The 72,089-nt window shown below is 39.5% G+C and overlaps 1 protein-coding gene across 1 annotated transcript; it reads left to right on the top strand.

Annotated features, from left to right (window-relative positions):
• Positions 1-45,955: 45,955 nt before the first annotated feature.
• On the top strand, positions 45,956-56,824 carry LOC132119281 (protein FAM107B-like). Its single transcript, XM_059529113.1, has 4 exons — positions 45,956-46,153; positions 50,616-50,847; positions 54,995-55,151; positions 55,451-56,824. Exons 1-4 carry the CDS (start codon positions 46,075-46,077, stop codon positions 55,565-55,567), a joined length of 585 nt encoding a protein of 194 aa, XP_059385096.1. The 5' UTR covers positions 45,956-46,074; the 3' UTR covers positions 55,568-56,824.
• The last annotated feature ends 15,265 nt before the right edge of the window (positions 56,825-72,089 follow it).

Here is a 72,089-nt window from a genome sequence, read left to right as displayed (position 1 = left end):
TACTTTTCTGTTCCGCAAGTCTTTCAGGGTCTGGAATGGCATAAACAAAAGTACATGATGATAGAATTGTATTTTGGGGTTGAACTATTTACTTGGTGATGTCTGTACTGACAGACCAAAACAAAATAATGTAATATTTGTTTCAATAATTCTTTTGTTTAACATAAGACACCACTGAGACTGGAGGGAAAACAATATATATATATATATATATATATATTTTTTTTTTTCTTTACAGCAAGACTAGGATATATAGATACTTCTAAGAACACACTGACTTGAGTTCTGACTCACTCGGTGTACTGTGATGAACCAGGAGGCAATGGCCTGTTCTGCAGTACATTGTTTTAAACTAGTTATAAAGGGGACACATAAATCTAGTGGTCTTCCAAACATTCGTTTAATCAAAGTATTGTAGAGTATGTATATGTGTCACATGTATGTATGTTTTGCTTTCGTTATGTCTTTGTCATTTGACCTACAGTATATAATTTTCCCTCTATGTTTAATTAGTTACTCAGTTCACCTATGCTCTATTATTCTTTTCATTAATCCCTCACTTGCTTTTGTATTTATAGCCCTTGTGTTTCTTCAGTTCTTTGTCCGGCCTCATCTACAATTTGATGTGTGCTACACTCACAACAACCAGCCCTGACAGTTTGACTGAAGTATTCTATTCAAAAGTCATGCATGGGTGCTTCACACATGAACTGATTATGAATATTATAATAAAAATGAATGAGATAAAAAATAAAAACAAAAACTTTGTCGATGCATGTTGCTATACATTATGGGGGTAACCATTTATCAAAGCATTAAAACTTTCTTACGCACTGTAACAAACACTGCAAACACATTCATTCTTTGCTTTAGCAATATATCCTTTTAAACAGTAACTTTATTTTTAACTGTTTGCTTGAAAAGCATGGTTAGTTTATTTTATTTTTTTATTTTATTAACATGCCACTTGGTTTGATATTTTATTATCTAATGCAATAACATACCATTTTTAATTGTCCACAAACATAATGTATTGCGGTATCCTGCAATAGCTAGAGTGCATGTGCTCAATTGTCTGAATGACATAAAAAAATATAATAATACTATAGGAAACAATACAAAAGTAAGGTCTTTCTGTGTAGCCCTGAAGAAGAATTGATGTGGTGGATTACAAATAGCCCTGCTAGCAGTACAAGGTTTAAAGATGTTCTCATAGGGCCAGGTGAGTCTGACACTGCTTGTACCACAGGAACTGATTATTTCAGCAAGTCAACATAGAAAAGTCTTTCACTACAAATATTCACAGGCAAATTCTAGAAGACACTTAGACCACAAGATTGAATTGCTAATCCATTTGGATCTTTGAGGGATAGTACCCAAAAAGTGTGTCCCAATGTTGACATACTGACTGTGTCCACCTGTTTGCACATTTGCCTCTTGTACATCCCTGTGTATCTTAATATTTAAGACTACAGTATAATGCACATATGCACACTGTACATCCCTGTGTATCTTAATATTTAAGACTACAGTTTACTTTCATGCACATTATGTCAGTGGCTGACGTCACTTCCTGTTTGTTGTTGGCGGCTGTACTGCGTTTGAGCTCCGTCACTATATTCTTTTCATTGACTATTTTTAACTCAAAAAACAATTGTATACATCATCGTTTCCGTTTATATAACGTGTGAATATATCCTCTATTGTATTCTACAACGAAAACAATCAGAGCGCCTCGCTATCACTAGTTTTATTTTGATCTCCCGGGTCCGCTATTAGCTTTTAGCCCGTTAGCATCAGCGGCGTGGTTGCAGCTAACTGCGCTAACATTGCTAATACTCTATTCACACACATTACCACTGCTGTACTCACTGTTACTTGCTTTAATGGCGGATGAATGTCTCCACTCTGTGCAGCTCGAGCTCGAGGCCGTGGGAAAGCAGATTCGCGACCTGGAGGTGAGGCAGGCCCAGCTGAGAGAGCGGAGAACCGCGCTGGAATCATCCCGGGCTGACGCTCACAAGTCCGGGGTAAGTATACAGGGATCTGTTAACAGTCCCACCACGTCTACTCCGTGTGTTTCTCTGCACAGGCCCGGTGCACCCAGGACGCGATCTTCCCAGATGTCCTTCACTGCGACGCCGGGACACCACGGACCCTGGGTGCATCCACAGCGGAGGACGCGAGCCGGGTCCCGGGCGACGACTTCTCCCCCTCCTGCCTTCGACATCTCCATCCGGAACCGCTTCGCTCCCCTCCGCGAGACAGGACGCGACGCTGTGATCATCGGAGACTCCATCGTCCGACATGTAAGTGCTACGTTAGCCGAAGGTAAAGTGCACACTCATTGTTTGCCTGGTGCTCGTGTTCTCGATGTTTCTGCGCAGATACCCGCGATCCTGAAGGTCGACGAGAGCCCCAGAGCGGTCGTGCTTCACGCCGGGGTTAACGACACCACGCTGCGGCAGACGGAGACGCTGAAGAGGGACTTCAGCAGCCTGATCGAGACGGTTCGCAGCACGACGCCCGCGGCGACGATCGTCGTGTCAGGACCACTGCCCACGTATCGACGAGGACACGAAAGGTTCAGTAGACTTTTTGCTTTAAATGAATGGTTGTTGTCATGGTGTAAAGAACAGAAACTGCTATTTGTTAATAACTGGAATCTTTTCTGGGAGCGTCCTAGGCTGTTTCGCGCTGATGGATTACACCCCAGCAGAATCGGAGCGGAGCTGCTCTCTGACAACATCTCCAGGACACTTCGCTCCATGTGACTAGTAAGACAATTCTCTAATAACTATTATGATGAGTTTTGTTCCACCCGCTTAAATGATAAAAGTACTTGTGCTGTAAAAACTATTAAGACTGTGTCTGTTCCCCGAATAGTGAGGTCAAAATATAATGTAGGATCTAGAAAAAATCTTATCGTAATTAAACCAGAAAAATGTAAAGTAAATGAACAAAAACAATTTTTAAAGTTTGGGCTCATAAATATTAGATCACTCACACCCAAAGCAGTTATTGTAAATGAAATGATCACAGAAAATAGTTTTGATGTACTCTGCTTGACTGAAACCTGGCTAAAACCAAATGATTATTTTGGTCTAAATGAGTCTACTCCACCAAACTACTGTTATAAGCATGAGCCCCGTCAGACTGGTCGTGGAGGAGGTGTTGCAACAATATATAGTGATATTCTCAATGTTACCCAGAAAACAGGATACAGGTTTAACTCTTTTGAAATACTTCTGCTAAATGTTACACTGTCAGACATGCAAAAGAAATCTAATGTATCTCTTGCTCTGGCTACTGTGTATAGACCACCAGGGCCGTATACAGAATTCCTAAAAGAATTTGCAGATTTCCTCTCAGACCTTCTAGTTACAGTTGATAAGGCGCTAATCATGGGAGATTTTAATATTCACGTTGATAATGCAAATGATACATTAGGACTTGCGTTTACTGACCTAATAAACTCCTTTGGAGTCAAGCAAAATGTCACCGGGCCCACTCATCGTTTTAATCATACACTAGATCTAATTATATCGCATGGAATCGATCTTACTGCTATAGATATTGTACCCCAATGTGATGATATTACAGACCATTTCCTTGTATCGTGCATGCTGCGTATAACTGATATTAACTATATGTCTCAGCGTTACCGTCTGGGCAGAACTATTGTTCCAGCCACCAAAGACAGATTCGCAAATAACCTGCCTGATCTATCTCAACTGCTATTTGTACCCAAAAATACACATGAATTAGACGAAATTACTGACAACATGGGCACTATTTTCTCTAATACATTAGAAGCTGTTGCCCCCATCAAATTGAAAAAGGTTAGAGAAAAACGTACTGTGCCATGGTATAACAGTAATACTCACTCTCTCAAGAAAGTAACTCGTAGTCTTGAACGCAAATGGAGAAAAACTAACTTGGAAGTTTTTAAAATTGCATGGAAAAACAGTATGTCCAGGTATAGACAGGCTCTAAAAACTGCTAGGGCAGAGCATATCCACAAACTCATTGAAAATAACCAAAACAATCCAAGGTTTTTATTTAGCACAGTGGCTAAATTAACAAATTACCAGACGCCACCTGATTCAAATATTCCACCAACGTTAAATAGTAATGACTTTATGAATTTCTTCACTGATAAAATAGATAACATTAGAAATACAATAGCGAATGTAGATTCTACAGCGTCTAACACTTCAGTTTCATCCATCGCACCCAAAGATAAACTGCAGTGCTTTACAAATATAGGACAGGAAGAGCTAAATAAACTTATCACTGTATCTAAACCAACAACATGTTTATTAGATCCTGTACCCACTAAATTACTAAAAGAGCTGTTACCTGTAGCCGAAGAACCGCTTCTCAATATCATTAACTCGTCGTTATCTTTAGGTCACGTCCCAAAACCATTCAAGCTGGCGGTTATCAAGCCTCTTATTAAGAAACCAAAACTAGATCCTAGTGTACTGGCAAATTATAGGCCTATTTCAAATCTTCCATTTATGTCTAAAATTTTAGAAAAAGTTGTGTCTGCTCAATTGAGCACCTTCCTGCATAAAAATGATCTGTATGAAGAATTTCAGTCAGGTTTTAGGCCCCACCATAGCTCAGAAACTGCACTTGTTAAAATTACAAATGACCTGCTTCTTGCGTCAGATCAAGGCTGCATCTCATTTCTAGTCTTACTTGATCTTAGTGCTGCGTTCGACACCATAGATCATGACATACTCATAGATCGATTACAAAACTATACAGGTATTCAAGGGCAGGCTCTAAGATGGTTTAGATCCTATCTGTCCGATCGCTACCATTTTGTTTACTTAAATGGGGTGTCATCTCATTTATCATCAGTAAAATATGGAGTGCCACAAGGATCCGTCCTAGGTCCCCTTCTATTTTCAATATACATGTTGCCCCTTGGTAATATTATTAGAAAATACGGAATAAGCTTCCACTGTTATGCTGATGATACTCAGCTATATATTTCAACGAGACCAGATGAAACTTCCCAATTATCTAAGCTAACAGAGTGTGTTAAAAATGTAAAAGATTGGATGACAAATAATTTTCTCCAATTAAATTCGGATAAGACAGAGATATTAATTATTGGACCAAAAAACACCACACAGAATCTTGTAGATTACAATCTGCAACTAGACGGATGTACTGTTACTTCCTCTACAGTCAGAAATCTGGGTGTTATATTAGACAGCAATTTGTCTTTTGAAAATCATATTTCCAATGTTACAAAAACTGCATTCTTCCATCTTAGAAACATTGCCAAGCTACGAAACATGTTATCTGTTTCTGATGCAGAAAAGCTAGTTCATGCATTCATGACCTCTAGACTGGACTATTGTAATGCACTTCTAGGTGGTTGTCCTGCTTCGTCAATAAACAAGCTACAGGTAGTCCAAAATGCAGCAGCTAGAGTCCTTACCAGGTCAAGAAAATATGATCATATTACCCCAATTTTACAGTCTCTGCACTGGCTACCTATTAAGTTCCGTATCTGTTACAAATTATCATTACTTACCTATAAGGCCCTAAATGGTTTAGCTCCTGCGTACCTAACTAGCCTTCTACCACGCTACAACCCATCACGCACCCTAAGGTCACAAAACGCTGGACTTTTGGTAGTTCCTAGGATAGCAAAGTCCATTAAAGGAGGTAGAGCTTTTTCACATTTGGCTCCCAAACTCTGGAATAGCCTTCCTGATAATGTTCGGGGTTCAGACACACTCTCTCTGTTTAAATCTAGATTAAAAACGCATCTCTTTCGCCAAGCATTCGAATAATGTATCTCTTAAATTGTGAGTGTAGTTGCATCTGCATTTTTATTCTTTAGCTTGGGTTAAACTAATTTTACTTTGTTGGATCAGCAGCTATGCTAATGATGTCTCTATTTTGTTTCTATGTTTTGCCACGGGATTTACATCCCGTGGTAACTAGGATTTACACAAGCTCCAGTCTGGATCCAGAACACCTGAGAAGAGATGATGCTGACCCTCAGAGGACCCCAGATGATCCTAACCTTGAATCAACAAACAGAACTAACAATTATTGCTACATGTGTGACTGCATCATATAATTACTATTAATTAATAATATTGATAGTTCATCATCTAGCTGACTACGTCTTGTATTATTATTTTTATTTTTCTAAAATCCTGTCAAACGTGCACAAACTACTAGCTACTACTAAATATTGTAGAAACATAATTTTCTGTAAAGTTGCTTTGTAACGATTTGTATTGTAAAAAGCGCTATACAAATAAACTTGAATTGAATTGAATTGAATTATTTTGCGTTCTATATTTAATTCTACAGTATACATCTTTTTTATATTTTATTCTTATATTTTTATTGTTTACTTTTATTTCATTCTTTCATATCTATTTATGTATATTTTCATCTGTGTTGTATTCTTTAATAATTGCACTGTCCATGGAGCGGACCTGACTTACATTTCACTGCTGGTTATATATGCTCTATATAAGTGTGTATCTGACGAATACAAATCTTGAATCTTGAATCAAATACATCTCGGATCAGCTAGGTGAAGTGAGTTTACTTGTAAAGAGCAGTCACCTTCTTTACATTTGTTCTGAAAAAAAAAACAGCCTTCAGATGAAACTGTAATGTCATGACCTTTCTGATATTGGACAAGATCAAAAACTAACTTCATTGCAAAACAAAATATGAACTCTTTATTAAGGTGAAATATGCCACCTAGACATGTTTAAATTGAGAGATATAATGCGTCCAAAAGATTCACATTTATTACAGATTGATAAATGATGTTGTATTTATTTATTATTATTATTATTTTTTTTTTTTTTTTTTTTTTATGTTCATTTTCTTACTGCATTTCACATTCTTTTTAGCTTGAAATTAAAATTAGCTTGATTTCCTTCCCAAAAGCAGCTTGCATAAATAACTGTAATATACTGCTTAGGGAGCTAAATAACGTTTGTGACGTTTTCACTGGCAAAGGCTCAATGCATGTACATTTGTTTAGCTTTTTCCACTATACTTTTTAATGTTTTATTTTTGAGGACTTTGTTTGGTTGAAATAAAACTTAAGTTTGTTCTTAACTCCCTAAAGAACAAAACAAAAGACTTTCTCAGTACAACAAAGCAAAGGCAAGGAAATGATTTTTGTCCTCATCGGTGGAGCAAAGATGTGTTAGAGCCAATTACGGACTGCTTTTTTTGTAAATGCATCAGAGAAGAAGAAGGTTTTTAGGTCTTGCAACATGTGCAATCCGACTTAAATGATTCAGAATGCAGCAGCCTGTCTTGTTTTAAATGAGCCCAAGAGAGCTCTTGTCACACCACTTTTCATCTATCTGTACTGGCTTCCAGTCGTGGCTTGCATCAAGTTCAAAACATTGGTGCTTGCCTACAGAACTGCCACAGACTCTGCACCCTCCTTCAGAAGCCTGTGTAAATGAGCAGTGGCTCGTTGTCCCATCTCAGAGAGTAACAAAATCACTCACAAAGATGTTTTCACCGTGGAATGACCTAGCCAACTCCATCCGAACAGCCAAATCCCTCACAATATTCAAGAAACAACTGAAAACTCATCTCTTCCGTGCGCATCTAACTGCCTCCAATAATAATAACAATAATTAAAACAATAAATAGTAAAAAAATGTATGCATTCACATTTTCTGTTCTCTTATTATTTTACTGTCCTAGCTTTTTACTATATTGAACAATGACTAAAATCTTGTATAATGGGCACTTCTCATGTTTACTGCCATCTCATGATACATCACTTGTTGTATTCCTAAATTGTAAGTCGCTTTAGATAAAAGAGTTAAATTAAGTGAAATTATGTCATGCAGGTTGGTTAACAGCTTTAAACTTTAAACAGCTTTTTCCCTGACCTGTTTAGATATTTTTATTTTAACAAACTGAAAACGACTAATTACAATTAGTCTGTTAGAAAAGTGAATGTTTCCCTCATAAACATCAACAGAACAAATGGGTACTACACTGAAATTGCAAAGGGCTCTTCAGAATGAATTATTTTTAAGGGTACAATTGATATACACTTAGGTTTAATTGTTTGATGATGGTGCCTGCTTAATTGGCTCAGGAAGATGATACAGAATTGTGTTTCATGAAAGAGTCCCCTATTCCTTTCTTCTCTTTAAAGCTCTGGAGAGTAACCCTTGGAAGGGATAAGGGCATAGGGATGAGCCTTTCAGAACGGAGCACAGCAGGAGTGAGATGCTTTCTCTACACACCTGCACACAAATTACTTATATCTTAATTAGCCAGCTTTTGTGATCTATACTTTGTGTATAGGTTAATCTCCAGAAGAAATTATGAAATAATGTGTTTTCATTGCTTACAGAATGTCTCACACAACCAACCACTTGTACAGAGAGAGCAGGCTAATCAATTTGATTAAGCTCCTGGAGAGTCTATGCTTCACCAGCAGATGGCAGTAATGCTCTGTTTGTTTTTGCACTAAAACAAAGACTAGAGTAGCCACTGCTGAAAATTCAGCTTTGCCATCAGGAATAAAGTACATTTTGAAATATATTATGCAACAAAAGTTAAGTTTATAGAATATTATTGAAATGGCAACATAACAAAACACACACACACAACCAACACAAATCAGTGTTAAAAACTGTATTCCAAACCATCTCAGATTATACTAATACATTTCAACAGAAAACAAATATCATATTAGCTCAAATAAATTTTACATAATGACAACTAATTTTACCACTTTAGATTATCAGCTCAGATTTCCTCTGTGATGTCATCAAACTGGGACAATTACACTGTTAAAATCATAGTGTGAAATTACAGTATATTCCCGGTTAATAATTTTATTATTTTCACAGTACTTTCACACTGGGACAAACAGCATCATACTGTGTTTCTGCAGTGCATATGTACCATGAAGGCACGCGTCATGTAATGCAGCATGAATAGCTTTTATTTTTTGTATTATTATTATTATTATTATTATTACTGGTTTTATGTGTGCTATTGAACTTGTTTTTGGTTCATGTTTGTACTGTTGGTTTATGTTGCAAGTGTTTTCATTTGTTAAGTTTTACCATTGCTGTGTTTTAGTTGTCAAGTACTGATGTCACATCTTTCAAAGATGTTTCTCACCAGCTGCTTGCCTATTATGCAAGATCCATCCACAAACAGTTATGAAATATAAAATAAGTTATTGATAAACCTTTGTGCTTGAATAATTCTAAAATAAAATCTAAGCTTTTTTGCTAAGAAGAGTTCAGCTATCTTAAATTGAAGCCCATTGTTGGTGTTTTGAGTGTTTGGGTATTATCTAACCAGTGAAGTATTATAGGATACAGGAGCCTCTTTTGATTACCTATGTTTGAGCCATTCGATTGTACAATCAAGTGTCAGATTTATCAGGGAGGAGTCACAGTCAGAATTAAATAAACTTTGATCCACCTCATGGATAAGGAACAGTGTTGTATTGTACTGGCATATAGGCATGCAGCTAGATTAACAGCTGCTCTGTAAATTAGCACTAGATTAATTTATCAGCATCCAGCACCATAACTGTTTCTAGGTGTATTGTGTCTCTGGGTTTTCTTCATCTTTGGGCACTTTTATGTAAGCAGGAGTTGATTTTATTTTTTTATGTTTTTTATTATTACTGACCAACAGTTTATGGCTTAACTTGCACCATAAACAGTAATACTAATTTACTTGCAAGGCATATTATCTAAAAGCAGAAGACAATAGCCTAGCAATGAGCTTACAAATTCCTCTCCAGGACAAGGAAAGTCCCACATGCAGAATTGCACCAGACCAATTCAGCATACTGTAATTGATCAAAATATAGATTTATTTTACATTTCACAGCCATTTCATTATGTTTATGGCGGATCATATGCTACCTAGAAAAATCATATTTGAAGCAATGCAAGGATGCCAACACCCCTTGAGCAGATCGTTGTTTGAAAAGTCCATTGGAATGTGAGTTCTTCAGTAACGTCTGAGGTGCAGCACAGAAAGCTGTGCTCAGTTAGAGAGCTAAATATGTCAGCTTGTCAAAGCTGTAATTTCATCCTCTCTGCCAGCTTCTGGGCCACTTGGCATGAACTGAATACCTCGACTGGACCCTGCAGTTATAGACCCTCACATCACAAGACCCCTCTTTCACTTTTTTCAATAAGGCTGCTGAATTGAGTCCTAACTGTAAGAAAAGTCATGCAAACATTTGTGATTCTTAATATAAACCTAATGCAGTGAAGTGTTCTGTTTTGTTGTGTCTTGTTAACTCAACTGGTTTAATTAAAACGTTGTTCCGTGCTCATCCTGTTAGAAGCTTTATTCCACTGGAGCATGTATCTCTGCTGTGGCATTTCATGCATGGGTGAGATGAGACACTCCTGCACAAAGCTTACTCAATCACAAGTGAATATGGAACGATTGGTTTCAATCCAAGCCAATGAAATCTCTGCTAACCTTGGCAGTATTTGTAATCACATACTACCACACTACTAGCACTAACATTTCTGCATGTGCAGATGTATGTGTATTTATGCATAGAATACTTGGTTTAATTTGAAAAAATGTTAAGTATACAACAAATATGGTGCATACTGCACAATCATATCTGCTCCTAAATTATAATGATTAACAACAAGGCTGGTGTAGGATCAGGATTAATACAGCTACACCAGCAAACTACTGAGCAGAGCACTTGAATTCGATTGGCCTACTGCTAAATAAGATGTCAAGTTGTGCTAATGCCTCCAGTGCCAGAGACCTACTGAGAAAGATTAGACCAATCAGACAAAATCCTTTCTACATGATCCAGCAGTTGAGCTTAAAATTATTAACTCTAACTATTTAACTCTAAAATAACAGGGCCCATTTTCTAAAAGAATCCTCTTAGAGAGCTCCTGATTTAGCTTAAAAGTGTATACGTAGGAGTATGAGCTTAAGAGCAATTAAGGACCAATCTGAGCGAGGGAAAGGCAAAAACTTTCATCTTTGGTGAGGAGGCAGGGCTGACCCTGTTGCTACGTATGACACAATCTTTGGAAGACTGTGGTTGGCTTGTTATCCAAGAAGAAGAAAAAACAGTCATTTTTACACAGCTGCAGAATACAGTTGTCAGTCCTGTATTTGAGTCCTTAACACGGTTACTTCACTTAATACAGTTACTTAGAGGTTGACAACTGCATTTTATAACTGAACTCCCACCCGTCTATTTTCTGGACTCACAACCTCATTCTCAGAAAACACTCACTGTATGAACTGGACAGCTTGTAGTACAGTGCAACAGAGCTGCTCATGTGTGGTTTCACTCTGGGTAAGTTAACGGCGGAGAAATAAGCTGTGCATCATCTGAAGGTTTTAGACCCAGTCACTGTTCCCCACTTGAGCAGTTTCTATCAGTTTTCTGTTCTGTGCGTGACTCAAATTCAGTGTCATGCAGAACAAGAGACGATTGCACACTGGCTTGACTCTCATTGCACGTTCATACAGACAGTATCCGAGACTCTACAGTAAGCAGTTGATTGAATGAGACATTTCGAGACTGTAAGTAAATGTGCTGCCAATCCCTAAAATTAACACTGTGAACGTGGCCATAGTTAATGTAGCGATTACTTTCATTTCTGGCACTTTGGCATTTTTAAACTGTGCTAGCTTGTCTGTAATAATATCGGTCACAAAAATGATCACTGCATGTATGTGTCTTATTACTGTAACTCACTTTATAATGCATTATGTGCAAATATGCATTTCTTCTCCCTCTTCACATCTCTTTGATTATTTCCACTGCTAAAGAAACTCTTAAAACTCTTAAAAGTCCTAGTCAGTAGCCTACTAGTAACAATTTTGGCCCTTAAGCTTTCTGAATCATTGGTTTGTTTGTTTTTAATGTTTTTATTTTTTTGTTTTTTTACTAGTATCTTTCCTTTAATTTTAAAGGGTTAGTTCACCCAATAATCAAAATAATGTCATTAATAACTCACACTCATGTTGTTCCAAACCCGTGAGACCTCCGTTTATCTTCGGAACGCAGTTTAAGATATTTTAGATTTAGTCTGAGAGCTCTCAGTCCCTCCATTGAAACTGTGTGTATGGTATACTGTCCATGTCCAGAAAGGTAAGAAAAACATCATCAAAGTAGTCCATGTGACATCAGAGGGTCAGTTAGAATTTTTTGAAGCATCGAAAATACATTTGGTCCAAAAATAGCAAAAACTACGACTTTATTCATCATTGTCTTCTCTTTCGTGTCTGTTGTGAGAGAGTTCAAAACTCTGCAGTGTAGTGATATCCGGTTCGCGAACAAATCGTTCGATGTAACCGGATCTTCTTGAACCAGTTCACCAAATCGAACTGAATCGTTTAAAATGGTTTGCGTCTCCAATAAGCATTAATCCACAAATTACTTAAGCTGTAAACTTTTTTAATGTGGCTGACACTCCCTCTTAAAACAAGTTAAAACAAGCCAATTTCCTGGAGTAATTAATTTATTCAAACAGTACACTGACTGAACTGCTGTGAAGAGAGAATTGAAGATGAACACCGAGCCAAGCCAGATAACGAACAAAAGATTGACTCGTTCTCAAGTCAAGATCCGGTTGCATTGGTTTTCGGATCACCAGTAGTTCTTTCGGACAGTTCGATTCAATAAACCAGTTGAAGAAAACGGTTCACCGGTTCTTTTGCGCTCGACCTCCATCCATCCATCCATCCATCTTCTTCCGCTTATCCGGGGGCCGGGTCGCGGGGGCAGCAGTCTAAGCAGAGAACCCCAGACTTCCCTCTCCCTAGACACTTCCTCCAGCTCTTCTGGGGGGACACCGAGGCGTTCCCAGGCCAGCCGGGAGACATAGTCTCTCCAGTGTGTTCTAGGTCTTCCCCGTGGTCTCCTCCCAGTGGGACGCGCCCGGAACACCTTCCCGGGAAGGCGTCCAGAAGGCATCCGGAACAGATGCCCGAGCCACCTCAGCTGACCCCTCTCGATGTGGAGGAGCAGCGGCTCTACTCTGAGCTCCTCCCGGGTGACTGAGCTTCTCACCCTATCTCTAAGGGATCGCCCAACCACCCTGCGGAGAAAGCTCATTTCGGCCGCCTGTATCCGGGATCTTGTCCTTTCGGTCATGAACCAAAGCTCATGACCATAGGTGGGAGTATGAACGTAGATTGACCGGTAAATCGAGAACTTCGCCTTGCGGCTCAGCTCTTTCTTCACCACGACAGACCGGTACATCGACCGCATTACTGCAGAAGCTGCACCGATCCGTCTGTCAATCTCCCGTTCCATCCTTCCCTCACTTGTGAACTAGACCCCAAGATACTTAAACTCCTCCACTTGAGGCAGGAACTCTCCACCAACCTGAAGAGGGCAAGCCACCCTTTTCCGACTGAGGACCATGGCCTCGGATTTGGAGGTGCTGATTCTCATCCCAGCTGCTTCACACTCGGCTGCAAACCGTCCCAGTGCGTGCTGAAGGTCCTGGCTTGATGAGGCCAACACGACAACATCATCCGCAAAGAGCGGAGACAAAATCGTGTTGTCACCAAACCTGACCCCCTCCGGCCCCTGGCTGCGCCTAGAAATTCTGTCCATAAAAATCATGAACAGAACAGGCGACAAAGGGCAGCCCTGCCGGAGTCCAACACGCACCGGGAACAAGTCTGACTTACTGCTGGCAATACGAACCAAGCTCCTGCTCCGGTCGTACAGGGACCGGATAGCCCTTAGCAAAGGGCCCCGGACCCCATACTCCCGGAGCACCCTCCACAGGCCGCCGCGAGGGTCACAGTCGAATGCCTTCTCCAAATCAACAAAGCACATGTGGACTGGTTGGGCAAACTCCCATGAACCCTCCAGCACCCTGTAGAGGGTATAGAGCTGGTCCAGTGTTCCACGGCCTGGACGAAAACCACACTGTTCCTCCTGAATCCGAGGTTCTACTATCGGCCGGATTCTCCTCTCCAGTACCCAGTGCGCTCGACCTAATGACTTCATTTGCGATGATTGCCCTTGATTCAAGCCTTCGGTTTACCTGGGCTCATAATATTAGCACAGAATCAGTTCAGAATCAATCATCGAAAGAATCAGTTCGGTTTAGATTCTCTGTGTGAAATTCTGCTTCACACTGAATCACACATGTGCAGTATCATCAGCTCCTCGGTTCTCGAATCGGACACGTCTGACAGAAACGGTTCTTGACTCTAGAACGAGTCAATCTTTTGTTCGTTATCTGGCTTGGCTCGGTGTTCATCTTCAGTTCTCTCTTCACAGCAATTCAGTCAGTGAACTGTTTGAGTAAATTAATTACTCTGGGATATTGGTTTGTTTTAACTCAGAGGGAGTGTCAGCCACGTTAAAAAAGTTAACAGCTTAAGTCATTTGTGGATTAATTCTTATTGGAGACGCGAATCGTTTTAAACGATTCAGTTCGATTTGGTGAACTGGTTCAAGAAGATCCAGTTACATCGAATGATTTGTTCGTGAACCGGATCTCACTACACTGAGTTTTGAACTCTCTCACAACAGACACGGAAGAGAAGACAATGATGAATAAAGTTGTAGTTTTTGCTATTTTTGGACCAAATGTATTTTCGATGCTTCAAAAAATTCTAACTGACCCTCTGATGTCACATGGACTACTTTGAAGATGTTTTTCTTACCTTTCTGGACATGGACAATATACCATACACACAGCTTCAATGGAGGGACTGAGAGCTCTCGGACTAAATCTAAAATATCTTAAACTGTGTTTCAAAGATAAACGTCTCACGGGTTTGAACGACATGAGGGTGAGTTATTAATGACATAATTTTGATTATTGGGTGAACTAACCCTTTAAGGGGAAATTTCTGAGAATTTTCTTTGAATTTTGTTACCAGAAGCAACTCTTAACACTAAGATTTTTCATGAATATTGGCCCAGGTGTTTATGCTCTACATGGACAGTTTCTGATTCATAGAAAAGTTATCGGTGTCAGCACTAATCTCTAATGCATTTAAAGTATTATTTACTGTTGTTGTAATCAATAGACTGAAGTAGTCTTATATTTTAAAGTGCCCCTATTATGCCATTTCCAATATTGCCTTTCATGCGGTGTGTAATGTAAACCTTCTGCATAGTTGTAAAGCTGAAAGTTTACAACAATAAATAAAGCTATTGTCACCCAAAATAAAGAATCGATTCTGTACAGCCTAAACAAGTCATTAGTAATTTGAATCCCACTTCCATGATGGATACACGCCTATGTTCTACATTGATTAGTCGCAAACAACTAGACCCCGCCCACAAACAAGTCATTCTACTCATCGCTGCTTCTCAAATCTTGGGGAGTTCAACGCGGGATTCACAAAACAATTGCTGCTGAATGATGGATCAGTATGCTGTTTATTTGGTCCAGCTGCTACACTGAATCACAGCCTGTAAGTTTGATAAATAATCAATATATATTTTCTATAAAGCGTTCAAAATAAAGCAATAACTTATTGCTTTTATAAAATGGTTATTCCATATACGTAGTAAGGTTTCACAAAATAAAACAGAGCAAATAAAGAGTAATAATAATAAAAACATTAATCTTCCACCGAACAATGTAGTTACTCTGAAACGTTTGTGGTTGCAACAAATTTTTGCTGAGCAACACAGATGTAAACAAAGGTGTATGTTTGTAATTTACAACAGTTTCAAACACGGCTCAACCAATCAGAATCAAGGACCAGAACTATTAGTTTTATAATATAGAACTATTGAGGCGTATCGTATTGCTGTATACCGTAGACCAATCACAACACACTTTGGCATCTGACCAAGGATAGCAGAGCAAGCTCACAGAAAGGAGGGGTTTAGAGACACTAAATCTTTGAACTGCTTTGAACAAATCATTTGAGAATCACTGGAAAATTAGGTGATATTAAATGCATATTTTTGGATAAAAGGAAAGCATTTTTTTTACCTTTTATGCATGTAATCTTACTGTAGGAGAGACAGAAGGGTTAGCGGATAACAGACAATTGACATGACAAGACAGGTTCCATGACAGAATACTATTACTAGACCAATCGAGGTGAGGATTGTGTCTGGCTAACCAGGGGCGCCGTTCTCTCTCCTTCGCTGATATACGCAGACCGCCCAGCTGCATCAGCTCTGGAACTGGAGTAGAGCGGGGAGGAGAAGTCGCTGCAGCCGTAGAATGGGAGGTGGAGTCAGCGCCTCTGACGCGGCGACGTTGATCAAACCTCTTCTCCACCCGGATAGCGAGATCAATGAGTTGGTCGAGACTCGTAGGTAGCTCGCGGGCAATGACCTCATCCTTGACATGAGCGCTCAGTCCCTCCAGAAAGCTAGCCGTGAGGGCTGTTTCGTTCCACCCGCAGGTGGTCGCGAGAGTACGGAACTCTATTGAGTAATGCACCACTGATCGCCCTCCCTGACGGAGTGAGGAAAGCTGGCGGGAGGCCTCTTCACCATGGGCCAAACGGTCGAATACCCGCAACATCTCTCCCTTGAAAGTATCGAAGCGCATGGTATATTCCGCCCTCGCCTCCCACGCCGCTGCTCCCCAATTGCGTGCACGCCCAGTCAGAAGGGAGATGACATAGGCAACCCGGGCTCGCTCATGGGCATAGGTGGCTGGTTGGAGAGAGAAAACCACCTCACACTGCGTGAGAAACGGACGACACTATAGCATATTCACACGCGGCTCCGGTGTATCAGGCGTCCCAGGAGAGGGCGGAGAAGCTCTCCGGAGCAACTGAACCTGGGTGGATAAATCAGATAGCTGAGCGGCCAGCGTCTCGACCACACGACGAGTAGCGGTAAGTTCCTCATCATTTCTTCCTAACATCGCTCCTTGCAGTTCGACAGCCGTGTGAATGGTTCTTTCCTTAGCTGGATCCATGTTGGTCGGATTATTCTGTAATAATGAAGAGCTAGGATCCAAGTGCAATGAAAGAGTTTAATGAGAGAGCGACGACACAAGTCTCTGTAAACGGGAACACAGGTTGCTGCAGGTTATGCAGGGAAAAGGTCACTCATAACAGAAACGGCAGATAGCTAAGAACAAAGGATAGATCACGGGACGGTCTCCGTAGAGGGTCCTCGATGAATGGGTCAGTGGCTCTCTCTTGATTTGGTGAACGGCTGGAATGCAGCAGGTTAACAGGGAGACCGGCTAGTGGAGCCTTGACCTCTCGTCCCCACGTATTGGGCGGCCGCTATGCTCTGAGCGCTGCTCAGGTAGATCCTCGACAGCGGGAGGGCTGGACACAGTAGAAGAGAGGTTAATAGGCAGTGATAAGGTGTAGCTGACCTGAACCTGACTGTAGACAAGACTGTGACAAGACAAGACGGATAGAGCAGGGTTTGTAGAAAGCCACCAGCATCATATTCCGATGAAATAATCCGACAACTGGCAAGAAAACAGAGGACATTAAATAGCAAGCGAGTTAGAGAGGGAACAGGTGGAACAGATCAGCGAAAATGCTACAAATGAGAAACAGCTGAAGAGGGAAAGGGAAAGAGTGAGGTAATGACCAGCAGAGGGAGGAAAAGGAAAGGAGAGACAGAGGGGAGAACCAGACTCATAACACGAACGAGTCTTCTCTGGGAGTGATTCGTTCAGTTGCACATGCACGACATCCTATGGGTTCTGTACTGGAATTAGTTCACCTGTTTCAAGTCGTTCTTTCATCACGTGATAGCTACATACTTAACAAGTGCAGTCTGAGCGGGATAGAGAATTGATTAGTTCATTTCTCGATTCTTCGGGTTTTTCGAGAACTCTTAATTACCTTCGTTACCACATTCAGCATTATGGAAAAGAACCATCATCATAGAAATTCACAAATTTATATACTATAAAAAAGGTCAAATTTGAGACCAGAAATGCATCACGTAACTGTAAGGGTAATCATAATAATAATAATAATAATAACTATGAAACCGTTTTTTCTGAGAAATTAATTTCTTTATCCAATGCTGTCATGTCACGTGACAAAAGAATGGATGACTCAAAAGATGAATTAATCGATTTTCTTTCCGGCTCAGACAGCATAGGTCTAGTTTATGGGGCTGTCACGTGATGAGAAGGAACGACTAAAACCCAAAGACTTGTCAGATAAATGGTGAGAGTTTTTCACAAGTTCATCAAACAACCGCAGTAAGAATATTTCATCAAGCACGGTGAGTAATGGCTTCTCCTGCTATTGTTATTTGCACCTCTTGCCACATGTACAGTTTATCTATCTCTGTCGCAGATGAGGGATTCACATGTGATAAATGAAGGGAAATAGTTAGGCTGACAGAGAAGATTTCAGAATTACAGACATGCATCCAAACTTTAATTGAGGACAGTAAGAATGTTAGGGCTCTAGATATGGCTTTGGATGCGTCTAGCTCAGGGATTCCTGTACATTGTTCGGTTCCGGCAACAGAGCCCCTGCAGCAGGGCAACTGGGTGACAGTGAGGCAGCGTAGTCGTGGGTCAAAACACCGCTCTTCTGGTCCGATCAAAACATTAAACAGGTTCTCCCCACTCAGTGATGCACCCACTGAGAAACCTGATGAAAGTGCTCTAGTTATTGGTGATTCTATTGTACGGAACATGAATATAGAGACACCAGCCACCATAGTCAACTCTTCTCTCTAGAAATATGGCAAATAGTCTTAATTTTTATACTTGACTAAGGTCAGGAAGCAGACAGACTGGCTAAACCGACCATCTGTTAGCTGCCTCACGTCACAGAGGTCAGCTAATTCTCAGCACATAGAGACTCTTTCACCTAGATATCACACTATAGAGACTGTGTCTGTTCCCGAACTAGAAAATACAAAAAACGTTCAAACCAAGTTAAGATTAACAATTTAATTGAGGTTCAACAAATAAAAAACAGATGCAATATGGATAAACAAATGATAAAGCTTGGCTTATTGAATATCAGATCCCTTTCTACGAAAACACTTTTTGTAAATAATATGATCACTGATCATAATATAGATGTGCTCTGTTTGACAGAAACCTGGCTAAAACCTGATGAATACATTATTTTAAATGAGTCCACCCCGCAAGATTACTGTTATAAACATGAGCTGCGTCTAAAAGGCAAAGGGGGAGGTGTTGCTTCAATTAATAACAACGTTTTCAGGATTTCTCAGAGGGCAGGCTTCAAGTATAACTCATTTGAAGTAATGGTGCTTCATATATCATTATCCAGAGAAACAAATGTTAATCATAAATCCCCTGTTATGTTTGTACTGGCTACTGTATACAGGTCACCAAGAGTTTGGTGATTTTACATCCGAGTTAGTTCTGGCTGCAGATAAAGTTTTAATAGTGATTTTAATATCCATGTTGATAATGAAAAAGATGCACTGGGATCAGCATTTATAGACATTCTGAACTCTATTGGGGTTAGACAACACGTTTCAGGACCTATTCATTGTCAAAATCATACTCTAGATTTAATACTGTCACATGGAATTGATGTTGATAGTGTTGAAATTATGCAGCCAAGTGATGATATCGCAGATCATTATTTAGTTTTGTGCAAACTTCAAATAGCCAAAATTGTAAATTCTACTTCCTGTTACAAGTATGGAAGAACCATCACTTCTACCACAAAAGACTGCTTTTTAAGTTATCTTCTTGATGTATTTAAATTCCTTAGCATATCCAAAACCTCAGAACAACTTGATGATGTAACAGAAATTATGGACTCTCTATTTTCTAGCACTTTAAATACAGTTGCTCCTTTACGCTTAAGGAAGGTTAAGGAAAACAGTTTGACACCATGGTATAATGAGCATACTCGCACCCTAAAGAGAGCAGCCCAAAAAATGGAGCGCAGCTGGAGGAAAACAAAACTAGAGGTATTTCGTATTGCTTGGCGGGAAAGTAACCTATCCAACAGAAAAGCATTAAAAACTGCTAGATCCGATTACTTTTCTTCTCTTTTAGAAGAAAACAAACATAACCCCAGGTATTTATTCAATACAGTGGCTAAATTAACGAAAAATAAAGCCTCAACAAGTGTTGACATTTCCCGACACCACAGCAGTAATGACTTTATGAACTACTTTACTTCTAAAATCGATACTATTAGAGATAAAATTGCAACCATTCAGCCGTCAGCTACAGTATCGCATCAGACAGTGCACTATAGAACCCCTGAGGGACAGTTCCACTCATTCTCTACTATAGGAGAGGAAGAATTGTATAAACTTGTTAAATCATCTAAACCAACAACATGTATGTTAGACTTTATACCATCTAAGCTCCTAAAAGTGCTTCCAGAAGTCATAGATCCTCTTCTGACTATTATTAATTCCTCATTGTCATTAGGATATGTCCCCAAAACCTTCAAACTGGCTGTTATTAAGCCTCTCATCAAAAAAATCACAACTTGACCCCAAAGAAGTAGTTAATTATAGACCAATTTTGAATCTCCCTTTTCTGTCCAAGATACTAGAAAAGGTGGTATCCTCACTGTAAGGATGAAAGAACCTGAGATACTTTGATCTCCTGAGAAACAGACAATACAAACATACACGGGCATCTTCGAGAATCCCCACAGAGTGGAGGAGCAGGAGACCTCCTCCCCTTCTGGCCATTTGTTTCATTTTAAATCCCTTCACCAATTCTTCCTTCTACTCAGTCTGCTCAAAATGATTACATGAAAATCTCAATGCAAGTGAACTAACAGTCATGTCTGGTATCATTTGAAATGTCTCAACTGCCTGTCTCAAGTGCAACTGGTACAATGGTCTCAATCTCACAAAAGTAGATTAGAAGATAATACAGATCCGAAGAGTCAAGAGATATCTTGATTACTGTGATGGGAGTGCCCTTTCCTAGGGTCCTCCATGTACCCTTTATTCCCTTTGAGTTGTAAAACCACCCAGGCTTGGGACCTGAGTTAATGCAAATTCCAATTGTTTGTTCCTGTCTCCCTCTCGGGGGATGTTTTGTCTTGGTCTAAGGTATTTAAACGATTGCAGCAAGAGGATCAGGGCGATTTCTGTAGCCAGAAAGCCCGTAGTGTGTTGTGTGTCTCTTCACTTAATACGATGTATATTCTAAGGTCAGGTATGCATATTTTACTTTTAGATTCATCTTTGAGAATTTGATGTTTTGTATTGATATGATTTGATGTGTTTCAATTGGATATGTAATTGGCAGAATACATATTTACCTGACTGATGATAAATTGTTACATTTGATTTTATTCTGTTTTACTCTGAAATTATTGACTCTAGTAGATTACGTTGAATCCTTGTTAGCGACATGAGCACCCAAATGAACAAGTTAATATAAACTAAAGAGTTTAACCAGAATAATCAAATGTCAGAAAAATAGGCCTACTAATTAGAAACAGACGTACCACCAATTTGCATTCCAACCTAAATTCGAGGTCATATTAAAATGGAGTCAGATTAAATAATAATACAATGGAGTCAGATTAAATGATAAAATGGAGTCAGATTAAATGATAAAATGGAGTCAGATTTGAGTTTATCCTAAATACCGGATACCTTCCTTGGGCCGAGTGCGTGGACCTTACACTCACAATTATATTCCTTCTTAGAGAAAAATGGTATATGTGAGGATTTCCAGTCAGGATTTAGACCGTATCATAGTACTGAGACTGCTCTCCTTAGAGTAACAAATACTTGGGATACTTGGGTTACCCTTGGGAGATATCATCAGGAAACATGGTGTTAGCTTTCACTGTTATGCTGATGATACTCAGCTCTATATTTCTTCGCGGCCCGGTGAAACACACCAATTTGAAAAACTAATGGATTGCATAGTCGATATAAAAAACTGGATGACGAGTAATTTCTTACTGCTAAATTCTGAAAAAACAGAGGTGTTAATTATAGGACCTAAAAACTCTGCTTGTAATAACCTAGAACACTGTCTAAGACTTGATGGCTGCTCTGTCAATTCTTCGTCATCAGTTAGGAACCTAGGTGTGCTATTTAATCGCAATCTTTCCTTAGAAAGCCACATTTCTAGTTTTTGTAAAACTGCATTTTTCCATCTCAAAAATGTATCTAAATTACGGCCTGTGCTCTCAATGTCAAATGCAGAAATGTTAATCCATGCATTTATGACCTCAAGGTTAGATTATTGTAATGCTTTATTGGGTGGTTGTTCTGCACACTTAGTAAACAAACTACAGCTAGTCCAAAATGCAGCAGCAAGAGTTCTTACTAGAACCAGGAAGTATGACCATATTAGCCCGGTCCTGTCAACACTGCACTGGCTCCCTATCAAACATCATATAGATTTTAAAATATTGCTTATTAATTATAAAGCCCTGAATGGTTTAGCACCTCAGTATTTGAATGAGCTCCTTTTACATTATAATCCTCTACGTCCGCTACGTTCTCAAAACCTAGAATATCAAAATCAACTGCGGGCGGAAGATCCTTTTCCTATTTGGCGCCTAAACTCTGGAATAACCTACCTAACATTGTTCGGGAGGCAGACACACTCTTGCAGTTTAAATCTAGATTAAAGACCCATCTCTTTAACCTGGCTTACACATAACATACTAATATGCTTTTAATATCCAAATCCGTTAAAGGATTTTTAGGCTGCATTAATTAGGTAAACCGGAACCGGGAACACTTCCCATAACACCCTATGTACTTGCTACATCATTAGAAGAATGACATCTACGCTAATATTTGTCTGTTTCTCTCTTATTCCGAGGTCACCGTAGCCACCAGATCCAGTCTGTATCCAGATCAGAGGGTCACTGCAGTCACCCGGATCCAGTGCGTATCCAGACCAGATGGTGGATCAGCACCTAGAAAGGACCTCTACTGCCCTGTAAGACAGCGGAGACCAGGACAACTGGAGCCCCAGATACAGATCCCCTGTAAAGACCTTGTCTCAGAGGAACACCAGGACAAGACCACAGGAAACAGATGATTCTTTTGCACAATCTGACTTTGCTGCAGCCTTTAATTGAACTACTGGTTTCGTCTGGTCAGAGGAGAACTGGCCCCCCAACTGAGCCTGGTTTCTCCCAAGGTTTTTTTCTCCATTCTGTCACCGATGGAGTTTCGGTTCCTTGCCGCTGTCGCCTCTGGCTTGCTTAGTTGGGGTCACTTCATCTACAGCGATATCATTGCCTTGATTGCAAATAAATGCACAGACACTATTTAACTGAACAGAGATGACATCACTGAATTCAATGATGAACTGCCTTACTATCATTACTATCACTATCATTTTGCATTATTGACACACTGTTTTCCTAATGAATGTTGTTCAGTTGCTTTGACGCAATGTATTGTTTAAAGCGCTATATAAATAAAGTTGACTTGACTTGACTTGAGGTAAGTTAATCATAGGCTAAATACCCAGGTAAATAATGAATTAATATTTTCTTTTTCTTATAGCATTATAGTTTTGTATTGTTTGTAGTGTGATCAACACTTGCGTAAGTAGTAGATGTGTTAGGGAAGTAACACGAAACATTTTAATTACATTTTGCTAAAATGAACGAAATGACTTGAAAAAAGATTCATTCATTTTGCTGAACGAGACTCAAAGGACCGAGTCGGTAAAATGATCCAAACTTCCCATCACTAGTGGATGAAGCACAAAGTGAAAGTTTTCAGTTACCACTGCCATTGTAAAACTATCCTACAGTGTATTTATCACCCATTTATTCAACGATTAAAAGAGAGGCAGGTCATGTGATCTCAAAATGGTGGCCACCCTGATGGGGCGGCCCATTTTATATAATACATTTTGTAGGTTGCTCCATTTCCGCTGGTTCCGCCCAGCCCTTAATCTCCTGTTTCTCCGCTGGCTCTGTCCAGCCCTGTTCCTCCTCTGTTTCCTCCCGGCCTCCCTCTCTCATCTCCTCCTAGACTAGCCAGTTCCTCGACCTCATCTCTGCTGGTGCCAACCAGTCCCGCAGCTCACCCTCAGTCAGCGCCATCTGGGCGCGATGGTTCGCCGCGGGACTTCCAGCCTCCAGCTCCGCCTTGGCATGTGGATTCCCTCTCTCCGCCTCCAGCCTCCGAGCCCTGGACCCTCCGGCTCTGTCAGGCTCCTCCTTCCCTCCGGCTCCACCTCCGTCCTCCGTCGCTCTGACTCCGCAGTGGGCTTCCGGAGCCCCGCCTCCGCCTCGGTCACCGGTGCCTTCAGCGCTGCCTTGGACCTCTGGACCCTCGGCGTCACCCTGGCTCTGTGGCTGCTCTGCTCCATCATGGGCTCCTCACCCACCGGCGCAGTCTCCGTCTGTTGGCCCCCTGGTTTCATCGGCTGCTCCTCCCGCCGTCGACTCCCCCGTGGGTCATCATCCTGGCTGGTCTCTGGAGCACCATCTGGCTCCTCCTGCTCCGGGGCAAACTGTTACGTACATGGACTTTCAGTTCCCTTATTTGGTCATCTTCCTTTTCTTGTTTGGTTAATTGATTAATCCCCACCTGTCTCCATTCCCCTGATTTCTCCCTCATGTTTAAATACCCTGTCTTTTGAGTTCCTCCTTCTCCCTGATTAATGTTGTATCTTGATGTTGTATCCTGAGTTAATTTTGTATACTGTAGTTATGTTGGATGTGCCCTTATTCTCCCGCAATCATTAAAAGAACCCTTTGTACATCTTCTTCCTCGTGCGCATTCATTAAACACCAGCTAACCTGTAACAATACGACTCTCGATAAAGATGACCTCATAAAAAAAAGTAAAAATCTAAATAATAAAACTTAGTTTATTTCAAAATTGAAAATGGAAACTTTCTAATATATGCTATTATTAGATGTTTCATACTTTGTGCCGATGACGAGCATGTGGGCCCTATTAGATTCATATGGGTCTCTAACTACTTGCCCAAAAATCAGTTCCCTTTCAAAAGGTAGCTCCAAGCTGCATCCTCTAGAGGGCGCTTTGGGAACGCTGTTAGCATGAACGGTGTCTGAAGCCTGAAAGAAATAACGACAATGAACTTGACATTGGCAGGCGGAAGCCTATGACGTAAACAAATGAGCGACTGCGGCTATAAAAGGGCTTCTATTGAACACATCATCCTCTCTTTTTGTCTTCAAGAGACCTTGTGTATGAAGCACATATCTGTTTGACTCACGAGAGAGAAGGATGCACTCACTGTTGCATTCGCGGAACTACTCAAGTTGAACAAGCTTAATGCGATGCATTCGCGGCGGTTTCTGTTCTTGCCTGATTCTTGAGAGAATTAAGTATCTGAACAGAGCGTGTATGGCTCTCAAATATGAGATAGCCACGCTGCGAGATGTGATTGCCTTGAGAATGCCTGATTCTCTTTGAGAATTTAGCGCCTCTCATCCGCGTTTCGGCTCTCGCAGCTGCCGAGACATTTAATCAGGCAGATTACGGGTGTTGTAGGCGGGACATGGAAGGAATCTGATGAGAAATGCTTTTTCTTCCAGAATTCCTTTTTGTGTATAATGTGGGTTATCTACATTACTGGTGAAGAAGGCTACATACGAGTGGAGTCCAGATGCGGCGGATGGTCGACGACTGACCAAGCTTGAGCCAGAGGGACGAGGGAGCACGGTGGAGCAGGTGGGATCAGCTAGAGCCTGGTAGCTCCCCTCTCTTGCGGGTTGCTATGCTGAAATCACAGTTACCAGTGCTGAGTACTCTTAGCTTAGTACTCTAGCTTCTGAGTTGTTGGCAGTGAGCTCTGCTTAGACAGAACTATTAGTATGTAGGCTCTTTTGAGTGCTTCACTTATTGTGTCTAGCGTTTAGTAGTCGGGTCTCCTCTCGTTTTAGAGAGTCATTATGTTGAGACCGCCACTCTTAAGAGCTATTCAACCAGGTTGGGTGTTGTTAGGTTTCCTCTCGTTTAAGATAGTTATTCTGCTGAAGACCCCACTCCTTATAGCTCTGCTTAGACAGCACTATTGGCTCCTTTTCTGTGGGCCTCGCTAATTGTCTTTGGCACTGAGTGTTGTCAGGCCTCCTCTCATTCTAGAGAGTCTTTCTGCTGAAGCCTCGGCTCCCCAGAGCACCACCTAGGCAGTAAGAGAGGGGAAGTTTTGCCTAGTGGTTAGAGAGTTTGACTCCTATTCCTAAGGTGTTGGTTCGAGTCTTGGCAATGCCACGACTGGGTGCTGGGTGCTTCCCCAACTGCTCCCTGTTAAGGAAGTGTAATCTCTTCTATTCTGAGACTCACTAACTGCCTTTGACGTTGAGTGTGACTAGGTCTCCTCTCGTTTTAAAGAGTCGTCATGCTGTGGCCTCCACTCTTAAGAGCTACACTAGGATTGAGTGTGTAGGTTTCCTCTCATTTAAGAGAGTCATTCTGCTGAAGCCTCCACTCTCCATAACTCCGCTTGGACAGTACTATTGGTAGGTGGGCTTCTCTACTTTTTGGGAGCCTCACTAACTCTCTTTAGCGCTGAGTGTAGTCAGGTCTCCTCTCGTTCTAGAGAGTCATCATGCTGAGGCCTCCACTCTTAAAGGGTTAGTTCACCCAAATATTAAAATCATGTCATTAATAACTAACCCTTATGTCGTTCATTCAGCATTGTCTCTCTTTTGGGTCTGTTGTGAGCGCATTCAGTGGCGCTGCTGATGTATGATGCTGCTGACCTGTTATCTTTGTTACTGGGCACACCAGAAAACATGTCAGCAGCGTTGAATGTCAACAGTCACAGCAGTCACACTCACAACAGACCTGGAAGAGAAGACAATGCTGAATAAAGTCGTAATTTTGGTTATTTTTGGACCAAAATGTATTTTCAATGCTTCAACAAATTCTAACCCTCTGATGTCACATGGATTACTTTGAAGATGTTTTTATTACCTTTCTGGACATGGACAGTATTACGTACATACATTTTCAATGGAGGGACAGGAAGCTCTCGGACTAAATCTTAAATATCTTAAACTGTGTTCCATAATGAACAGAGGTCTTACGGGTTTAGAATGACATGAGTCATTAATGACATAATTTTAATATTTGGTGAATTAACCCTTTAAGAGCTTCTCTAAGAAGGTTGAATGTTAGGCTTCCTCTTGTTTAAGAGAGTCATCCTGCTGAAGCCTTCGCTCTTTTGAGCTCCGTCGTGGGCAGTGATATGAGTTTGTAGGCTCTTTCTTGAGCCTCGCTTGTCTCCTCTCAGTTTAGAGAGTCTTTATGCTGAGACCTCCACTCTTAAGAGCTCCCCTGCCAGCGTTGAGCATGGTAGGTTTCCTCTCATTCCAGGGGTCATTCTGCTGAAGCCTCCGCTCCCCAGAGCTGGTGCTTAGTTTGATAAGTACAAATACCGAGCATCTGTGTACTTCCTGAAATCCACATAGTGGTAAGTGTGCACGTGAAACACTTTGCATACTTTCTCAAATCCACATAAGTGGTCAGAACGCATGCAAGACTCTGTGCACTGTCTGGAATCCTGCGCGGTAAGGGTTAGCATATTCACTTTGTTCCCTTTCTCTGAGTTGGTTAGACCCCGATATCTTGGGCTCCACTCAACCAGTGTGTCTCTACTAACACACTTTGAAGCATCGCTCCCCTCAGCATGGAGGGTTATAGTGAGCAGGGTGCTCCTGTTGACTTCCACTCTGTTAGAAGAGTCATTCTGCTGGAGCCTCTGCTCCCCAGAGCTCCACTAAGACAGTACTAGTGGTTTGTAGGCTCCTTTTTGTGAGTCTCGCTAACTGTCTTCAGCGCTGAGTGATGTCAGGCCTCCTCTCATTCTAGAGAGTCGTCATGCTGAGGACTCCACTCTTAAGAGCTCAAACTAGGATTGAGTGTGTAGGTTTCCTCTCATTAAAGAGAGTCATTCTGCTGAAGCCTCCACTCTCCATAGCTCCGCTTGGACAGTACTATTGGTAGGTAGGCTCCTCTTCTGGGAGCCTGGCTAACTTCTTCAGTGCTGAGTGTAGTCAGGTCTCCTCTCATTCTAGAGAGTCATCAGCTGAGGCCTCCACTCTTAAGAGCTTCTCTAAGAGGGTTGAGTGCTAGGCTTCCTCTTGTTTAAGATAATCTTCCTGTTGAAGCCTTTGCTCTCAGAGCTCCGTCATGGGTAGAGATTGAGTTTGTAGGCTCTCTTGAGCCTAGCTAACTGCCTCTGGCGCTGAGTGAAGCCAGGTCTCCTCTCGCTTTAGAGAGTCGTTTGGCTGAAATCTCCACTCTTAAGAGCTTCCCTGCCAGGGTTGACCGTTGTTAGGTTTCCTCTCATTTTAGAGAGTTGTTCTGCTGAGGCCTCTGCTCCCCAGAGCTCCGCCTAGGCAGTATAAGGAGTGTAGGCTCTTTTTTGAGCCTCGCTAACTGCCTCTGCACTATGCATAGTCATTAATAACCCATAAAAACCCATAGACATCACCAGACTCTTGGTCTTATGCTTTGAAATGCTTTTCCCCATCCTTTAATGCAGCCAATTCAAACTGTTACTTGTTTTGGTGAGTTTCAGTCTCCTCTTCAGCTGGTGAAATTAATATTCAATTGGATTTAATTCTGGAGACTGATTTGGGCAATCTAAGACTTTACATTTCTTTGCCCTGATAAAGTCCTTGCCTGAACTGGCAGGGTTTTTTGGGTCATTGTCCTGATCCAATATGAAGTGCTTTCTAATGAGATTGGTGGCATTTTCTTGAATATTGGGAGCCAAGATGATTTTTAAATTCATTTAAATTCAAATTCATTCTGCTACTGCCATCATACAAATTATGATTTTATTCAGCATTGCCTTCTCTTCCGAGTCTGTTGGGAGCGCGTTCACAACACTGCAGCGACACTGCTGACGTACGACGCAGCGTAATACTTCAGCAGCGTCAGGAACGTGCTCACAACAGACCTGGAAGAGAAGACAATGCTGACTAAAAAATTTAAAAAAAAATATTTTTGGACCAAAATGTATTTTTGATGCTTCAACAAATTCTAACTGACCCTCTGATATCACATGGACTACTTTGATTATGTTTTTATTACCTTTCTGGACATGGACAGTATACCATACATACGTTTTCAGTGGAGGGACAGAAAGCTCTCGGACTAAATCTAAAATATCTTAAACTATGTTCCGAAGATGAACGGAGGTCTTACAGGTTGGAACGACATGAGGGTGAGTCATTAATGACATAATTTTAATTTTTGTATGAACTAACCCTTTAAGTCATCATTAAAATTAAGAGGTCCTGTTCTAGAGAAAGCCATGCATGCCCATGCCATGACACCACCTCCACCAAGCTTTACAGATGAGGTTGTATTCTTAAAATCATTTGCAGTTCCCTTTTTTCTCCCCACTTTTGCTTTCCAATCACTAAGATAAAGGTTAATCTTTGTCTCATTGGTCCATCAACTCAGTTCCAAAACTGGAGGAAAAAAAATTGCGAAGAATCTTGCATTTATATTTTTGGTGCTGATCAGAGGTTTGCATCTTGCTGTGTAGATTCTGTGATTCTGTGTAAAATTCTTCTGTGGATTGTAGATTGACAGAGCATCACCCCAGCTCTCTGGAGGTTGTTGGTGATTTTACAGACATGTCACCCTGGAGCCCAAGACCGGTTTCCCACTGAAGCTAAGCAGGGCTGAGCCTGGTCAGTACCTGGATGGGAGACCTCCTGAGAAAACTAGGTTGCTGCTGGAAGAGGTGCTAGTGAGGCCAGCAGGGGGTGCTCATCCTGAGGTCTCTGTGGGTCCTAGCGCCCCAGTGTAGTGTAGTGATGGGGACACTATACTGTCAACAAGCACCGTCCTTCAGATGAGACATTAAACCGAGGTCCTGACTCTCTGTGGTCATTAAAAATCCCAGGAAGTCTTTCGAAAAGAGTAGAGGTGTGACCTCGGCATCCTGGCTAAATTCGCCCATTGGCCTCTGACCATCATGGCCTCCTAACAATCCCCATATCTGCTGATTGGCTTCATCACTCTGTCTCCTCTTCACCAGTAAGCTGGTGTGTGGTGGGCGTTCTGGCGCACTGTGGCTGCCGTCGCATCATCCAGGTGGATGCTGCACACTGGTGGTGGATGAGGAGATACCCCCTGACAATGTAAGCGCTTTGAGTGCCTAGAGAAGCGCTATATAAATGTAATGAATTTATGTATTTTAGGGTTGATTCTCACAGCTTTTATGATTTGTCATAAGAGATGTTGTTTTTCTCAGCCGATCAAGTCATTGCTGGTTGCTGATGTCGCCGGTAGTTTTCAAACTCTTGATTTCTCCATGCCTTTTATTTTTCCTATTGTTCTAATTGACTTCCTCTTTTCTTTTAGCATCCAAATTGCTTGCTTTTCTTTCAGAGTCAGCTTCCTCATCTTCATCCTTGTTTGTGTGTGTCATCATCGAATGCAAGACTTAGAATGCAGAAGTAATGGATATAACTGATAGGACAAATCCCCTGCTTTTAATATCTGAAGAATTAATGCAACAGGAAACAGCTGAACACTTAGAACGAATTTGAGGCGGGTTTGTCGGCTTGCAGAGCGTAAGTGGCTGAAAGATAAATTGCAGATATCTTATAATATTCTTAGAGAATCTCTATCAAACTATCAAAACGCTGTTAAAGCCGCTAGATCTTCATATTTTTCGCGAATTATATCACATAATGCAAATAATCCGAAGGTACTATTTTCAACTATAGATAAAGTATTGAGTCCGTCTATCAACTATTTTCCTTCCCTGTCTAAGGATCTGTATGATAGTTTTTTAAATTATTTTATTGATAAGGTTGTTCTTATTCGGTCGAATATTGTGCCTGTAGGCAATGTTGTAGCCGATATAATTAATCCTTCTCGTTGTTTAAGTAAATTTGCATCTATTACATTAGTTGAGTTGGAAAAGATAATAATGCATTTAAAGCCAACTACCTCACTTTATGACGTTCTCCCGTCGCGATTGTTTAAAGAGGTTGTAGACACTATTGGTCCTAATATACTTCTGATTATCAATAGTAGATTATATCATGGAACTGTACCTTCAGGGTTTAAGCATGCTGTTATTGAGCCGGTATTAAAAAAAACATAACTTGGATTCACATGAGTTAAATAATTTCAGACCTATTTCAAAATTGCCTTTTATGAATAAGATTTTAGATGAAGTTGTCCATAATCAACTTACAGATTTCTTGATTGTAAATAACATAATGGATATTTTTCAGTCTGGATTTAGGACCAAACATAGCACAGAATCAGCACTATTGAAGGTTACAAATGATATTTTGTTAAGTATTGACTCCGGGAAAAGTGTTGCCTTAATGATGCTAGATTTAAGTGCAGCCTTTGATACTTTAGATCACGCAGTTTTAATAGACCGCCTTAGAGATTATGTAGGGATCAATGGTGTAGCCCTTAAGTGGCTTTCCTCTTATTTGCATGACAGGACATGCTCTGTTAAAATTGGAAATTATGTCTCTGCATCTGCTGCTATTTCTTGGGGGGTTCCTCAGGGATCAATCCTTTGTCCGACTCTGTTTTCTCTGTATATGTTACCCCTGGGGTCTATTTTTAAGCTGCATAATATTAATTATCACTTGTATGCTGATGATTTACAATTGTACCTTCCTTTGGAGTGTGATGGTTGTGCATCTTTTACTAATTTTTATAAGTGCTTGACTGAGGTAAAGGGATGGCTAGCTAATAATTTTTTACAATTAAATGAGGATAAGACTGAGTTTATTATGTTTGGGAATAAGGAGTTTGGGAATGATCCGGCTGGAAATAATAGACTACTGTCCAACAATATGCAAAGTTATGTAAAGAACCTTGGAGTATTTTTCGATTCGGAACTGCGCTTTGATCGTCAAGTTAATAGCATTGAGAAATCATCTTTCTTTCATTTAAGAAAACTGTCTAAACTGAAACCAATTCTTTCGTACAAGGACTTGGAGATTGTTGTGCATGCCTTTGTTTCAACCTGGCTGGATTATTGTAATGCTCTTTATCTGGGCATAAGTGAATCACTGGTTACTCGTCTTCAGTGTGTCCAGAATGCTGCAGTGAGATTTTTAACAAATACCAGAAAACGGGATCACATAACACCTTTATTGATATCCCTTCACGGGCTACCTGTTAGATACAGAATACAATATAAGGTGTTGATGTTTGTTTTTAAAGCACTACATGATCAAGCTCCTGAGTACATAAAAGACATGTTAATTCCTTATCAGTCTCAACGTCACCTTCGCTCCTCTCGGAATATGCTCCTAACCGTCCCACGGTCTCGCTTGAGGCGTAGTGGAGACCGCGCTTTTTCTGTGGCGGCTCCTGCACTTTGGAATGAGTTGCCACTATCCCTAAAAATCTCATCAGGCATGGATATTTTTAAAAAGGAATTGAAGACTTATTTATTTAATCAAGCCTTTGGCGTCTGATTAGGTCTGAGAACTGTGAGTGATTTGTTGTTCGATTTTCTTGTGTCTTGTTTTTAATGTAACTTAATGTTGGTATATATTTTAGAGTTAGTGATCAGCCTACCTATGGACAGCACTTTGGTCCATTCTAATGGTTTTGAAAGTGCTTTATAAATAAAAGTTGAGTTGAGTTGAGGAACAGGAAACAGAGGGTACAATTTGCACAGGCTCACCAAAATTGGACACACATTGCCTGGTATGAGGAGTCTCAATTTCTGCTACGACATTCAGATGGTAGGGTCAGAATTTGGTGTAAAGAACATGAAAGCATGAATATATCCTGCCAAATTTGCAGCAACTGTGTGATGCTATCATGTCAATATGGACCATAATCTCTGAGGAATGTTTCCAACCGCCTGTTGAATCTATGCCACGAAGAATTATGGCAGTTCTAAAGGCAAAAGGGGGTCCATCCTGGTACTAGCAAGGAACATTTCTTTATTTCTTAATTCTATTTAAAAAAAAAAAAATATATATATATATATATATATATATATATATATATATATATATATATATATATATATATATATATATATATATATATTGAAATTGATGTTTGTTCAAAACTATCACTGGCACTGCATCCCTTTACTTAGATTCACTACTTCAGACTTATGTGCCATCCAGAAGCTAGTGTTCTGCAAGTGAACGTTGCTTTATTGTGCAATCCCAAAGAGGCACAAAATCACTTTCACCTTAGACCACAGACCTTAAGTGTTCCCTCCTGGTGGGATGACCTTCCCCGCTTGATCCGAGCAGCTTTTTTATCCGAGCAGTTCTTAGCCATCTTCAAGAAAAAGCTAAAGGCACATCTATTCAATCTTCACTTGACCCTCAAACACTAGCACTCTCTGTTGTGTTTTTATGCTACTGTATCTACTTCTTTGTTTTAATTTATTTATATAAAATAAAAACTTGACCCTCTAACATTTGCACCCTCTATTAGTTTCTCATTGTTTTCTTTTTATTTATAAAACAACAATAATAATAATATTAATAATAATAATAATAAAATCTTGCTACGTGTACTGCATTGTCACACCACAACTTGTCCAGTTATTGATTTGACTGATTCCCTATTGACCTAATTTGTAAGTCATTATTGATAAAAGCATCTGCTAAATGACTAAATGTAAATGACCATCCTTCGAAAGGGATACTTCACCCAAAAAAGAAAATTGCCTGGATTTAAGTTGTTTTGAAGTTGTTCCAAAACGTCTAAGAATTTCTTTCAAGAAACTGTCTGGTTTCCAAACTTCTTAAAAATACATTATTTTGTACCACATAACAGTTAAAAGACCCTATCACTTGTGCATGTACATTAGCTGGACAACCCTGCAAAAGACTTTAATGACCTGTTGTTCGTGATGTAGTTGTGTCAATTTTAGATTTTCCCACATTTAAGTAGTAAATCTTCACTCTGGGCGAATAAATGATGTCTAATATTAGCCAATGGCTAATAAATTATCAGATTTTACTCGCCAGTGTGTTAGTTGCAGGCTAACTATAAGTTAAACACAGATATATTTTCACTTGCCGAACACTCTCCGAATGAGCACTTCAGTTTCACTCTCCATCAAGCGATCTGTGCTATTTTTCAGTTCATCTCAACGGATGCACAACAGTGATGTCCGATTCGTGAACGAATCGTTCAATTTAACTGGTTCTTCTTAGTGAACCGGTTGAACCAGTTCACCAAATCGAACTGAATCGTTTGAAATGGTTCGCGTCTCCAATAAGCATTAATCCACAAATTACTTAAGCTGTTAACTTTTTTAATGTGACTGACACTCCCTCTGAGTCAGAATAAACCAATATCCCAGAGTAATTCATTTACTCAAACAGTACACTGACTGAACTGCAGTGAAGACCGAACTGAAGATGAACACTGAGCCGAGCCAGATGATGAACGAACATGCCCACTGCTGGAGCAGTTCTCGTTCTCGAGTCAAGAACCGGTTGCATCGGTTTTCGGATCACCAGTACACTGAACTGAGAATCGTTTCTGTCGGACGCGTCTGATTTGAGAACCGATGAGCTGATTCTCGTTCTCGAGTCAAGAACCGGTTGCATCGGTTTTCGGATCACCAGTAGACTGAACCCAAAACCGTTTCTTTCGGACGAGTCCGATTTGAGAACCGATGAACCGATGATACTGCGAATGCGTGTAATTTTTTAAGTATTTTGTTAAACATTGGAAAGTGTGATAAAATAACTATATTTTATTTTGCGTTTTTTTTTTTTTTAAGATGAATGTTTCTAATCTGTATATTGTAGATAATGTATAGGCCAAAAGGGGTTTTCAGGGAAGTTGGACAATAATTAAGACTCTAAAGATTGTGTTTAATAGGAATAAGGGATGATTTATGAAATATCTGTACAGTATTTATAGTTAATGATGACACATTCACAAATTGAGTTTGTAGTAAACAGAAGTCAAAGTCAAAGTCACCTTTATTTATATAGCGCTTTAAACAAAATACATTGCGTCAAAGCAACTGAACAACATTCATTAGGAAAACAATAATGCAAAAATGATAGTTAAAGGCAGTTCATCATTGGATTCAGTTATGTCATCTCTGTTCAGTTAAATAGTGTCTGTGCATTTATTTGCAATCAAGTCAACGATATCGCTGTAGATGAAGTGTCCCCAACTAAGCAAGCCAGAGGCGACAGCGGCAAGGAACCGAAACTCCATCGGTGACAGAATGGAGAAAAAAACCTTGGGAGAAACCAGGCTCAGTTGGGGGGCCAGTTCTCCTCTGACCAGACGAAACCAGTAGTTCAATTCCAGGCTGCAGCAAAGTCAGATTGTGCAGAAGAATCATCTGTTTCCTGTGGTCTTGTCCTGGTGGTCCTCTGAGACAAGGTCTTTACAGGGGATCTGTATCTGGGGCTCTAGTTGTCCTGGTCTCCGCTGTCTTTCAGGGATGTAGAGGTCCTTTCAAGGTGCTGATCCACCATCTGGTCTAGATATGTACTGGATCCGGGTGACTGCAGTGACCCTCTGATCTGGACACAGACTGGATCTGGTGGCCACGGTGACCTCGGAACAAGAGAGAAACAGACAAATATTAGCGTAGATGCCATTCTTCTAATGATGTAGCAAGTACATAGGGTGTTATGGGAAGTGTTTCCGGTTCCGGTTTACCTAATTAATGCAGCCTAAAAATCCTTTAATGGATTTGGATATTAAAAGCATATTAGTATGATATGTGTATGCCAGGTTAAAGAGATGGGTCTTTAATCTAGATTTAAACTGCAAGAGTGTGTCTGCCTCCCGAACAATGTTAGGTAGGTTATTCCAGAGTTTAGGCGCCAAATAGGAAAAGGATCTGCCGCCCGCAGTTGATTTTGATATTCTAGGTATTATCAAATTGCCTCAGTTTTGAGAACGTAGCAGACGTAGAGGATTATAATGTAAAAGGAGCTCATTCAAATACTGAGGTGCTAAACCATTCAGGGCTTTATAAGTAATAAGCAATATTTTAAAATCTATACGATGTTTGATAGGGAGCCAGTGCAGTGTTGACAGGACCGGGCTAATATGGTCATACTTCCTGGTTCTAGTAAGAACTTTTGCTGCTGCATTTTGGACTAGCTGTAGTTTGTTTACTAAGCGTGCGGAACAACCACCCAATAAAGTATTACAATAATTTAACCTTGAGGTTGAACAGAACATGAACACGAGTAGAGCAGCTGATGATACTGAACTGCAGCACGTGCCGGGTAGAGCGATTCTCGTTCTCGAGTCAAGAACCGGTTGCATCGGTTTTCGGATCATCAGTACACTTAACCAAAAACCGTTCTTTCAGACGCGTCAGATTCGAGAACCGAGGAGCTGATGATACTTCGCATGTGTGATTCAGCGTAAAGCAGACTGACACACAGAGCGTCTGAACCGAACTGGTTCTTTTGGTGATTGATTCTGAACTGATTCTGTGCTAATGTTATGAGCGCGGGTAAACCGAGGGCTTGAATGAAGTGCAATCTGGTGAAACGTAAGTTCATTTAATAACAAATACATTGCAATGGATAATGTATAGTAAGTGGATCATGGTTTCTGCGATGATGACACCTAATTTATTTACTTTATATCTTCAAGACTTAAATCCTCGCATGCACATTATTGCTGTTACTGTATTTGGGTGCATTGTTGCAAATCTTAATTGTAAACGTTTCATGATTATGAGGTTTTTAACTGACTACAGTTGATTACTGACTTTATATATTTGAATGTTTGATAGACGTGACACCATTACGTCATCGCCAATGACGTCATTACGTCAAGCGTAAAAGAACCGCTGAACCGTTTTTTTCAACCGGTTTATTGAATCGAACCGTCCAAAAGAACCGGTTCGCGGAAAAGAATCAAACTTCCTATCACTAATGCACAGCGCACCTGTATTTGATATACCGTATACTCTACTGTGAAAGTGAAAGACTTCAAAACATTGAAAAAATCATATGAGAGAGAGAGAGAAAGAGAGAGAATCGACGGCCTAGATGTAAACAATATTCTTTGTTGTATTTTCCTGTCAAAATAATGGTGTTCCTTTGGAATTCTTCAGCTTTTAAGAACTGCCGGGTTTTCCGGTAGTGGGCGGAACTAATGCACAAACAGCAATCTCATTGGCTGGCGATCATCTACTAACGTCCCTGTTTTTATTTCAGCAAATCAGTTCCAGAGAACGCAAAAAACCTAAATAATATTCAGGAATCCAGCAGCTCATTAACCCTTGGTGCATTTTATAGTTTTTATTAGAAGTATTCGTATCATTAATATCTTATCAGTATTTTTGTTAGTTTTTTCCCAAGGTTTTTTTTTTTTTTTTTTTTTTTACAGAAACACTGAATGATCAAAAAAAGCACCACTACCAGTCCACTTAAAATGTTCAGTTAAAATTACTAATATGAATTCAAACATGGTTATCAAGTTTTAATTCTAATTATTAAAGTTCTATCATTAAACGATACTTGATTATCATATTATAATGCGTCACTGACTGATGTTAAGAGTGTACTTTCAGATATTTAAAAAAACTGTAGTCACAGGGTTGTTGACACATAGTTATGACTATGATCAGCGAGTTGTTGATGTTGGTTTGCACAAAAAAAGCGTATTCTAGTTATATGTGCACTAGTTTCGCATAGCCAGACCTTCAGAATGACAGCAGAAGGTCTGGGAACCATGGCCGAAGACCACACTTAAGCCCATATGACTGACAGGTAAAGCAACCAATCATGTTTCTTTCTTTTCTTTGTGCCACGTCATGTTTAGGGGTGTGGAAATTTCCCCACAGTATTAAACCGGTGTATTAAACGTAGTCTTAAAGAGTTTATGCCACAAACTTTACAAATTTAACATACAAAATCCAATGTTTAGTTGATCCTGACAAGCACTGTCACACTCGGAAAACAACAGCTTTGCTCATCCAAGATGGGGTTTGACGTCACAACTTAGTTTCCAAGCAAAGCGTTAAAGAACGCTTCACACACATCTCCTGGAAATTCTGTAGAATTCAACCAATCAGATGACGACTTCGAAACTTCTAAAGTGTTTCCATTTTTGTGTGCCGTATGCATCAGATGTTTATCCAGTGGTCCGTGGGTGTGACGTCTGAGGCTGAGTCCATATGTGCACACACAAGTACACTTTAATAGAATGGCCCCGAGCAGCTCAAATTTTAGCACCATTTCCACTTACTTTCATCTCAACAGGAAACCAGAAGATGGACACCAATCTTGTGTAGTTTACTAGGTCTTAGTTGCAAATAAATCACATAATGACCATTAAGGGAATGGAAAATGTTTAACTGTGAAAGGAAATTATCCTTGAGGGATCCCTAAATGTCTGTTTAATTGCAACATTTAGATTCATATTCAGGCCCAGGCAATGGATCAAGACCATGGAATCTCAAGAACTGTGTCACATGTAATAAAAAGAAAGATAAACTATTTTACTGTAAATAAAAGCATTCCTTTTCAGTCTTTGTCTGGGTGTAGCAGCAGGTCCCGGCAGAAGACTGGTATGCTGATCTGTGCCCATGTTCTCTAGAAGCTTCTGTGGATAATTAGCAGACTGCTTCTCCGCTTCATGGCCTCCGCTAATTGTTTGTGTTGTCTAGGAAACCTGAGAGCCCTCAGTTTGAAACCGGAGCACCAAAGCTAGGCCAAAATCTTATTAAAAACACAGTTTTTGTTTCTGACTTATGCGTGAGGATGCAGTATCACGTTCCAGTACATGGGCACATTGGTGTGTTCTGAACAGCGTAAATAAAACATGAGAGATGAAAACGGGCCACACGGAAAAAGGTCACACAATCATTTTGGCCAGTAACTGGACACTACAGGTGAGGCGCTGTGGCAACCAGCCCATCTTGGAGGACAATGGTGCATTCTAGAGGAGGTCACTCTTGGCTCGCCTTAAGGTTTAGTAATGCCAGATTGCCCTGGCTGTGGCCTATATTCTGTCCCTTGTGACAGACGAGAGGACAACTTTGATTTCAGAGAGCTTGTTGTTCTTCTTTACATTACTACATTTTACTGCACTAGATTAAACTATAGTACAATACCACAATACACTTACCAATAATATGCGTCATTATGTTATTCACTGTTAAATTATCCAATCCAATTTACTGTATAAAAAAATAAATAAATAAAGATAGATAGATAGATTCAGAGATTGGCAGAGATTCACCAGAAAGTGTCCAGTTTTACAGTTTCTGGTGTCATGGGTTGTCTATAACTTCACTGTGACACTACACTATCAATAAACGAACAAAGATTAAGAAGGTTTTAGAAGTCTTTTAATCCAACACACAGGTAATCCACAAACACAGGCTAGAGATGACGTGACCGGACCAAATGAACTGAAACAGTGAGAACTTACATGCAGGTGATGATGAAGTGATTAATAAGTGCACAGCTGAATGTAAAGAGTGCCCGTGACAACAACAACAAAATAAGCCAACGGATGATGAAACACAGAGTCCAAACTAACAGAAACATTCACAATCTGAATATCTAATAAAATAATACAATGTTAAAATGTGCTAATAATCACTGTATTAATATAGGTGTCACGCTCTTGTGAAGGGACAACAGGTGCCACAATAGAAAGCAAAACTAAATAATATAAAATGTAACACAAAATGTAACACAAAACTATATATAATTCCTAATCTGTTTTACTGATAACAAAAATAAGAAGAAATAACATTACTTATATGAAATATAATCATATGTCATGTATCATGCACAGACGCTCGTTTTACAGTTTGTCATCATAAATAGTATAGTAATTTATAATTAACATTAATTGGACATTATTTTACAATACAATTGCATTTAATATAGTGTTAAACCATTTACATTTTATCATATATGGTAAGGTATCTTAGTAAACCAATTAACAGGTTTTTACTGTAGTGTTTTCATATTTTTATTTTCTGTAAAAATTACAAATATTAATTTTTTACATTGTTACTATAGGTATACTATACTATGCCATATTATACTGTACTACTATACCATACTATACTGTGTTATTCTATAATGTACTGCCCTGCTCTGTTCTGTACTGCACAGTTTTGTTTTCTGTTTTGTTCGTTTCCTTTTTTTCTTCTTTTTTTTTTCTTTCCATACAATGAATGTTAAACGGGTTTAGTGTTGTTTTGGACAAGACTGATTTAAAAACATCCATAGCCTCAATAATATATTATATTAATCATAAATATGCACATATACAATTAATATTAATTTCACTGTATATTATACTAGTCTGTACATTTACATCAGATCAGTTCACTGGTCCAGCTAACACACATGTGCATTCTATAGTAAACTATCAGGCAGTGTTCCTGTCTAAAAGGTGATTGGCCCCTTTTATTCCTATAGCTTTCAAGTGATTCTAATCATTATCCTCACTTTTATAATGTCCTATAATGTACTATTCTATATACTAAATGCTGTTTTGTTCATTCACAATTTGAGACATGTTCTGTATTGTGCATTACTTAAATGGTGTATTTGTGTTTGTCTTGTCTGAATAATCACAGGCATACTGATACATACTGACTGGCTTAAGAAATATATCATCACATAATAAAGATATATGAAGTACAGTTCCACAGCTTAATGGACCATTCCATAATTAAAGGAGAGTATTAAGTGCTGAATCCAATTTAGACCTCATTCATACTATTAAACACCACTCTGCCATTCACAGAACGCTGCTCCAAAAAATGGATTGTCTCTTAGTGAGCATAAGCTTATTTCAAACTGATTCCATTGTTTCTTGAGGATGCTTTGTATCTCTCAGCCTTTAAGTAAGTCTTTGTTGATTATAATACTATTTAAAACCTGTCTCTCAGTGAGATGATGTAAATTAATTACATCACAATAAAGCTTCATTTTTTATGTCAGGCCTGAGGGCTTGTTCAGAGGAAAAACATTCATAATTTTGCAGGTGAACAATAAACCTGCAAAGGGTGTGTAAGGAACAGCCAAACAGAAATTATTGCACACACAGGATTTTCCTTCTAGGTTTTAAGAGGTGTGTGTAAGGCTGAAATTAAAGAGATTTGCTTCTTCCTCAGACATCCATGTCTTTACTTTGAACAATAAGACAGTGAGGCCCTTGTGAAGACACCAGGCATGAGCAGGCCTATCCTAGCAACTGCAGCAACAATATCCATTCACCCACCCAGAGTATTCTAGAGCTCAGGAAAGTCTTCAGGCATTCATTTGTAACTGCGGGCTGTAGAAAAACTGGGTGATGTGAGTTCCACTTAAAATAAGAGAGGGTTTGTGTTCCCACTAGTGTATTTAAAAACGCTTAGATTTGAGACCAAGTGGTTTCACACACACACACAAACACACACATGTTTGTTTTTTGTGAAAAGTGGGGACAATCCATAGGCATAATGGCCCTACACCAAACTTACACCTAACCCTCACAGGAAACTTTGTGCATTTCAAAAAAAAAAACTAATTCTGTATGATTTATAAGCGTTTTGAAAAATTGGGACATGGGTTTTGTCCTCATAAGTCACCCTCTCCTTGTAATACCTGTGTCATACCCATGTCATTATACAGAGTTGTGTCCTAATATGTCACAAAAACAAGAGCCTACACACACACACACACACACACACACACACACACACACACTGTGTAAATACTGGGGTTGGATATGAAAACTGTTTGACTTGAAAACAGTGATTATTCTGTGGAAATACTGGAAAGCACCTTTAAACTTTGTGTTTCAAATCAAAACTCAATGCTTGTACTCATGGTCATCTTTAAAACACAATGAAGATATTTTTTAAAGGAACACTCCTCCGTTTTTTGAAATAGGGCTCATTCACATTATTTCCTGCATTTAGATAGGTGGGCAAATGCATTTTTGTGTCAGTGCATGCATTGTTTTAGTTTGACTGGGTCGGCGTTAGCTTAGCTTAGCACAATGAATGGAATCCTTTGTTGCCAGCTAGCATGGCCTGAGTAAAAGTGATCAAAAAAATAAAAAAAAAACCCACCTAATTACTTCTTGTGGCCTGCGTATTCACAATGAGTACAAATAGCGATCCAGATTAACACTAGGCAATTTCCTAGGCAGATATTGACTTGGGACTATATTATGGGGAAGCACAGGCGAAGCACTGCTGCTTAGGCGAAGCACTGCTACTTCGGCGCAGAGATATCACGCAACACATGAAATCCCACGACTTCCGTCAACATACCGGCGTGAATAGTAGCTGCCTGGCTATTTTCCTTACAGTACACGAATGGCGATGAACATGGCTGATTTTGAGAGAGACGAAGAGGGTGACTTCTCAGACAGTCAAGAACCAGAACCATACCTATTTGAACCAGAGTTTACAGAAGACGAGCTGCGTGCTTTGGAAATAGAACGACAGGAGGAGGACGTTGCGATCGCTCAACAGCCTGAGGACGTGAGGATGAGAGCCAACATGAACTGGTGGTGTGAATGTGGGGGAATATGCCAATCTATGCCGACGGAAATAGAGTTTCTGTGCTGTAGAGAGTGGGACATGTTTTTGCCATTGATGACCAGGCTCAACACGTCAGATCAAGATGAGCGTGCCCGAAGTTGTGTCACATCTACAGAGGATTTCACGGCGCTGATCCATTCTGCAGTACTCGATTTTTTTTTCCGGTGTGACAAAGTGAACTGGAAAAAACGCCCCACGCCGAATGGACCAAATGGACAGCTGTCCACAGAGTAAGTGATTATTTTAATCATGACGCATGTATAGATCGACCCATATTATACCTGTATTCACATAGAGTTGATGTTTCGACAGGCAATATAGGTTATATAGGAAGAGAAATAAAATACAACTTACATGTGCACTTTGTTCTTCCTATGCTTTGAAAATAGACGGGACGGCCATATCTTTCAGACGTAGTACCGTCTTTCTTGACCCATATTCCATTTTTTCAAAGTAGTCCTCTGGTGCAAAATGTTCTTCGCAAACACGATACTGCTTTATTTTGTTGAGAGGCGTTGAACTACAGATCTCCAGAGCTGCTAGCCATTTATTTCTCAGTTCCACATTAGATGGAATTCTGTGATACATTACATTCGTGTATGTCCTTTGCTTGTTCTCACAACCTTTTGCTATGCAGGTAATAACCATTTTTGCTGTAACTTCTCAAAATAAATCATCCAAAAGCGAAGACACTCGGTGCAGGTCACACCGGTATGTTCTTCTTCTTCTGTTTTTTTGATGCGTTGCACGCCGCTATGTTGACAGAATTCGTGGGATTTCATGTGTTGTGTGATATCTCTGCGCAGAAGTAGCAGTGCTTCGCCTAAGCAGCAGTGCTTCACCTGTGCTTCCCCATAATATAGTCCCAAGTCAATATCTGCCTAGGAAATCGCCAAGTGTTAATCTGGATCGCTATTTGTACTCGTTGTGAATACGCAGGCCACAAGAAGTAATTAGGTGGGGTTTTTTTTATTTTTTTGATCACTTTTACTCAGGCCATGCTAGCTGGCAACAAAGGATTCCATTCATTTTGCTAAGCTAAGCTAACGCCGACCCAGTCAAACTAAAACAATGCATGCACTGACACAAAAATGCATTTGCCCACCTATCTAAATGTAGGAAATAATGTGAATAAGCCCTATTTCAAAAAACGGTGGAGTGTTCCTTTAATGAAATATGCAATATCCATCCCTCCATAAATAACATTTATAGTTATATTCACATATAAAGATTGATCAACACACATAAATAGGGTGTCTCTTAAGAAGATGTGTATTCAAATGTTAAATTCATTATTTTTACTATGTCTTTATCAATTTTTTGAAGCATCAAAGTTTTGATGTAATGGACTTTTCATTAGAGGGGCTTATTAAAAATATCTTCATTCTTATGTGATGATAAAACGACTTTGGGGTTGGGTCATTTTTGGGTGAACTGTCTCTTTAAAATTTTTAAAAATATTTCAATAGGTTTTATGGAATGACACAACTGGAAAACCTTGCTAAGTTCAAGGAAGAACACTCAGAAACCAATATGCTGATCTAAAGAACATGGAAAGCTTTGTGCATCCCAAAAAAATGAAAATGCGCTCATTAATTCATTCATCAGAATTCTGAAAAGTGTATACCATTTCTTCAGTAGATCATAAAGGATTGATGTCAGTGATGTCAATTGGCTGAATCCATGAATTATGGTTCATTTAGTAATGACATGAAATTTAAATGAGATATGAAAATTAGAGGAAAATTTCCAATAAAATGTTAATTGTAATTGTTATATGATTGATTGATTGATTGATTGATTGATTGTTTGATAAGGAATGTTCAGCATGTGTTCTACAGAAGAAAGTAAGTCATATAGGTTTGGAACAGTACAGTGATGACTGATGAGCAAATTATTTTTTGTATGAAAAATTCAAGAACTATCCAACTAGGAACTATCTGAAGAACTACATACTGTAGTAAACTCAAAACCCAAGAAAAAATGGTTCGGAGAAGAAATTTCTTTGCTGACCCCAAGATTCTGCCTTTATTTTCTAGTGCATAGAAATGCTAGCAAGCATTGCACAGCAAAGATTGGAACAGCTGGTTTCATGTTACAATAAAAGAAGCATATTTAATGCACCTCCACCTTTCCTGCATTAATTACCACTGAAGTCTCTCATAATATATCCTAAATCAATTGGAGAATAGTGCAAGCAGACAGAGAGTCAGTAATGCTGCGACTGATAAGACTGAAGTGAATATTTGTAAGCTGATAAGCCTCTTCCTCTTCCTTCCCTCCCTCTCTCGCTCTCTCTCTCTCTCTCTCTCTCAGCAGAAAGGATACAACATTAAGCAGCAGAGTGTGAAAAATGGGAAACACCTGAATGGAGTGGGTAAGTCTACACTTACACATCATTGAGAACAATGAAAGCCACCGAACAGCCCTGCCGAGAAACAATGCCACGGCTCATTCTGTTCCACGCGAATGTCTTTGACCTTGTTTCTTGACACGTCACGACTCACCACTGGGTCTAAAAGACTTCTGAAGTTCCCGTCATGCTTCCTGACATAAATTAACGATAATGGCTTTTAAAACGTCTTATGCCCCACTGACCTTAAAAAGATTCAAAAACTGTCATCCCTTGATCTAGAAGCAAAGACAAGAAACCTCCTGTTTTTTAATAGATGTTAGGCAGAATGAAATGCAAAGTTAGTTGTTCGGCAGGAAACATCAAACTTGTTGTATTTATATGCAGTAGAACAGTGATTATGTCCAATTTACTTGTATAGTGCTTTTCATAATACACATTGTTTCAAAGTAGCTTTACAGAAAAGCCTTGTTATTGTATAGGATAGTTGTATAGTTGAATTTAGCAATTTATAGGTGAGTGATAAAATAGTTCATTTTTAGGATTCAAAAAATCAAACAGTTGAGATATGCCATATGGTACTGTATAATATATCGGTCTACACAAGTATCTATATGCAAAGAGCTGGGCGATTATATAGTTAAATTTTTACCAATAAATATATAAATAAAATATAATTTATAGCAAAAATAACTATTTTGTAAAACAATTTTACACTGATAATATGAAGTCATACCATTATATACAATTTTGTGAATATCATAGTGCCATTTTTGTCTTATATAACTAAAAAATACCCACAGAAGCCCTATTTCCAGAGGAAAACAAAATGGTAATTCTGCCTATACACAAGTTTGGACGAGCCTGGCATGATGATCATGTCTAGATATGTTGTTTTTTTTGTATACAGTGTATAATCTTGAATGTAGACATGAACATTGTGTGATTGTAACACAATTTCTGTATGTGTATTTCTTTGAAATTGCTCAGTGTATGAGTTTATGAAGGATGAAAGTCTCTTGGTAGACTAATGGTTAATGTGAGATTTAGGATAAGTGAAACAGAGAGAGATTAAGCCCCCCACTAATCCTATCAGACTCCTGTGAAAGTGAGAGAGAGATATGTGAAAAATAAAGTTGGGAGGAGCAGGAGGGGTGTGGTTTTAATGCTCAGTGGTCACATGACTGTTTACACTGTGAGAGAGGAGGCATGTGGGTGAAAAACGACAGAAACTCAGGAGAAGCGGCCCTCAGATAAACATGTAGGAAATCTTACACACATGTATATCCAAAGACGGGCAGTAGCGGGATGGACCAGAGAGTTGAACACAGTTTTTACCCCCCTGAGGGCCAGCCCAGCAGACCCAGAGATGTGCTTGTTAAGTCAGGTAAGACAGAATCAACAGACTGCAACTGAGATTATAGGATGCTGATATAATGTGCTATGCAGTGAAACTTTGCAAGATAGAATTCAATGGTATTATTAGTAACCAAGGATAAATATAAAATATTAGAATGCTTTTCACACGTCATAGAAAACATTTATTGAGTTGTCACCTAAATGAGTTTATTTCTAATATATATATATATATAATCCCCCTACCCAAAAAAAACAAATGCTGCTTTAAGACAGCAGTTCTTGTTTTCAGAGTTAAATGTAGTTAAATGAGTTTTTTTAGAACAAGCTGCTGTAGTAAATAAAAGACAAACTAAGTAAAAAGAATGTGACAAAAGGCACTTGAACATATCAGTTCAGTAAGAAACAGGGAGCCATGCTTGCTCTGGCATAGTGCCCAACTTGTTCCTATACATTAGAAAGTCACCATTTGGCAATTTTCGCATATACTTTTGTCGGCTGGTAATAAAGATGTAGCAATTGTTAGGTGTTAGTAACAGAGGATAAACCATTATCCTTGCATCTTAGGGACAAGCAGGATCATCCTTCACAATGTTGTTGTTAGAATGTTTTACCAGCAGTATCTTGCTGTGTGTTTGTTTTAGCTGAAAAGCGCAATGTCCACATTGTATTTCTGCCTCACTATGATCGACACCAATGAACCCTGACTTGAGTATTTGAACAGTTATCTTACATCCTCCATCTCTGAATACCCAGCTTTTAAACAAACACACCTTTCACCAATATATCGTGAATTAAATCTTAAAGGTATATTCACCAAAACTGAATATTCTGTCATCCTTTGCTCATAGTCAATCTTTTTTTTCTTCTTTTTGTTTGTTTCTTCTATCAATCTTGCAAACCACATTTATTTATTTATTTATTTATTCATTCATTTATTCATTTCTGTCTGTCTGTCTTTGTGAGTGTTCTACAGAATAAAGGAATAAATGCATTGGAACACCACAATAAAAAATGTATGACTTTTCTATTCAATTCTATTCTATTCTATTCTAATATAAGTGCATTGACCAAAAAAAAAAATAATAATAATAATAATTCAAGCTACACAATTTAACTTGAAAAATATAGAAAATATTTGCAAAACACTCGTGTTAGTTATAAAAACTATTTACTGTGTTATTACTCTATGTTATTGCCCATAGAGACTTCTGCAATGCTTTTTGCCGGGAAACTTTATAATGCAAATTCCCTTTTTGAGAGCTCTGCCTAAATTTTATGGCTTGCCAAGGACCAGTATTCAGTGGGGATTATGGGAAATAGCACTGCACTCCACACACACACCCATGGAAAAATGGGATCCCATGGTATCCTCTGAGAATGCTGACATCGCCATGACAACTGTCAGCATTCTGTTTGTATACAATACATTCTGAGAACAATCTTTTTAACAGAGGATGTTTATATAAACTTAAAAATGGTCTTTTTAATGCTGAATGCCTGGGACTCAACAGGACAATGTATTCAGTGAAGCAGAGGAATTTAATCTATCCTACCTAATATGAAGTCAGCATGGTTTAGTTTTCTTTTTCAAAATGGAGACAAAATGTTTTATGATACTGGAAAATGTGCATAGATAATATGATGAAATATACTTATATTCTTTTCTAGGCCATCTATGTGAATCCGAGGGGACTTCATACTACGTACATACTTCTTACTTCATACTTCAATCAATCAATCAATTAATCAATCAATCAATGTCACATTCTTTGTAGGCCCACAGTATATATAATGAATGTACTATATACGTTTAGGTCCATTGTATGTTATCAAAGTCTCAAAGTGCCCTATTACCATCTGATACCATCACTGAAACACAGTCCTGTACTTTATTGTAAGGGTTAACATATCTTGTCCCTCAAAGCTTATTAGCACACTTTCTAAATATAATAGGTCTACTGAATCACTTTTGGTTATGCTGAGTATATAAGGAAACATTTGTCGTTGTCCCACACAAACAGACACCACACAAATCAAATTAACCTTGCTGTTTATCATCTGCAATTCTTGGAAATGGGCTCAGATCTGATCAGCAGAAACCCATGACTTCCCTGTCTGTGTACCTCCTGGGTTTGTGGGGGATGTTGATAAATACATTATGCCCATAATAGAAGGATATTCACTTTCAGAGCAGACACAGTCCACCCTCTGCTGCTCTTCACCATGTTACTGATCTCTAATCGATGAGATAAAGGACAGTCTTCAAGAGCGACAGATTATGTAGCAGTACAAAACGTGTGTGTATAATGTATAAGTACTTTTATCTCATATTGAATTCTATCTGTAAGCTCTGAACTACCATACAAAAATCATTTGTATTTCATAACCATGGTGCAACGCTCTCCCTTCATATAATAATAATGTTGGCCAATGGCCACACATGCTCACACAGTTTACTCAGTTAAGAGCAAGCACACATGAAACATTTTCTACTGGTTACTGGCTTTAAACCTGGTGACTATATATTACTTAACTCTCATTTTTACAGACACACTTATGATATGTAGTCTGAATGAACATATTATTATTATTATTAAAAATTAAATAGATATTTATCTTATACATATTGCATTTTATTATTTTATAGCCTTATAAAATGTCTGACCCGTTTGTTACGACATACATGTCAAACAAATAATCATGGATTCATAATCCTTATAAACATTAAATGTCTGTTTTAATGGATTAGCAATATTCAGTATGAACAGAATAAGATCCATAACAGTTATGTTAGTCCAATGGACTGTGACGGATTTACTTGATCTTTATCTTCCTGATGAATATGGCATTTTCATGTCAATATTTTGTTTATCTCTCAAACAGCCACTTTAAGAGAAAATAACAATGTTAAGTACAGTTATATTCATACCTAGATTTTTTTTTCTTACATTTTCTGAAAGAATATTTGCTTTTTGTCCACATATAATTTACTGCCACAGTGTATTGTTGGTTACTCTGTTGAGCAGCACATTGCTCGGTAGTTTCTGGGGTCTTCTAGATGGTTAAGTTGCCTACTGGCCCGAATCAAAATAACCTCTATGATAGTTTGGTATAAATAATTGTCTACTGTATTGTCTTACTTTTCCACCGTTTTATCATCTGCCAGGTCAAAAAATAAATAAATAAAAGTAACCTTAAGTCCTATAACACATATTTTTAACAAGCTGCATATTTTTGAGCTATCATTAATATCCATAGCATAAAATACGGGTCAAATTATAGTACTTAGATGATTTGCTCCCTTAACAGTGATATAATAAACCAAGAATAAAAAAATATTTAGAACTTTATTTAGAAATGTATTAACCTCTGATACTAAACCCGGGGCCACACATACTTTCACATGCATGAATTCCTTTCACTATCCTGTCATCATCATCATCATCATCATCTCATTCCTGTCCTCTTCTCATGCACTCAGATTGAGAAGTGCTAAGAATCGGGCTCAGCTTTTTTTAATATTGAATGGTGGAGACTCTGGTTCTCTGGTTCCTCCTCCAAGCGTAACATTGTTCTAACCAAGGTTCAATGAATATGTTACCTGATCAGCTGTCACTTTAGAACGGATCACTGCACTTTTAATCTGCCCTATCCTTAGGAGTGTTTCTACCCATGATCCAGTTTGTCCTTATAGTGGTGATGAAGTTCAAACATGTCAAAACCAGTACTACAGTTTACTACAGGACAATCAAAAAAAAAAAAGATTATAATGAGAATAGTAATGTGAATTAGGGAGAAATATGCATAATTGTCATACAATCATTTTAAAATACTACAACAAAAACAAATCTTAATGGTCCTAAATTAAGAATTTATTTCAGCAAAATGTATTTAATTAATTAATTTATTTATTTATTGGACTGAAAATGCCTGTTATTTGCCTATTATTTATTAAATATCTCTGGATGAAGATTTATATATATATATATATATATATATATATATATATATATATATATATTTACTACATACAGAACACCAGTTGTACTGAACATATTGTAAGATGACTATCTTAAAATTATCATTATGGTCAGAAATATGCAGTTATTGTACATCAATGCTTTGTCTGTGTGTCATGGTTAGAGGTTAGGTTTTGTAAAAAAAAATAAAAATAAAATAAAAACTTGTTCAAATAGCTGGACTGGAGGTAAAGAATTTATGCCCAAGGAGGAACATAAACACTCTGCATGTCCTGCCTCAGCTCACATGGAACCATTTAAACTGGAGCGGAGACAAGCTGTATGTAGTCGTGTAAATGTAAATGCCGGCCCTCTGATGTGGGTTGTTTATGCTGCACTATCCCACTTCCTACTGTTTATTATGTTCTTTTGCGTCATTCTTTGCTTTTCTGCTCCAGGTAAAAAATAAAAAAGTAAAAAGGGGAAAAAAGCTACTTCCTTCCTCTCACATTGTTTTCTCTCGGTCCTCAGCCTCAGCATATGCAGATATACAATGGGAACAGTCTCATCTGCCGAGAAACCTGGACAGGGATCCATTTGATTACCCTCATCGTGAGATCCCCCCGTTGGCCAGTTATGCTCCTCAACCTGATTACATGACAGGGGATGAAGATCTCATCAAGCCTAAAAAGCTGATGAATCCAGTGAAAGCCTCTAAAAGCCACCAGGAGCTTCATCGAGAGCTGCTTATGAACCATAAACGGTATGGGGATACACAAGTTTACAATGCATAAACAATATTGCAAGGATGTCAAATCCAGTGCAAAGTATCCGTGATGGCTTCTGCGATCATACTTCAATCTAACAATGAGTCCAAAATAGACTGATTGGCGTTTCCTTGTTCACGTTCCTTTGAAATTCATACACTGTAAGTCCCTGTAAATCTCAGCTAAATGACAAATAATACTCATACAGAGTGAGCAACACTTTTAAAAATGTTTCTGAGGGTAGGAGATGTAAACAGACCTTCAATACCAACTTCAATACCTGAGCAAGATATTTAACCCTAGGTTGCAGTCTCTATAATAAGTGTGTTGTAAGTCCTATCAACCAATCAAGGCTTAGGAGTAAGGGTTATAGGTTTAGAGACAGCATCAGAATTTGAAGAACAATTGTACATCTCACATTTCCTTCTGATTCTGAATCTCTTTAATAGCTAGGTTTGCAGTTAAGGATATGCTTAAGACTGTGTTTGTTTGACAGGGCAAACATGTTGATCCAGGAATCATGGTCACCACTCTGCAACTTAATTTCTTAGCACATCTGGAATGGTTGTGGCTGATATTTTGAACAATTATGATACTATGAACAAATCTTAATATGTCATCACAAATGTACTAAATGTCTTTTCATGTATGCAATTAATACATTTATGCCTCAAAAAGTACCTTAGCAACAATGAATCATTGCAATAAGCAAAAGAATAATAAACTGAAGTCTCTTGAATTGGAAAGCCTTCAGTTCCCCTCAAGTCCCATGCTCTCAGTGTTAGTACTTTGATTAGATTTGTGCAGTTGCTTGGTAGCAGCACATTGCAATGCCACCCCCTACTTCTGTAATACCAGTAAATGTGGTAAAGGTGAACCCACTCTTTCTGTCTGAGCAAAGGTGTCTAAAGCCCTAAGGAGTGGGCAATAGAAGCAACTTTATTCTTACCTCTCCCTCCATTCCCTACTTTTTAACTAGACACTTAAAGAGTTCTAGAATTTAAAAAACACAAGGATCAGCCAATGAAGACTAATTAGAGATATAGTGTTCACATCCCACTCAGGTTCTGTCTTGTGTCACACAAGGGACATGAGCACTTATCTAAAGTGGCCAACCATAGAGTTTTGCTGTTTATGCTGTAGATCCTGTGGCACAGAACGGAGTCGTCTTGAGTGCATTGTCATTTCCAGCAGTGAAATCTTCAAAATTGTCTTACAACAAAGTGAGCTGTGGAAAAAAACACACTACCATCCCACGCTGGTACACACCGATTCATTTTAGCATATTTTTTAACATATCTAAGTATTTTTGCCATTCAAGTCATGTTGGAGTGATTGTGTTTATGAGTTGATTGCAAATGAAGACAGTGTAAAGTCATTATTACTGGTAGGAACACTGTAACCTTCCTTAATCCCTTAATATCTGGGTTTAGGGATGAAAAAAAAAAGTTTGATTTATCTAAAAAGGGATACTCCACTAGTTTTGAAAATAGGCAAATTTTCCAACTCCCCTAGAGTTAAACAGTTGAGTTTTACCATTTTTTAATCCATTCAGCTGATCTCCGTGTCTGTCAGTAGCACTTTACCTGTAGCTTAGCATAGATCATTGAATCTGATTAGACCATTAGCATCTCGCTCAAAAATGACCTAAGAGCTTCGATATGTTTCCTATTTAAAACTCGACCCTTCTGTAGTTATGCTACGTAATATCACTGCCCCAGCTGCACCCGTGGTATGGCAGAAAAGTTCCTTGATTATTACGCCGGAATCCAGATATAGTTCCTAGCCATATCGGCCTAAAAAAATCGCAACTTTTAATTTTCCACCAGTCTTAGTACATGGTGTAACTACAGAAGTGTTGAGTTTTAAATAGGAAAAATATCGAAGCTCTTTGGTCATTTCTGAGCGAGATGCTAACGGTATAATCAGATTCGATGATCTATGCTAAGCTACAGCTAAAGTGCTACCGCCAGACCCGGAGATCGGCTGAATGGATTCAAAAATGGTAAAACTCAACTGTTTAACTCTAAGGGAGTTGGAAAATTAGCCTTTTTTCTAAATATTGGAAATTAATGTATTCTAATTGTAAATGTTTACATGACCATTAAGAGTGTACACATTTTTGCAATAAAGCTAGCTAGAAATATGTAGAATATGTAGTTGTTTATCAAAACCATTTGATGTACTTATCAAAATAACCTGAATGTCTTCTGTGTCATAGTTACAATCTCAGAACTCATAAGTAGGAACTTTCCAGTTCAACTTAAATGTGGAATATCATCCTGCAGTTCTCAGTTGGGGGCCAGCGGGGGTGCTCACCCTAATCATGCACATGAACTGTACCATTTGGGACAGGGCCTATGGCTCAACTTCACCAAATGTTAGTGGGGATACTCATGTATCATTGCAGGTGGATACTACACATTGGTAGAAGAGATTTTCTTTACCTTCTCAAGAGTAGCTTTGTATGCAATTAACCTATTTTAATTAAGAGTAGCTTGTCAGTCTACAGTTTCATACTTCCCCAACACATTGAACAAGGCTGGAGCTAAATTATGTGGGAAGGTGCTGAGACTAATACTAACCAATGCAGTTGCAGACAGCATGAATGAAGGTCCTATTTATTAGGTCTTTCATTACAGACTAGAATCACTGTTTGTGTGGGTACATTAATTAGAGTTTGCCCTCTAGACCAATATGAAACACATTAAACCATAGAGATCTTACTGGCATAGTGCTGTGTCAGCCTTTAAGTGGGTATCTCTTGGCATCTGTGCTTTTTTGGTGCTGCAGAAGACAGTCAATCTTTAGAGTACATTACAAGAGAGAGAAATGGTTGTGGATCTCACATGAGCACAGATAACAGTGGGCATCCAATATGGCACAGCACTCTCTGTGCTCTGTGCCACTGTTCGTAAGCTTTCTCAAGATAAGCTCTTTATGTACCAGTAATGTTACAGAACTCTTTACTAAAAGAGCTACGCGAAACACTGACAGCATCACTCAGGAAAAGTGATGCTAAAAGAAGACACTAAAGGGGAGACAAATTTGGCTCAGATATCCCTGTCATCCAAGATAGGGAAAAAGACACCATCTATGGATCATTTCAGGAATGGGTCAATGCCAGCAGTCTGAGCAAGGTTCAGCAAGTGGCTATTCATAGATGAGAGCTGAAATAGGACTAAAGACTGACATGTTATTTTTACGAGGGCTTTCAGGAGCTGTCCGGGGGCTGATGTCTCTCTTGTTACCTTCATTAAATGGCCCTTGTGCTTATTTGTTTTCTGGCTGTCTCTTCAGTTTGAAGGACACAATCTAAATAAGCAAGGACACTAATTGGAGCTCCCACATGTGCTGAACTCCACTCACACTCTTTACTTCCCTCCTCTCAGCACCTTGGTGCCACCTCCCTGTGGAGAGAATAGGCTCACATGTGATTTAATTATCAGTCTGTCCACTCTGTGTGTGTGTGTGTGTGTGTGTGTGTGTGTGTGTGTGTGTGTGTGTGTGTGTGTGTGTGTGTGTGTGTGTGTGCATATGTCTATACTGGCACTGGAGTTAATAATTATCACTCATGTTAGCAGCAGCTTGGCAGATTGAGAAGAGTCATGAGATTGTATGCAGTGTTGGTAACAGATGGAAGACTCATCAGATATATTCAGTTAAACTGCACTTAAACAAACAATCACACAATTTATTTGTCAGGGCTGTCAAAATGGGTCCAGTATCAATGGGATTGGCCTCAACCATGACTAAGATGGGAAGTCAAAACACTGGCAGCATACAACAGGAAACTAATGGGTATTCTGAATCATATAGAAGCACATTTTACAATCAAACAGTCCTACATATTTTCAAAGGATGTATTATAACATATTTCCAGAAATTAATAATATTTTCTTTTTCATACATTCACACATCTTTATCTAATTTGGGGGTGGTGGGTGGGGGTAAACAAATAAGTCAATACTGCTACCTGCTGGATGACTGATGGACTGCATCAACTAATGATGTTAATGTACTGTTTGTTCTCTATTCTATTCTATTCTATTCTATTCTATTCTATTCTAAAACATTCTGTTATATATATATATATATATATATATAATTTTTATTTATTTTTTCTGTTTTATTTTTACTCAGAGGTATTGGTGTGGAGAATAAGCCAGAATTGCAACTTGTGTTGGAGCAAAAGAGAAGAGAGCAGGCAAATAAACAGAGAAAGCAGGAGGAGGAGGCCAGGAGGAAAATATCTCCATTGGAACATGAACTACTCAAGAGACACCAGAAACTAGAGGAGGTACCGTAGAAATCATGCAATCATACAGTGTATGATTACTGTAACTATCACTATAAATATTTTCCTGTTTGACACTGTAAAGCTGGCTTGGCACATCTATATTGTATAAAGTGTTACATAAATAAAAGTGACATGACTTGACAGTGTGCGATGCGATACGGTCCAGATCTAATGAGTGTCAACATCCTCTTTCAGAGGTCCTAACATAGTAAACACTCTTTATTATGGTTAGATATACCCTGTTTATCTGCAAACCACCAACCAAATATTCACCAAATCTATCTTTCTTTCTACCTTAGCTGGAGAAGGAGCAGACAAGACTGGGGGATAGCAACTGCAGCGCTCCAGAGTTCATAAAAGTGAAGGAGAACCTGAGACGGACATCATTTACAAGTTCTGGAGAGAAGGAGGTGTAGGGGTGTAAACAAAGATTGGAACCATGTGTGTTTGTGCACAGCCAGTAACATAGAGACCTGCTGCAGCTCCTAAACACCACTCACACGACTGCGCTTCTCTACTTCCTGTCTCACACCCACAACACCCTCACCTCTCGCTGTAGCAGGTTCAGAGAGGGCAGAGATAAGGACAGGACCCAAAGAGCCTCTGCTACACTTTCACATCATGAGGAGGTTGACACTTAAGAGGTTTCAAGAGAGTGCAACGAGAAAAAGAGTGTTGTTGTTTTTTGTCTTTTTCTTCTGCTATGGGTCGGACTAAATGGGTAAAAGATTAACTGCCCAGGTTGCTTATCAGTTTGTGCATCCATGGATGGACAGCTATGTTCTGGTTCTGTCACATTCAATGAAAATGTGAAAACAAGGTACAGGGAAAAGTTTCAGAGTGAACAAACAGTCTATTGCTCTATAAATGTTAAGCAGAACATTTATAAGGCAGCAATTAGACAAACATATCAGTATTATAAACAAATTATTGCTTATCAGACCGCCAAATATTTTGCTCATTGCCTACTTTTAAACATTGTCTCTCATAATTAGGAATCAGCACTTGTCACTTTTAAATGAGAATAGAACAAATATTATTATTTTCAGCTTTCATCACCCTTGATTTGCAGCATAACTCTGAGACATTGCAAGAAAAAATTAATCTTACTCCTCAGAAAAAATTAAATGTTAAAATGTAAAATTTTATAAAAAAGATAAATAAAAAATAGAAACATTAGATTAGATTAGATTAGATTAGATTAGATTCAACTTTATTGTCATTGCACATGTGGGTACAAGGCAACGAAATAGCCTATAGTACAGGGGAAGAAGAGATACAGCATAACATTAGGAAAGAGAGGAGAAAAAAACAACATCCAGACTATGCTCCTTTGGGAGCACAGTGTGAGAACAGGAAAACGGCGGCAAAAGTGGCGAAGGCGAGGGATAGGGGGTGGGGGGTTGAATGCATATCTGTATATATGTACGTGTGTGTGTGTGTGTGTGTGTGTGTGTGTATATAAGAGTTCATGTATTGATCATCGCCACAATGATGGCTAAAATGAAAATGTACTTTTACATGAAATTAACCATTTGATTTGAGGATTTCAGGTTTAACCATGTGTAAAAATAAGGAAGTGTATTGTGCTTACAGTGCCTTTATTAATGTAATACAACAGGATGGGCTGCCTGATGTGGTTCAATGTGTGTTGCATAGAATTTTCTTCATAGTATTGTCTTTATGAAGTGTTCCCTAATATGGCTGTGTTTCAGGAAAAAAAAAGAAAAGAAAAAAAAAATAGTTTAACTGATTTGCTTAAACAGACTAAACATGCACTATAGATTAAAACCAGTTTCAGAACTAAAATATATGTTAATAGTGATTCTGAGTCTCTCACATTCAGTCATCCTCACATTATTATTATTATTTTTAATTTTTTCCTCTGGGGTGGTTTAAAACATAAAGTAACATTTAAATAATATGTAATTTCTGCCTTTTCTGGCTTCTAAAGCCTTGGGATAATACAACAATCAATGATTTACTTTAGTAAGGTTCATGTTATTGCAGTCAAAATCATAAATCAAATATAAGAGTAGGCTGTTTACATTTTTGTAGCTTTAGTCATTACCTTTTGATTGTTATAAACCATGAAGTTACAAAATATAGAAAAAGTACACATGCTTCATATCAATAAAGATATTAATGGTACTTTTTATTTTGTGTCCCTTTTTGTGGTTATAGGAATTAGTTGGAAATCATTAATTCAAATTAATATAAGACATTCTGCTTTTGTAAAACAAACTTGGAAACCAAAGAAAAAAACATTTGATCCATCTACAATCTGTACACCAACAATTTAACAATAAGCTATAGAGTTCAGGTCCATTCTATTTAGATACTGACAGCTACGTGTTTGCTAGGCATCCAGATTTTCCACTTATGGAATTTCACAAACCTCTAAAGTGAAACAGTAGAGAATAATGTGTGTTGTGAATTTTAAGTAGATGCATTAAAAGTGAAGTGGCGTGATAATAAGGGAGGCCATGGCCTGGTTTGGGGTTATTATGCTGGGTTTCACTTTAATGGGTCATCAGTAGATTTTTTTTTTTCTTTTCTTTTCTTTTTTCCACCGATGGAAAGTCTCCATCTTGCCCTCCATCCAACTTCTCGATAGCTTCTTAATTACAGGGTCAGGTAATGCAATACCTTGAATCATACGACGCTTTGTCCACAAAAACACAATATCCACCTCTAATCTGTTTAATTTCCCTAAAAATCTTCAGGATCGGATTTGTTGTGGTCTAGTAAACAAGGCCTAAATTGTTTGACGTGAGGCAGCTGAAAACCTTAACTGAATGATGGCACACCTGCACTACAGGCAACACTCTGAACATGAACACAGCATTTCAGGGAGATGTTACAAGTGTAAATGCAAACCACTCCAACCAAAATGCATCTCCTATGAATCATTTTTATGATTCATTTTAATTTAAAAAGCAATTGATTTAATTACTGAATACAATATGTTATCTAAAAAGGTGATAACCACTTACTAATTAGAAAAGAAATAAAAAGGAATTAGTTATCACGTTTAACTCAAGTGAATATCTCATAGTATTTTCATATCTGAAGGATAGTTTATGTTTAGACCATACCTAAAATTTACACTACTATTCAAACGTTTGTACGTGGTTAGATTTTTTTCTTTATTTTTTTATTTCTTTATTTTATTTATTTTTGAAAGAAGTCTCTTAGGATCATCAAGGCTGGATTTGTATATCCATATATATTGGTGAGGCACCTGGCTATGTAAGCGGGCATTCGCCACAGGATTCTCAGGTTACTTCGACTGAAGCGAACACTGAGTCGTGCAGCTACATAGTATGCTATGAGGCTATGTGAACACCGTACAATCACGCCATGCTATGGTAGAGAAACGACTATAAGTATCATAACTTCCATAGCAAACAATGCCCATAGAGAAGTTAACAACAACCCAAGGCTAAGACGGGCTGAGCTTCTTGAGGTCACACCTGGCCTGGTTAATCATTCCAGAGTACTCCTGCAACTTCAGCACCCAGGGGTCGAAATCAGACAGGTGAACTGGATGTTGAGGGGAGTGGCACTTATCCAGCAGTTCTTGAGAGATATGGTCACGGACTCTCTGTCAGATCTGTTTGTGTAATGCAGTGCGTGTCTCTTCAAGCTAAGAGGATCCTGGCCTGCAAGTGCAGGACTTCCAGGTTGTAAAACCTTGCAAATGTGGATGGCGAGGCCCAGCCGGCTGCCTCATAAATATCCACAATGGACAAACTACTGGACCATGCCCAAGATGAGGCGATGACTCTGGTAGAATGGGCCCATGCTCCGATGGGACATAGAAGGACCAAGGAAGATTATGCTAGCGTGATGATGTCTACTATCCATCTAGATATTCTTTGCTTTGTGATTGGATGCCCTTTGGTGCAGTTACTGAAGTTGACAAAGAGTTGTTCCGACCGTCAATAAGGGGCGGAACATTCTATGTAAATTCTCAGAGCTCTGACGGGACAGAGCAAAGATAACTCTCTGTCCTCTTAAGAGGGAGGAAGCACAGAGAGCGTAATAACCTGTGCTCTGAATGGAGTGGAGAGCACCTTTGGTACATAACCATGCCTTAGTTTCAAGACAACCTTAAAGTCATTAGGCCCAAATTCCAGGAAGGCAGGGCTAATTGAGAGCCCCTGCAGGTCCCCTATTTGTTTTACTGATGCTAGTCCCAGAAGCAGAGCAGTCTTCATCAACAGTGATCGAATGTTGGTAGACTGTAGCAGCTCAAAAGGAAGGGCCTTCAGTGCCCTTAGCAAAGTGGGCAGATCCCATGAAGGGATGGTTAAGAGACGAGGCAGATTCAGCCTCCTGACACCCTTTAAGTAGCGGATAAACACGCTAATTCTGCCCACAGATTGGCCCACAATAGGGGCATGAGAGGCCTCTATAGCCACCACATAGACTTTTAGAGTGGACGGGCAGTGTCCCTTATCCAGTAGCACCGCATGTATGGAAAAAGGTGATTGGTTGAAAAAAGGCTTCAGTTCATGAGAAAAAAGGCTTTTTCAGTGTAGTATCAACAGGGAACTGAATAAATGTATAAAATTAAACACATATTTGACACCACTGTATCCCTAGGTCCCTTTTATTGTATTCACAGCAGCTATTAAAAATTGATAAATACATTTAAATTTACATTTAGTCATTTTGTAGATGCTTTTATCCAACTTCATTTACAATTGGGGGATACATAAAGCGATTCTTCTTAAAAAGCTGCAACCGCTAGCCAGTGCAAGGAGACAAAGAGGGCACTTTTGGGTTTGTTGAAGACCAGTCATGCAGCTGCATTCTGAATCATTTGTAGATGTTTGATTGTACTTGATGGAAGTCCAAACAGAATTGCATTGCAGTAGTCCAGCCTAAAAATGACAAGGGCCGGGGACAAGATATTTGCCTGTATGATGGGACCCAGTGATGTTGTGTATATGGAGAAGAGGAGGTGTCCAAGAACTGATCCTTGTGAAACCCCAGAGACAAGCTGACGTGCTTTGGATACCTCCCCTCCCCAAGCCACCCTGAAAGACCTACCTGTAAGATATTATTCAAACCAGTGAAGTAGAATCCCTGTTATGCCTAGTGTTGAGAGGGCAGACAGGAGGATCTGAAGATTGACAGTGTCAAAAGCAGCAGATAGATCCAGCAGAATAAGAACTGATGATTTGGAATCAGCTTTTGCAATCCACAGGTCTTCTGTGACTGACAGTAGTGCAGTCTCAGTTGAATGGCCACTCCTGAAACTTGACTGGTTTGCGTCCAGTTTGTGTGTCTGTGAAAGAAACAATGATATCTGGTTAAACTTTGAATGGAAGGAGAAAGACAGGTCTGTAAGTGAAGTGTTTATTGTAGTTTTCTGAGCAGTGGGGTTGCCCAATCCTGTTTGAATCCAGTGGAGAAGGTGCCTGTGAGGAGAGATGTGTTGATGATGTGTGTGGTAAAAGTGTAAGAGAGAATGCCTGGAGGAGATGTGAGGGGATTGGGTCTAGAGGGCATGTTGTAGGATAGCCGGAGATGAGAAGTTTGGATACTTCTTCCTCAGTGAGGGGACAGAAGGAGAAAATGGGAGTTTTAGCAGTGGGTGTGGCTGGTTTGAAATGTGTGGGGGGCTGGGAATTGACTACTGATTGTTCTGGTTTTTTCTGTGAAAAATGCGGCGAAATCATCAGCTGTTATTGACGGTTTCAACGACAACAACATAAACAAACATTACTGCGCATGCGCGCTTTTGTGGACCTAACTTAACTTCCGGTAGACTTCCAAATAGAATCAATAACAACAGCCAAGTCTCTCTAGAGTAGATATTTTTTGATAAACAAAATTTTGCTGCGTGGATCAGGCGGACTTAATGAAAATGCAAATTCATTCTTTTCCAATAGGAGATGTTTTAAAGCATAGACATAAAGCGCGAGAAATAGAGGTTTCCCCAGTAACAGTTGTAAACAAAGCAGAGCTGGTACGCTCACAGGCTGCTTTATCAGGCATATAACATGCAAGTCTTCCTTCAGAAATACAGCGCTATAAAAACACCTGTGCCTCGTTTTGATATTTAAACATATAAATGTAAGGAATTATTATTATTAAACGTGCAGTACATAACGTTACTCATGTTTATTCAACGAAGCCTTTTTGAAAATCGATCAGTTTTAAAATTGTGGTGAGTCTCCAAAAATAAATAAATGTATGGGAAACACATCCCGCAGCACAACCACCTGACCCCAACTTCAGTCAACTCATCACCTTGACTTTAACTGTGTTTGTAGAAGGCACCGCAGCCAGACCGATATACACAACACAGACCGGAAGTTAACTTAGGTCCAGGCGCGTGCGCCCGATGAAACAGTCTATAAAAGTGGTGGGAGTTGGTGGAGGGGGACAGAGGAGAGAATTGAATGAATTATTAAGAATTTGTAATTGAATTAATTTTTAAAAAGAATTTTTAAGAGATTATGTGTTTCTGCAGCATTGTTGATCTTGAAGTCAAATTGGTTGCCTGATATAAGCATGCTTGCAGTGGTTAGTTGTGGGTTTTTACACTCGTTGGTCTTTACACTCGATGGTCTTTCTTTACATTCGGCGGTCTTTACACTCGTTGGTCTTTCTTCACACACGTTGGTCTTTCTTTAGACTCGTTGGGCTTTCATTACATTCATTGGTCTTTACATGAGGAGGGCTGAACGCTTCCGCATCAGCATACAGACATCAGATAAATACACAGTCTAAGACACTAAAGTGAAAACAGCTGTGGCCGCATTCTGATTAGCACAGCCAATAGCCCAGATCGAACTACAGTTCGCAATTAAATGCAGGAACGGAGCAATGCAAATTACACAAGGTTCCTTCTTAGCTGAGGGAAATTATTATAGTTAGAGTAATCAAAAACACAAATGCCAATGAAAATACAAAGTAGAAATAGGCAAAAAATGAAATATTCCTTCCTAGAAGCAAATAATAATTCAAACAGCAGATCTATAAACAATTATTATGCAAAACATTCTTGCGCAGTTCCGTCTCTTCTGTTTACTAATAGCCTGTCCCAAGTTTTGACAGTGACAGTGACTTTTTGAAATAAAAATTATATATGCAATTTAGGTAAATATGATGAAATATTAGTATATTATCTATGTGCCATCTCACCACTTCTAAAATGTACTTAAAGATTGTAAGCAGCATAACATTCAGTGACACATATTCAGATAATACCTGATGTCTGTTTCTTGCTGGCTTGGCCTGTGATAGTTTCCAATAACATCTTAAAATGCACAGTGTACCCAGTGTTGGCCCAACTGTGCTCAATCCGTTCGGGAGGATACTGAAGGCCACACCCCTCTGAGACAGCTGCTGTGACTGTTGATGCTGCTGTGGGAGGGGCTTGATTCTCAGGTAAGGTACAAAGCTGCAGGACTCTGAGCTCAGATCTGAGATGAGACATGGGGCCACACAGAAAGATGCTAATGCAGCTTGCCCTGGTGTTTGTAACATACATCTGTGAAGACAGTATGGGAAGCTTGTGCCTCTGACTATAAGTCGCATTTATTTAGAACCAAGAACCAAGAGAAAACATTACCGTCTACAGCCGCGAGAGGGCGCTCTATGTTCTCAGTGTAGGCTACAGGAGCACTGAGCAGCACAGAGCGCCCTCTCGCGGCTGTAGACAGTAATGTTTTCTCTTGGTTCATTTCTCCTGGTTCATATCAAATTAATTTTGATAAATAAGTCGCACCTGACTATAAGTCGCAGGACCAGCCAAACTATGAAAAAAAGTGTGACTTATAGTCCGGAAAATACGGTAAAACAGGATAAACAGGATAAACACTGACATAATTTCATACTTTTCTAAATTAGATCTATTTTTAAATGAAAACAAATGTGCTGAAATTTTGTACAGAAAATTTGAGATGATGTTGGGTGCTTCAGCCTGGGGTTAGACTGCACCTCCAGCCAGAATGAAAGCATCCCAGCAGTGTGTATATCTGCAGATACATCCAACGAATGAGATTTTTTTTTTTCATAAAACTTTATGCTCTTTAATTTAATTTTTTTCCAGATTTATTTCAAGTGAAATGCATTTTCATCCAAATAGACAAGTCAGTCAAAACACTGAAGGTCATTTTGGTCAACATTTTTATTATCACAACTATTATAAGGTGCATTATAAACCAATTAACTGATTACAATTACTGCATTGTATTTCAGACAGTGCAGATTGGTGGCGTATCGTGTGGTAAACAGTAAACAATGAGTGAGGTACAAACGCGAGAGATCACTTCCGACGCTTTCCGGCACTTGCGCAGACTAAGCCAGAACGCGCGCACACGTCACACACCAGGAAGCACGCGCACCCTCAGAACACTTGGACGTGGTTGTGTACAAGAGGTAAAAACAGTATAAATACTCTTCGTTATCTTACACAAACCGCTCCTTTCGTGTCTTAGGTCATCACTGTGTACTTACGATGGGGAATTGTTTAATTTGGACTTCCCTGTGCATGCTCTTTGAGGTGGTAACTAGGGGTGCACCGAAATTTCGGCCGCCGAAAATTTTCGGCTGAAATGGCATTATCGGTTTCGGGCCGAAATAAAAAAAAAACAGCCGAAAATGAATGTCACCCGCCCCTCCCATCCGTGCGCAAGCGCTTAGGTTTCACTCACGGTCGAGCTGTTATCACGCGTCTGCCTATCAAAGATTAAGCATGTCAAAGGGCTGTCACAATCAAAAAAAGCTTGTCACAAAAGCTGCACAATCGATCGGACCAACCAACACAAGTTTCGAAAACGAAAATAGGGAATAGATTTTAACGGCCTTCTCTCGGAGCGCGTCCAGCTCGCCACTATACGCTCGCAGCGAACGCGCGTCACACAGCAACTGCAAGTTCTGACACATACACACACAGCCTATTAGTGCATAATGTCAATGTAGCCTTCAGTAATGTTTTTCATTGATGTTATGGCAGTCCACATTGCTGACTTGTGCGCGTCTCAATCGCCCTCTTTACGTTCGCCCTAATGCCTGTTTAGTTGTCGGTGGATTTGCCTATATTTGGCATTGAAAAACGGATCAACACCTAAATATAGGCAAATTACTAATGATTCAATGAACACTTTGCCTATGTCTCAAAAATAGAACAGGATTTTTTTTCACAAAAGTGACAGCCCTATACGAGAGGACACCAAAGTTGCAATATGTAGCATTTGTTCTGCAAAAATCTCCAAAATTGTGGATTTTTTTTTGCACAATTTTTAAAAAACTTTTATTTGATGGAACATAAAACTTGAAGAATAATTATTATTTATATTTATTGTTAAAAATATTTTATGTTTTGTTATGTAACTGTTAAAAGTTTGATTATTATATTGTGATTTTTCAATTCAGATCCATTAAATCCAAGCAATATATATATATACGTTTTTAAAAGAAGCCATTTTCGGCTTCAGTTTCGGTTTTCGGCCAAGTGCATCCTAAATTTTCGGTTTCGGCGCAGAATTTTCATTTCGGTGCATCACTAGTGGTAACCATAGACCTGCATTATGTAAGTCACAGACAAGAACGGTTTTACCTAAAAATATCAAAATGGAAACTACTGCGGAAACAAAGATACCTACATCTTGGATGCCCTTGAGATAAGATAAAACATACCAAAAATTTATTTGAAAGTGAACTATCCCTTTAAAAGCCCGAACCCATTTACAGCCCGACATTATTCCAATGTGCGCACGCACACAGCTCTTTTGCCTTTTTTCAAGAATGGGTAATTTATACAGGTTTTAACAATTTATTCATGACTAACGTAGGCTATAGGCTACTTAGAAGTTGGAACAAAGAAATAATACAAGTCATCCGTAACATCGTAACATTTCAGCACTCTAAATAGGCCTAGGCATACACTTAGCCTATAAATAGGCCAACTCACCAATAAAAATGAGTCTTTCTTAATGTTACGGAATACCAGGACAGGAGGCTGTAAGTAACAGAAACACAGTTTATTGAGGCACAAGCAGAGGAGCGGGTAGTGCTGGGTGAAGTGATGGTGCTGGAGGCAGTGAAGAATGGATCTTTAGATGAGGGGTTTTGACGCTGGAGGAAGAGGGTGTACCACACACACGCACAATGAAGACTGGGAGCTTCTGGAGATCGCTGGGGAGAGGAAAGTAGAGATAGAGTTAGTCCTTAGAGTTAGCATAAAGGTAAGACCTTGTTGCGAATGAGACCAGACGTTGACTGAGTGCGTGTGTGGTATTTGTAGTGCTAGGGTGATTGCTGGTGGATGAGGATCAGGTGGGAGTGATTAGTATTCAGGTGAGGGAGTGCGCTGTGAGTGGTAGGAGGTGGAACCTGGCGTGTCTGTAACACTTAACATATTAAATTAAGTTAAATTATACATTAAGATGGGTATTTAGCAATAATAAAATTATGGTAAAGGCTCTGTGGTTTTTTTGCATTTCACATAACCCGGTGGGTCATTATTCTGCACAATGTCAAAACTTTTCCACACCTCAGACTTTGCTTTAGTTGCTGTTGCAACCAAAACGTTAGCGCCAGCGGCAAGCATCCGTTTCACCTCCTCAGCATCCATTTTAAATAAATAAAATAAAAACAGAAGTTAATGTAAAGTGTAAGTGTGGTACGACAACAGGAAAGCTCAGAAAGTTTCATTTAAAGAAACACTGAATTAAATAAGCAAGCATTAGAAGAAATTAGCTAATAAAAAATGGCAGCCATCATAATTACCAGAGATAGAGAACAACAAGAGAACAGAAGAAGGAAAGTGACCTAACATGGAAGATTTTCTACAGCTTGAGACAATGTCAAAGGCTAATGAATGAAAGTGGGCCTATGAATGGAATTACAATTGAGGGTGGACCTGACATGAAGAGGGAGACTCTTTCAAAATGCAGGGTGAACACAGATGTCCCTTTGAGTGTGGGAAACAGAGAGGAGAGGTTGGCAGCTTTACCCGAGTAATCCACAGGTAGTGTATGTAATACAAGAGTCCACACATATACTAGGGAGAAAGACCAGGAAGGGCATAATAAACAAAAGCACAATCCTTAGGTTAATTATACTACTAAGTAGTGGAAAGATGCAAAGATGTCAGCAAAAAGGAGATATGGCCTTTTTTCTTTGAGCCCATTGGAACATCCTGCTACAGCATCTGCACGCACAATAGCGAACTCCCCTCCATGGAGTCTTTTGAAGCGATGGACATACATCCCAGCCTTCTTGGCCAGCGACCTCTGTAAAGCACACAGCTTCATACAAATGGCCTTAACCAAGCGGTTGGCTCTGGACCACTGTGATGGACCCCCAGGATGTCCAATCAGACACCGTTCCACACTCCCCACACCTGGTGTGACCACTTCGGTGCCTTAAAGTGCCCATGTGTCAGCTGCAGCTGAGGTAACCAGCCAGATCCTGGACCTTGTTCCACCCAGCAAGGACATCGGGTTCAATGACTGCTCCCTAGTAAATGCAGTTCCTCTTTAGGAAGTCGAACTGCGTTGGAGAATGCTTTGGGAACGCCTCCAGCATGACCAGCTCTGAATAAGGTGTGTAACCAGTCCCATGGATGGGTGAGACGTCATAGGCATCTCACTTTAGAGAGCAGAAAGCTTAAAAGCACATGTAGCAGAGCCGGAATTAGCCTTCTGTCATTCATCAAGCGCTCTCAGTGTGTGTCAGTCTGATTTTAATTTGTGAGTCTTATTAAGTGTTGTTTGCTACTCATAATGTCAAAAGCACGAGACAAATCCAAACACAAACTGGACGAGGGCAGGCATCATTTCAAGCTGTTCATTCCTGCCTGCATTACATTACGGATGGGGACACACACAGTTTGTGCATTGTCTGCTTTGGAGCAGAGCATGCAGAGTTGGCTCTCGAGATGAGGAGTATTTGGAGGTGGTAACTCACGCTGTGGCCAAGTTAAACATTGATTGGCCCGCTGAGAAAAAAGGTTGAACCACAGAAAAGCAAGTTGGACGAGCGCTTTCTGTGAACTAAGACACACGAAAAAAAAAAAAAAAAAAAAAACAGAATTCTCCGATTCAGGATCAAAATATTGAAAGCCAAGTAGATTATTTGTATTAATAAAATAACAATAATAATAATAATAATAATAATAATAATAATAAATAAGTAAATAAATAAAAACCTGAGGCTGAAGCAGAGTGGTACAACAACAGCAAAGCTCAAAAAGTAACATTTGTACTGAATAGCACATTCCAGGGACCAGTCCATTCCATTCCAGGTGGCGCCCCTCTCTAACCATAATAGTGGACAAAAGCCAGACACCTCTTAGAGGGAAAAAAGAAGACCTCTGGTACCAAGCCCAGGAAGGACAGGCCTTCTTGATGAGATGCATCATGAAGGATTATGTTGTTTTTTAATGTGGCAGTCGTCTGTGAAGGGCTACCATATTTACTTTCAAAAACAACAAAAGAGCAATGATATACAAGTGCTATAACAAGTCTCAGTTAGCTTAAACGCAGTACACATTTTTTATAATTGTATAATAAATTAAAAGAAAATAGAATACAAAAACATTAGAGAGGTATTTTATAAAAAAAAAATTTAAAGAATAGAATTAGAATAGTGAGTGCTAAAGTTATGAGGGTCAAATAAAGTTGGAAGAGATGGGTTTTAAGCCGATTTTGAAGATGGCTGAGGACTCAGGTGCTCGGATTGAGTTGGGCATGTCATTCCACCAGGAGGGAACATTTAATTTAAAAGTCTGTAAAAGTGACTTTGTGCTTCTTTGGGATGGCACAATCAAGCGACATTCACTTGCAGAATGCAAGCTTTTATATGGCACATAAGTCTGAAGTAATAAATTTAGGTAAATCGGTGCAGAGCCAGTGGTGGTTTTGTAGGCAAACATGAATCTTTCATCTTTCACAACAAATTACATATACAATATACAATATACAATAAATTAGACTGCCTTTGCAAATGCCATTCCTTCTATTCCTTCCTCCTCTGCTCTCTGAGCTGATCTTAGCATGGGGTTGCCCCCTCAGACAAATCTATCCCTCCGCTCCATGTCTTTCAGCTACTGCTTTCCCAGCAGCACCTCGTCTCCCAGCATATACACTCTCAACCACATCTGCTTTTCCTACTCCTTCTAATGCTGTCACCATGGAGCCATCACCCTCATCTACGTTCCCAGATTCTAGCAGAAATTTAGAGCTTTAGCCTCGGAGGTGGATCCAGATCCAAGACCAGTACCTCCCTATTCCTACTTGATATTCCTGTAACTCACCTACTCAAACATCTCCACACCCTTTCACTAGACTCAGTATTATGGTCCACAATTTTATACCTCCTACAGCCAACTTTTTCCCGACTATTTCCGTCTTTCAGTATCTTCTTCATTATGTATCTTAACCAAGTTAAGTACATCCAATCCAGTGCCATCAAAGTCTATCTTAGCAGCATTTTATTTTTCTTTAAATTAATCTACGGACATCCATGTCCCGCTATAACAAACCCCCAGATCTCACTTCTAATCAAAGGAATCCAAAAATCCAACCCTATCAGAATCAGAAAGAGCTTTATTGCCAAGTATGCTTGCATACAAGGAATTTGTTTTAGTGACATAAGCTTCCAGTACACAGAGACAACAACACACAGACAAAAAAAAATGAGGCTAATAAATAAGTGAATAAACAATTGTGCTATAAATGTTAATGGAATAGGATTGAGTAAGATGCAGGGATGTACTAGGATGGAGGGGTAACAAATAAATATAAGGATATTGCAAATTTTTATTGCATAAGCATAAGTGGGGAACATTTAACTGTTCATGAGGTAGATTGCCTGGGGGAAGAAACTGTTCTTGTGCCTGACTGTTCTGGTATTGGCGGCTCTGAGGCACCGGCCAGATGGCAAAAGTTCAAAGATGGGGTAACTTGGATGTGAGGGATCCAGAGTGATTTTCTGAGCCCTTTTCCTCACTCTGGATGTATAGAGTTCTTGAAGGGTGGGCAGGGGAGCACCAATAATCCTTTCAGCAGTCCGAACAGTTCTCTGTAGTTTTCTGATGTCTGATTTTGTTGCTGAACCAAACCAGACAGTTATTGAAGTACACAGTACAGACTCAATGATGGCTGAGTAGAACTGTTTCAGCAGCTCCTGTGGCAGGTTTAACTTCCTCAGCTGGCGAAGGAAGTACAACCTTTGTTGGGCTTTTTTCACAATGGAGTCAATGTGATTGTCCCACTTCAGGTCCTGAGAGATGGTGGTTCCTAGGAATCTGAATGACTCCACTGCAGTCACAGTGCTGTTCATGATGGTGAGTGGGGAAAGTGCAGGGGGGTTTCTCCTAAAGTCCACGATCATCGTGTTCAGCTCCAGGTTGTTAAGACTGCACCAGACAGCCAGCTGCTCAACCTCTTGTCTGTAAGCAGACTCATCACCATCCTGGATGAGGCCGATGACTGTAGTGTCGTCTGCAAACTTCAGGAGCTTGACAGAGGGGTCTTTAGAGGTGCAGTCGTTGGTGTACAGGGAGAAGAGCAGAGGGGAGAGAACACATCCCTGAGGGGCACCAGTGTTGGTGGAGCAGCTGTTTGACATGAATTTCCCCAGTCTCACTAACTGTTGCCTATCTGTCAGAAAGCTGGTGATCCACTTACAGATAGAGCTAGGAACAGAGAGCTGGGTCAGTTTGGTCTGAAGGGCTGTTGGGATGATGGTGTTGAAAGCCGAACTAAAGTCCACAAACAGGATCCTCACATAAGTCCCTGTTTTGTCCAGATGTTGCAGGATGAAGTGCAATCCCATGTTGATTGCATCATCCATGGACCTGTTTGCTCAGTAAGCAAACTGCAGGTGGTCCAGTAAGGGTCCAATGATGTCCTTCAGATAAGCCAGAACCAGTTTTTCAAACCACTTCATGATGACAGACGTTAGAGCCACAGGTCTGTAGTCGTTAAGTCCGGTTATCTTGGGTTTCTTTGGAATGGGGATTATGGTGGAGCGTTTGAAGCAGGAAGGCACTTCACACAACTCCAGAGATCTGTTGAAGATCTGTGAAAAGATGGGGGCCAGCTGGTAAGCACAGATTTTCAGACAGGCTGGTGTAACGCCATCTGGGCCTGGTGCTTTTCTTCTTTTGTTCTTCTTGAAGACCTGGTGCACATCATCTTCACAGATTTGAAGAGCAGGAGATATGGAGAGGGGGGTTGCAAGGAGGTGTTAACGGATGTGTAGGGAGATGGTCAGAATGGGTGTTGGGGGTTTCAAATCTACAATAAAACTCATTCAGGTCGTTAGCAAGTCATTGATTAGCCTCAGTGCAAGGGGATGGTGTCTTGTAGTTAGTGATGGCTCTCAGTCCTCTCCAAACTGAAATTGAGTGCTTGGAAGTAAACTGGTCTCCAACTTTTTAGTTTAGGTCTTTTTAGCCACTCTAATCTCTTTGTTCAGTGTGTTCCTGGCCTGATTGTACAAGACCCTGTCCCCATTTCTGTAGGCATCCTCTTTGGCCTGACGAAGATTTCTAAGTTTTACTGTAAACCATGGCTTATCATTGTTGAATGTTAAATAAGTCCTGGTAGGAATGCATATATCCTCACAGAAACTAATATAGGATGTTACAGTCTCTGTGAGTTCGTCCAGATCGGTGGTAGCAGCTTCAAAAACACTACAATCAGTGAGGTCAAAACAAGCTTGTACAACCCGAATTCCGGAAAAGTTGGGACGTTTTTAAAATTTTAATAAAATGAAAACTAAAAGACTTTCAAATCACATGAGCCAATATTTTATTCACAATAGAACATAGATAACATAGCAAATGTTTAAACTGAGAAAGTTTACAATTTTATGCACAAAATGAGCTCATTTCAATTTTGATTTCTGCTACAGGTCTCAAAATAGTTGGGACGGGGCATGTTTACCATGGTGTAGCATCTCCTTTTCTTTTCAAAACAGTTTGAAGACGTCTGGGCATTGAGGCTATGAGTTGCTGGTAGAGCTGAAACAACGAATCGATTTAATCGATTAAAATCGATTATTAAAATAGTTGTCAACTAATTTAGTCATCGATTCGTTGCTAAATAACTTTTATTTGCCGTAAGCGGCTCATTTCGTGCATATTTCAAATCTGCGGTGACCAAAGTGTGGCAGTAATGAGCCACCGGAGGTTTTACTCAGCCAGTACAACAGGAGAAGTAGCGAATAGCCAATAGCTGGCCTTGTTTTATGTCACGTGCTTCCCGAGCAGCGTCTCTGCAGCCATAGACATCATATGATGTCTATATGTCTGCAGCATTCAGCGTGATGTGGGAGTACTTTACATTGAGCCTTTAAAAAAGAAGAGTAACCTGTAAACTCTGCACTACTGCACTGTTTAAGGGGACGTTCACATATCGCGTCTTTTGCGCGCTCAAGTTCGTTATTTCCAACACCGCACCGCATCGAGTTAAAAACATTTCAACTTTTCAGAATGCAGCAACCGCACCGCGGGTCATGTGACAAGAACTAACCAATCAGCTTCATCCTTTCCCGTAACAACGTTAAAGGCTCAGTCAAGATGAAAGGAACAGCTGATCATAGTTGTATATGGATTTCCATTTTGAAATAAATTTAGTAGCAGAGCTACTGCAAGCGATTTATTTGAGCTGCAAATCCATTTATCCTTTGCTGAAATTTCCGCGTCTTCAAGGAGAGAGCACGTCATGGTTGCTTATCAAAGGCAGACGCCTCAGGGGCGCTTCTGCCCGAGCGCTTTGGAAAGAAGGAGAAAGCGGTGCGCCCAGAGTTTTCCACGCGTTTTTAGACGCGATTTGTGAACGGCCCCTAAGACTTTCATTTGTGCAGATTCTCCAGTACAATGTTGTTTGCAAATGTTTAGTCGTAAAAGCTGATAACATTGCTTTTTAACAGTTAACATTTAAAGCTTTACAAACATGT

Source organism: Carassius carassius, chromosome 38 (assembly GCF_963082965.1).
Source record: "Carassius carassius chromosome 38, fCarCar2.1, whole genome shotgun sequence".
NCBI lineage: Eukaryota > Metazoa > Chordata > Actinopteri > Cypriniformes > Cyprinidae > Carassius > Carassius carassius.
The sequence above is the reverse complement of the archived record's forward strand: the minus strand, read 5'-3'. Positions and strand labels throughout refer to the sequence as shown.

Coding starts and splice junctions, on each gene's coding strand:
- LOC132119281 (XM_059529113.1), top strand. CDS start 46,075: ATGGACCAGAGAGTTGAACACAGTTTTTACCCCCCTGAGGGCCAGCCC. Junction 46,154..50,615: donor AGATGTGCTTGTTAAGTCAG/GTAAGACAGAAT, acceptor CTCGGTCCTCAG/CCTCAGCATATGCAGATATA. Junction 55,152..55,450: donor GACACCAGAAACTAGAGGAG/GTACCGTAGAAA, acceptor TTTCTACCTTAG/CTGGAGAAGGAGCAGACAAG.